The sequence below is a fragment of the Leucopleurus acutus genome (genome assembly GCF_964270905.1).
Source record: "Leucopleurus acutus genome assembly, chromosome: 5".
Classification (NCBI taxonomy): domain Eukaryota; kingdom Metazoa; phylum Chordata; class Mammalia; order Artiodactyla; family Delphinidae; genus Leucopleurus; species Leucopleurus acutus.
The window spans coordinates 113,860,525-113,929,289 of NC_139147.1; the positions used below are offsets into that span (position 1 = coordinate 113,860,525).

The window sequence follows — 68,765 nt, forward strand, 5'->3', positions numbered from 1 at the left end:
TTGTATTGATTAAGTTGTAGGTGATTTCTGCTTCCAGGCTTGGACATGTTCTGTCTCCTCCAATTACAGAATATGTTGATTTAATTAACTTAGCTCTCCTTAGACATCTTAAAGTTTCTGGAATGGGTGTGGCATATGGACCCTCACATAACGGCTTACTAGGGGCACTGGTGCCCCCTTGTTTTGCTAGTAGACAATCATGGCAATTATTCTAAATCCAGTGGAGAATTCATTGGGAAGCCAAATGAGTTGTTTATTCTGTGTGTCAAGTTACACGAAATAAATAGGCTTACTTATATTGTAAACCTAATTTTGAGTGACTCTTCGGAATCTTGTGTGTGCCCTGTCCTGTGGCCATGGTTTATGTTCCCCCCCTCCTCCCCTGAAGGGACATTGGAATGATTGAATTGGTTCTATACTTAGTTGTCTATCTCCAACAAGACAGCCTCTGGCAACTACTAAAAGAGGGTAGCCGTGCCAAGAAGTCCAAGAGTATACCTTAAAGTCCCCCTCAAAGAGCTATTAACCTAAGACTCATTTATGCTGCCAGTGGTGTGGAATCTTCACAGATTAATTTCTTCTAAGCTGCCATGCTTAAAAGTGCATCAAGAGACTAGAAGCTAGCGTCAACAGGTGCTTCTGACCAACTGGGAAAGTTCTATTTGCAGATGTCTGTGTTTTCCAGGCACCCAAGATGTATAACAGATGATGGGCTACCCTGCCGTTACTCCCAGCCCAACCCAACCCAAACTGAAGAGCCGGCCATCTCTTCAAGGTCAAGGGCTGCTACGAATAGCAAATAAAGCTCAGGAAGCCTGGATTTGAATCCAGTTCCACTACTCTCTTGGGCAAGTTGTTTGCTTGTTCTGAGCCTCAGTTTCCTTATCTGTGAAATGGGGATATCATCGTGATCTTCTTCCTCATCACTTTATACACTAATCGTGAGAATTAGATAATTTAGATAAAATACTTAGCAAGGTGCCAGATGTAATAAGTTCTTACTAAAAGTTCAGTTTGTAGGTCAGAGCCTAGCACAATAATGTGGCATAGACATTCATTAAACACTTACACACACACACACACACACACACACACACACAAACAAGTACTATATCTGTTTGCAGAAAGAGGAATCTCACTGGAAATGCGGTTAAAAAGCTGTCACTGAATTCTGAACTTTAGTTTTCAGATCTCGACAATTTAACCAAACTCACTTTGCTATTTAGTATTGCTCACACCTTGGTCTCTTGTCTCTCTGACCAGTTACCTCTGCTGGGACCTGTGCTTTTCAGTGATGAATTCTCAGTGCCTTCCATCTGACTACAATCCATTATTTCCATGACAATGCCTTCGTCTTCTTTCCAGATTCTTGTATTTCTCAGATCCAGAACCACATTCCCTTGCCATTGTCCCAAAGCAGCCAAATGTTTTAAAGGAAAACATTTAGAAATCTAGATATTTGCACCTGCCTCTCCATATTTTTGTGTGCCAGGAAAAAACTGAATCAAACTCTCTATTGACACACTGGTTCTAAATCACTGATCTGGGAGAAAAGGAGTTAGGAGCCCCGGTGGTTGGTCTACGGTGCTTCAGATCCATACAGAATTCCCTTCAGTCCATTATTTTATCCTGCTACAATGAACATTTTCCAAAATCAATTAATTGCCAATATATATGTGTGTGTGTGTGTGTGTGTGTGTGTGTGTATGTGTGTGTATTCTTCCTACCTCTCATGACACTCCTCTTCTCTCCCCACCAAAAGCAAAAACAAAAATAAAAACACATCAATAAATGAACTTCTCAAGTTGCTGAAAATTTACCATAGGAGCCAAGCCCGTTTCTGAAAGTTTCAACTCACCCAATCAGACAAAAGGCAGAGGAGAGGGGAGGCATTCATCAAGTTACACGGAGGACTCCATCTGTTATCTTAGACCTCTGTTACCAAGGGACACAAGAGGAGCTACTTGAAGGCAGTTTGAAAGAGTTTTATTTTACAGATTCTTAGTCCACAGATTTCAAATTAGAAGCGGCAGCAGAAAAGGAGAAAAAAAACAAGTAAGCTTGATGAAGCCACCTTCATCCTGGCATTCTGACATTTAACCTGGTGAGAAACACCATCGATGGTGAAGTTGCCTTTTCAGCGGGGTTCTGTCTGTTCACCTTCCATAATAAATGCAGTCAAAGGGGCAGTCACTTCTCATCGGTCACAAAGGTCTGGTTTTTGAACCTCACCCTCACAAGAGCCATTTCTCATCATGCCAAGCCAACAGAAGAAAGTCATTTTTTGCATGGCTGGGATGTTAAGCTTTGTGTGTGCCCTCGGAGCTGTGGCAGCCCTGGGGACACCTTTGTGGATCAAAGCCACCTTCTTCTGCAAAACTGGGGCTCTGCTCGTCAATGCCTCGGGGCGGGAGCTGGACAAGTTCATGGGCGAGATGCAGTACGGGCTTTTCCATGGAGAGGGCGTGAGGCAATGCGGGCTGGGAGCAAGGCCCTTTCGGTTCTCATGTAAGTAACTATTGCATTTGAATTATTTCATACTTTAGGCAAACTCTTCCAAGTGTTGCAAGAAATTATTTTTAAGGGCCTGGCCCTGTCTATTGCAGGATTTTTTAAACAGGTATGAACTACTTGAAATACCCAGGTCTCTTCTGGACGGTTTCTTCTTCCTAGTTTTTATTATTTCATTCCTGCTATTTTTCTTATGACAATTTATAGTTCATGAGTTGCCAGGGAATTAAACTTTTTGAAAAGACAAGCAATTAAAATTCTTAAATATTAATATTTATGTAAGAAATTATGGGCTCCATTTTTAAAAGGGAGGAACTTGTGCAACAGGAAAGCTGTAAGAGATGATCTTGGTTTTGTTCTTTAAAAAAGAACCAGTGTCATGGGCTCCTTAACCAACTCTAGCTGCTTTTCCCCCTTGCACTGAACTTTGTTTCCTGTCTACACCCTTATTTTCCCTCCTAGGAGCTTTGCTGTTGAAAAATATTCTTTTTCTTTTTTTCCTTACCCAATTTGGATCATTTGACTATAGAAATATAAAATGATATGCTGTGCTAACTGAGAAAGAATTAGAAGCCTGTTTAGGATAGAAAATTTGCCACTGATTAACCTTTGAATCACGTACAGAATGTGAGACAGATTTTCCTGTCGCGATATTTGTGAAATGGAAGTGTTACCTGTAGTATTTACAACCTGTTTATCTTAAGAAGAGAATTTTTTAAAAATTACCATGTGAATAGGCAACTCATTAAATGAAAATTAATAAAAAGTCATTTGTTATATCTCTCCTAGTGCACATTCAGAAATTATTATTATTTCAAAAGGGCTGGTTTGGAACAATCTTATGAAGACACAGCCAGGAAATTACTGCATAAATCACTCTTCAGGAAAGGAGGTTACCAAGTGAGGCATTTAAAATGAATTATTATGTTGCCTGGGTATTTTTTTTCTAGCATAGGTAGAAGGCTAAATTAATTGAATTTATTATTAACGTATGCAGTGTCTAATTAAATTTCAGTGCTGGCCTATTTATATTTCTGCAACATTCCTGACAATTTCTTAGCAGTCATTGGACACCAACCTTCAACTCACGTAGGCGGTTAAGCGATATGAATTTGCATAGGGCTCCAGAAAATCCCCAAGAATTAGTCTTCAGCTTTTCAAGAAATTATCATCTACTAGATTTGATGAAGTGGATACCCACCCTTTTCACTGCGTGGCTTTAGTTCATTAAGGTAATGGGGCTCTTAGAGTTGCTTAGCTTCCCTTAGGGGGGAGAAAAGAACAAAGCAGAATGTCATGTGATTTGCAACTGTATTAAAAAACAAAAAAGGAAAAAAGATGAGTGAACCGATTTAACCATGAGTCATTGGCAGCTAAAGTGTGAGTAACGCTTCTCACAAATGAACTTAGACAAAAGCAGGGAGGCTACAGGGGATTTTTCTGGAGCTTCTGCATTTTGTACAGTGAAATGAAGATAAGCTTTACTCATAGCACAGGACATGTTCCAAAACAATATGTCTTCTAAACACTTACTTCACAGTAAGTGCTATGCCTATCTTGTCTCATGTAATCCTCACAGGGCCACAGTCCTCTCTGGTTCAATGAAGGATTTTTTATGGCTGTGTCCCACGCCGGCCCTGTCTGTAATGAAGCTGTTCTAATCAGGTGCCCCTCTGCTTTCTGTGAAGACTCTCAGAGCTGGTGGGGTTTAAACAGTACCCTAGCCTATCTCACAGGATTGCATTAGTCCCCATGATACTCTTAACATTTTCCCCAGCCTAGTGAAGAAAATCTTGCATTGGACAGTGCAGATTTAGTTGGAGGTTTACTCTGAATAAATTGGGCATTGACAGTGTCCTTATTCTAAATGAATTTTTGCTTGGTTCTGCTGTACAAGTTGATGTGTGTTATGTTTATGTGCAATGTATGTGTCCCTCTTAAAACCCAGATGTACGGTACAACGTGAGGATGAAGAATGGACCAGAAAAATAGTTAGGTGATGTTGTCATATTTGTTCCTATTAAATGTTCCCTATTGACCATTCTATCTCTTTTAATTATAACAAACATCTTCCCTGCCAGCATGCACAATTATGCTGGGAAAACTTCTGCCTCGTTTACTCTGGCTGATTCTCATCCATTTATGGGTCAGTGATTCATCTTCTAGAGGTCACTAGCCTTCCTACCTAGCACACAATTTCATTCATTATAATGAAGGACTGTTTTTCTTTCTAGGCAACACAACTTGGTCAGCTTAGTTTTTCCTGATATGTCACCCGTAAAATTTTAATGATGATGTTTCAACTCTAAATGTAGTCATCAAGACAAAAAGTACTGGTTTTTGAGCGCAGGGTGTGTGGGTGTGTTTCTGTTTTGGTTTGAAACAGTGCAGAGCGTCATCAAAATATGATACCCAAGAATCAGATGGTGTCAATCATTCCTAGATACGCTGATCTCTTCATTGCCAAGACAGTCCAATGAGCTGGGGAAAACATACGGAATAGTTTTTTTGACATGTGAAAAATAAAATTTAACCAATCACGTATCACAGCTCGCAACTTGAGTCATACTTTCTAAAGCATCTTGGACCTTATGATGGAAAATTTGGAAAAAGCTTAGAAGAAATTTAGCTGACTTCCCGTTTTAGAGAAGCAGAGTTTCTCGACCAAATGAGGCATATGACCCAGACAGCAGAGGGAATGTTGAAACTACTTCGGTGAGCAAGCAGGTGGCTTCTCAAACATATTTTGGCGTAGAATAGTTGGGATTCAGGGTCTCTGGGACCAACACTGAGAGTTGGCACTCTGTCTCCATGGTCCCCTGCAGGTGTGACTCCTGTCTCCTGCTGTTCCCACCTGTTCCAGGTGATCTACTTGCATCTCTCCCATCACCCTACCTACACATGGCAGAGCTGCAAAGGTCTTTGATGTACCTCCTTCTAGTAACAATGCCTATCTCTCCCCTCTTCCTTAGCGCACCGCCTGTGTGGAAGCAGGCACAGCGCAGGTAGGAGGGACCCCTATTGAGTTTGAGGAAGACTACCTGGTGGGAGGGAGGGGGGCAAGGAAGCCACCTGTACTGTGTCACCCAGCATGCAGGGCCCCTCTGGCCTTTTAGCTCGGGGTGTGGGGGAGGGGCTACTGTCTAGTCTCACTCACCCATTGAAACAGTCCAGCTAATAGTGATGTTGTTTTCCTCCCATTGGGGGGAAAAAGTGATTAGTGGGATAGCAGATCGTAATGTTTAGGAAACACTAGCATGAAGGGGAAAGCCAAATTCTCACAGTTATATCCTTTCCAGACCTTAATGTTCACTCTGTTATTTCAAATCACCTTGTACTAAAAGTGTTTGAGGATGTGTGTTTCACTGCAAGGAGAACCGGAGCCCCAAGAAGGCAAGGGGATGTGTATCCCGCAAACCATCCCGTTTCTCCCTCAAACCAGGACCTAGCATGACGTCTGTCACAAAGGGGTACTTAGTAAATGTTTAAGCAATTTGCGATGCAATTTGCCACTCGCTGGAGGTTAGACTTCCAGCAAATTATGTCACTTCGTTGGTTTTCAGTTCTTGCATCTACAAAATGGGAGGTGAAACTAGGCTATTTCTAATGTCTCTTCCAGTTCAAACACTCTATGATCTGTATAACAAGGGGCTGGCTGTTCTAGACAAGGCCCTTCCAGCTTTAAATTTGCATGACTCTTCTAGCTTCAGTTGCTTGAAACCCCCACTGACAGATTTTAGCCACCATCATTAGAAGTGGTGAGTTTTGTGTGCCTTTGCTCTTTCATTTTCAAAGCTCCTGATTTTTAAAGTGAAGTATTCTGAGATACCTACCATTTATTAGGACCCAGATGAATTTCATTATCAAAGTGAATGCTTCTTTTTTTTTCCCCCTGTCATAACCTTTTACTTTTTGTGTAGAAAATTGCAGGTTAAAGAAGGAGAAAATGAAAAATGGGGAATTCTGGAATTCTAAGGAAATGGGTTAGTGGGTTCCAAAGAGCAGGAACAGCCATAAACACTCAAGTAATTAAGAGAGAATTATTGAGAAAGCAAAAAAAGGAGAAAATCAAAAGGCGGGGAGAGGCTGCCCTACTTGCTTCCGTTTTTTTCTTTCATTTTTCCCAGAAACTCCTCTTCCATTCTCACTGAAAAACTCCTCTTTCCTGAATCTGATTTCATGAACTGGTAATGGCAAGAAATGAGGAGTGACTAGTATATTTAACACTCCACAGGCATTCTTTACCCAAAGGCAGAACTTAAGCAGAAATTATCCTCAAATTAGCGAGAAATATGGAAAAGGTGTTTTTGAGAAAAGGAACTTCTGGGTCTCCTTGGCTAGTACAGGACAAGAACGTTTATTTCTCTCTCCTCCCTAACAACTACCTCTAATATCCTTACCAGAAAAATAACCCACAAAATCAATTGTAATTTTGCATATATGTGTACACACACACACACACACGCATACACACACCTTCCTTCCCTTTAAATTCCCTTTAAATTACCCTCCACTCTAACAGCCAGTAAAGCCATTGACCTGGGCTTTCCTGAGAGATGAAGTAGAGGCTGACGTGACGGGGCTGCTTCTGAGGCTTTATGTGGCAGGTCCTCAGTGGAACTTCCAGAACTTAACCCTGGAGTGTGAACTTTACCTGTTGGAGGATGACTCCTAAATTGTCCTCACAATTTGCTGCTCTGCCTTCTCTTTTGGTCTCTGAGGGTGACTCATCGTCCCCATGGACTTTCAGAAAATCCAAAAGAAAAAAATACTAATTTCAGCTGCCCGATTATTGGGTGTCTCACGGGTGCCAGGCATTTTGCAGACATGAACTCCAACCCTTACACGGGAGATGTTATGATGCTACTTCTCTTGAACAAATATAGAAACTGGAAACTCAGAGAGATCACAAAACCTTCCCAAAGACACAGACCTAGTAGGTAGCAGGCCTAGGATTGAAATTCTTGATCTGCTCATTCCTCTGCCACATTCTGTCTCCTGACAATACGCAAAAAAGGATGCAAAGAGTTGAGGAAAATGTAAGAGTAGGACTCAGTTTCACCACCTATTTAAAATATTATGTTGGGTTGGTGAGGGTGTGGAGAAAAAGGAACCTTTGTGCACTGTTGGTGGGAATGTAAATTGGTATACCCACTACCCAGTATACTACGGAGGTTCCTCAAAAAATTAAAAATAGGACTACCACACGATCCAGCAATTCCACACCGAGATATTTATCCAAGAAAGCAAAAACACTAGTTCAAAAAGATGTACACATCCCTATGTTCATAGCAGCGTCATTTATAACAGCCAAGATATAGAAACAAAATATCCATCAACAGATGAATGGATAAAAAAGATACGTTTTATATATACAATGGAATATTACTCAGCCATAAAAAGAATGAAATCTTGCCACTTGTGACAATGTGGATCAAACTGGAGGGTGTTATACTTAGTAAAATGTCACACAGAGAAAGGCAAATACCGTGTGTTTTCAATTATATGCAGTGAATTACAAAATACAAACATAACAAAACAGAAACAGACCTACAGATACAGAGAACAAACTAGTGGTTAGCAGACGGGAGTTGGGTGGGGCAGGCAAAGTAGGGGAAGGGGATGAAGGGGTACAAATTCCCAGTTATAAAATAAATAGTTATAAGGATGTAATATACAACACAGGAAATATAGTCAATATTTGTAACTTTGCAGTATAATCTATAAAAAGATCAAATTACTATGTTGTACACATGAAATTAGTATAATATTGTAAGTCAACTATACTTCAATTAAAAAAAAAAAAACCTCAAAGATGAGAAACAATTATGTTGGTGCTTCACAAGAGCTAGTTCTCATATGACCAGGTGATGGTACTTGGCCTTAAGATTTGAATTCATTCATTTCCTCTTTATTTCACATTTCAGTGGCCCTGATATCTCAGTCCCAATCTTTGACCTTTGGAAAGTAAAACTGTCAAGCCAAGCCTGTTTAAGAATCTAGGTTGAGCAGGTCACATGGGTTATGTAAGCATATCACCTTGACGTTGATAGTTTACGTTGAAGGCAGAGATATCTGACCGCACATGCGGTTAGCTGAGTTAAAATCTCTGCCAACGAAAATCTACACGGCACGATCTTCAAAGTTAGCTACTTGGACTACAATAAATATTTCACCACAGCAATGACGAAAATGGCAGGCTCCTTCCTGAGGCGACATGGACAGTTTCAAAACAGAGGCAGGGATGGAAAAAAAACCAAACAAAAAGCAGGTACATTTGATTCACTACAAAAAACTGATAGGTTTTAAATGAGGGATCAGTGGGATAGATGGGATAGAATGAGGATAAATCCAGATCTCTTTTTTCAAAAGATGAAAAATAAAAACTCATTTTAATCTCTGAACTCTATCAGGGTTTTCGTAAAGCTAACGGCATATTGCTTTTAAAAACAAAACTCATCTAAATTAAACAATGACAAATGTGCCTTTCGTCTAGTCGTGCAGCTGAACACCCAGACTGGTTGCGGTGTGATGCTCTCTTATTACAGGTATGATAGCACTGACGAATAGCTGACTGTACCTGGCAGACGAATGTATGCAGGATTCGTATTCCGCTCCCTCTCAGCATGTTATAACTGCGGCAAAGCCATTCTTGGGAGTTATTACCCCAATATAATCATACCCCATGGATTCAGAGCAGTTAAGTGGGTTCTGTTATCAGAGACACAGATGCACCAAAGCATCTGCTGTCCCTCAGCCACTGTGGGTGATTAAGACTCACTCATGGGGCTGCTTCCAATAGGCTGGAGTCAGGTAGATACAGTTCAGCTGAGAGAAATTCAGGCGCGGTACCAAGAAAACTGTATTTTAAATGCTTCTATCATATCATCATGTCTCCTCCTTTTAAGCGCTGGGGTCATGGATTTCATTCTCCCTGACCACGTAGCCATCAGAAGCCTGGCTCAATACCTGGGTGTGCGACTAGGGGTGATATTAAGGGAGATGAATGCATTGAGTTTATGTCAGGGAATGTCTTTTACTGGATTTTCATAATGACTAGCGGCAGATGGGCTGAGGGGAAAGTCAGATCAAGAGCATTTCTGTAAGAAGAAAAGAAATCTTCCTCCTTATTCCCTTTCAAGAAAATGAATAGCTGAGCACCAAGGGGCCAAATACAACTTCTTTTTGAAATCTACCTTTTATGTGAAGGACAAGTTGAGAAGAAAAACAGGACCTCTGAAGCTACCATCACGGCTTTAATCTGGGAAGAAGTGGCGGTACCATTGCTAACATCATTATCAGAGGGGCTGCTTTCATTCTGAGAGCTTCACAGATGGCGTTACCTGCAGTTTACATCTAGCCAGATGAAGACAAATAGGGTCGATGCGACCTAAACCATTAGATCAGTGGTCTGTAACCCTGGCTGTGATTTAGAATCACCCAGGGAGTCTTGAAAACTACTGACGCCAAGGCTCCACCCCAGACCAATTGTATCAGGATCTCTGGAGGTGGGACCTGAGCACCGGATGGTTTAGAAGCTCCCCAAGTGATTCTAATGTGTAGCCACGGTTGAGAACTCTTGCGGCGGATGACGGCAAAACAGGTAGAATCAGGTGAGGCCAAGAGTCAGAAGCCCTCAGTGTTAGGGCTGGGCAGGTCACCAGAATGAGGGCAGTGAGGAGAAGCAGTATTTAGTACTGTTTCCACACAGCTGGGAGGTTTTCTGGTCACATTTGAGTTGGGATGCTTGCCTTCCATTCCTTTAGCTGCATGTTTCTGTGAAGGGTCTCACACTTCATCCACACCCACCTGGCCTCGGAGGGAATGAGAGATCTGATTGATGGGTTTGCAGTAAGCAACTGAGCATACTTGGCTCCCAGCCCCAGCGGCTTCAAAGGCTTCCCCTCTTTCCAAATCTGCCCACCAGTTACCGGAGTCTGCTCTTCCCCTGGCCAGCCTGTGGCTGGCAGGGAGTGGGGGAGAGGCTCCTAACTCAGCGGAACTGGGTGGACGATCTAAACCACATTCCTCAGCACTGTATCAGAAATAAAGCGAACGTCTTGACCTCCACCTGCGTGTCTCCTGTGGAAGGGCTCTGCTCCTTCTAAGAGTCAGGAGCCCTCTTTAGAGGTGTGTCATCAGCCCAAGCATCATTTTAGAAAACCATTACAGAGAATGTGCAGGCAAGTGCACAAGGGAAACAGAAGCGAGAATGGGAACAGTAGATCAGACACTGAGGGGAGTGTATGACAGGTAGCAGATAAGTGGTTAACTCTAAACCCAAAGTTCTTGGATTACGTACAGCAATAGTCACCCACCAGGTCAGGAAAAACAAAAAAACTCTGAGCTACAAGATAGTTTGCCTGACTTCCATGTAATCTAAGGGCTCCTCTGGGAGGATCTTAGGTCCTAATGTACAGATATGACCCCACCTGTGGGCCAAATAACTCCTTTCCCTCCCAGTGATCAAGGTTGAGACTTGAAAATGCCAGCACTCTCACCGCACTGAGTTCTTACATCCACCGCTCTTGGTGGAACTACAACTCTTCTGCCACTCTTGTCATGTTAAAAAATATTTAAGTGATTACGTAAAATTTACAGAGAGCTCCCACATAAATGATCTCACTGTCTCTCAAAAATTCTGTGACTTATTTCTGTTGCCACCCACATTTACGGGTAAGGGAGTTGAGGTAGCAGAGGCCCCCATGAGCAGTAAATGGAAAAAACAGATTAATCTCAGACTTTCCTAATTCCAAAAGCTGTGCTTTTCCAGACCTGCCATTTTGCCCTTTGGTTAATGCCTGGCTATTTTTCTCTCTTCCCACCAGCTCCCCGCCCTTCTTGCTTTGGTCATGCATGATATTCTAACCATCTCATAGTCTTGGTTAGTGCCTAAACATAGGTTTAGACCGGGTTTACTGATTCCTGTTTTAAGAATTGCAGGATGAAAGGTACGACTGCTAGACTGGAATCAGTAAGAGATAAAAAGAGAACAAAGTTTCAGGATAAAATATAACAGAAGAACCCAGGAGATAGAAATAAAATAAATTGTAAGGCAAGTGAAATGAAAGCCATACATTTATAGCAATCAAATAAAACATGGATTAATGGCAAGTAATAAAAGAACATACTTAGCAGTTAGTAAAAACAGTTTTTTTTTATCTTATTACTTTCCAATGACCTACTGAAAACAGTGTAACCTCACATGTAAAACACAAATTCTTTGTAAGTTAGAGTATATGTGCCCTCATTCCTCTCACCCCCCACAAAAAGATCATTGGTGCTTATGTGCTCAAGTGTTCTTCTAGACTCTGAGGACACACAGGGAATAAGAGAAACAACTAAGAATCTAGCAGAAGTGTTTTTAAATAACTGACCACTTATAAGAGCTATACAGGTTCCTCAGTCAAGAAGGGCTAGGTTGTGTTTTAACAACAAACATGCCGAAATGTTATAGGTCTAAATCAACAAAGAATGGGAGTTCCCTGGTGGCCTAGTGGTTAGGATTCCAGGCTTTCACTGCCATGGCCCGGGTTCAATCCCTGGTCGGGGAACTGAGATCCCACAAGCTGCGCAGTGCGACCAAAAAAAAAAAAAAAAAAAAAAAACCAACAAAGATTGATTTCTTGCTCACAGTACGTATTCGTCAGAGATTAGCTATAGGTCTGTTTCAGGATGCAGCCACCGTCCGGAATGTCACCAGCTGTTGCAACAAAGAGCTGTGGAGGCTCTCACACTGGCAACTAAATTCTCCGACCCGGAACTGGCACATGCCACTTCCACTTATATTTTCTTAGCCAAGGTTGTTACATGGGGCCTCCAAAGGGGCCAAAACGTGCAATCCTATCATGAGAACAGAATGGGGAAGAAGCAGAACTATGGATGGGGGAATAGCACCCTTTACCATCACCATGAATGTTGCTGTTCAGAAAGCTCAAAGAAGGAGAATTACTGTCAGGCCAAGGCACAGAGAAATCAGAGGAAAGGAAGGATTAGAGTTAGATTTCACTAACTGGCATTGAACTGAGCAAAGGAACAGCATGGGCCAAGGTATGAAGAGCCTACTGTGGCCAGAGCGCAGAGGGTGCCTGAGAGACAGGTGGAAGAGGAAGGTAAGGCTGGAGAGGGAGCAGGGACCAGGACGTGAGGGACTTCGCGGAACGGAAGCAGTTAGCTTTATCCTGTGGGCATTGGGAGACCCTTTAAGGATGTTTAGCAGGTATGTGTCAGGACAGAAGACGGATTGGAAGACCAAAAGAGAGGTGGGGAGGATAGTCAGAAGGTTCCTCGAAGATTTGGAGGTCCAAACCAAAGCACTGTCAGAGGGCTGGAAAGGGGAGCAAATATTTCCAAGATAATCAGAAGAAAAATCAACAGGACTGCAGTGGTTGGGAGTCCGCCTGCCGATGCAGGGGACACGGGTTCGTGCCCCGGTCCGGGAAGATCCCACATGTCGCAGAGCGGCTGAGCCCGTGAGCCATGGCCGCTGAGCCTGCGCGTCCGGAGCCTGTGCTCCGCAACGGGAGAGGCCACAACAGCGAGAGGCCCGCGTACCGCAAAAAAAAAAAAAAAACAAAAACAAATCAACAGGACTTGGTGACAGAGGATGAACCCCAGATTTCCTCTGGAGGGACGGTTGTGACCATCCACCAAGCTAAATACAGAAGGGGAACATTTAGAGAGAAGATGGAATTACTTTGTGTCATGTTTAATGAGGTTCACTTATGGGCCAGCAACAAGAGACATCCATCAGTTACGCAGATCTGGAGGTCGTGAGCGAGGCTGGGGCGGAGGCACAGTGCCGGGAATTGGCAGATTGGAGGTGGCAGGTGGAGCTCCAGCTGAAGAGGAGGCTTCCCAGAAGGGGATCGAATGAGAAGGCAAAAGAAGATGTGTTCTGGAAAAGAGCAATATTTCCGGGTAGAAGAGGAGGGACTCGAGAAGGAGACTGAGAGCGGATGATCAGTGAGCTGGGAGGGAACTGGCTGAGGGGGAACCGTGGGAGGAGCAACCTTCAACCAGGAAGCGACGGTCAACAGTCCTGACCACCACAGAGGCATCGCGTGCAGGACAACGAAGATAGCCCTGGGACTCTTCCAGACGATCATGGGGGACCTTTGCTAAAGCAGTCCTGATGGAGTGGTCCTCCTTTAAGAAGGGAGGTCCTTGGGGCTTCCCTGGTGGCGCCGTGGTTGAGAGTCCGCCTGCCGATGCACGGGACGCGGGTTCGTGCCCCGGTCTGGGAAGATCCCACATGCTGCGGAGCGGCTGGACCCGTGAGCCTGCGCGTCCGGAGCCTGTGCTCCGCAACCGGAGAGGCCACAGCAGTGAGAGGCCCACGTACCACAAAAAAAAAAAAAAAAAAAAAGAATGGAGGTAAGGTTGGCCTGGACCAAAAAGAAGGGTGGCCCTGGGGTACTGAAAAGCTGAGGTAATTCCTCTGATAGCCTCTGTTTTCTCTGTGAAATGGAACAGTTCGGTTCGCTAGATATTTTCGAGCCTTTTGTAGGCCAGGCAGACAAGACTAAGGGAAATGGAGTGGGGATGTGACAGTTGCTTAAAAGCGGGGGGAGGTTTGGAATGTCTGACGAGGGACAGAAGAGGGAAAGACTGGAAAAGGCTTTGCAGAAATGCGGGTGCCACAGATCAGAGGCTCAAGGAGAGTGGGAGTCCAGAGGCAAGACATACAGCCCAAGGAGTAGAGCCTCCCCCCACCCCGGCCAAATGACAGCAGGAGAGTAACCTTCCGAAAGAGAGCATCCCTGTGACTGCGTTTTTACTCCCGGTCATTAACCTGTGACTTCCTCAGCTCTGTTTCATAATAGTAGACTGTAGTCATGAGGGTACCACAGCCTTCCTCTGTGCTGAGCAAGCTATGTGATATGGATTCCCTTTCTCTCCTCTCCCTCCTGTGACGTGGCTGCCTTCTATTCTATTGGTAGAGTCAGTCCAATGACTAGTTTCTTCCAGCTCTGTTTCTGACTCGATATCTTGTCAGAAATCTCCACTTTCCAGACTTCACAGAGGGGAAATTGAGCTTTGAACCAGGAGTTTAACATGTATGTTACAGACTGTAACTCAACATCCTTAGGTTCCCTCGACCTTTACGTATCTAGATAGCCTTCTCTTAGAAAGCATGCTGGCCCAAGTAATTCTTTTCCTGGGAATTCATCCAGAAAGGTTATTCCTGCTCACCACCCACCCTCATAATAAGAGAGAAAAAGGTTTGTGCTTGAAAACGTTCATGGAAGCATTAGCTATAATACCAAGATAATGGAAGGCTACCTAATGGACAATACTGCATCAGTTTGATGGAAAATTCATGTAGTTATCTAAATGGTAGTTATGAAGACAATCTGTATGACATGGGAAATGCTTATATTTTGAATAAAAAGAACAGAAGGTGGCCTTAAAACTTCATTATGATTATAGTAATGTACGAAATAAATATTAAGATGGACTAAAGGTTTGAAAGGAACAAAAATAAAGGAAAAGCTTTGCTTTTTATGTTGGTGAGACTGTGAGTGAAATTTGTATCTTAATTTCCATTTCGCTCTTATAATAATGTTGTTCAATTATAAGATCCCTCCATAAACAGTTGGACCTTTGCTCAAACTAACAGAAATATGGAGAGAACAAGTCCATCTTCCCCCATCCTCCTGCCCTGCCAACAAAAAAGAGCTGTGTCATGTTCAAGTCTGAGATGGATTCTTTCACAAATCCCAAACTTTAAACCTTATTATTAAACAGCCATCAGTTTCCATCTAACATGTTGACAATCTCCCAAGTATGTCGGATTAAAATTTTTCTTTTAATAAAGAGATTTGAAATTCCACTCCAGTTGCCAGCCAGGTCTTTCAACTTCTTAAAAGGAAAAAAAAAAAAAAACAAAAACCCACACTGGCTCCTATCATCCCTTTGGCAAACTATTCTATTTTATTTCCGCATTGTCCCAGATTCTCTCCAAAAACTCAATTCAGCTTCTATTACCACCAACCCCAGAAACAGCTTATATCAAGGTCACCAGTGACTGCCTGACTCAAAGGACAAATTCTGGTTCTCAACCAGAAACTCCCAACACACTTAAAACTGCCAACCCCCTTCTTCTTCTTCTTTGGCCCTGAGGTCGCTATCCGTATGGTCCTCTCCTCTCCTTCCTTCCCTCCTCACCGATGTGGCACTAACTCCTTTCCATCAGAATCACTGGCTTTCACCAAGAAACCCCAAATCTGCTAACCAGACTCCATCCCTGCGTCCTACTCCAAGGAAAACGTATCCATCCAACATATCTGTGTCCAGAAGCTACATTATGCATTCTCCACAGCAGCAGGACCCCCTAAGGAGGTGAAAATGGATTCTTGGGGGCAAGAAAATATCCCTTACTCCTTAGAAAGTACGTATTATATGTGTATAAAGTATATATACAAATACAATACAGAAACCAATATACAATATATCTGTGGTATTAAAATTTCATGAGTGGAGGGTGATTAGGAGGAATGTCTACAAAGTCTCCTCGGGTAAGGAGCAACAGTGAAAACAAAAGGCTGAGAAATACTGTTTTGCCAGCATTTTTAGGTGCTAAGAATACAGCAGTGGATAAACCAGACCAATGCACCTGTCCTCATGTTACAGGGGAAACAAAGAAACAAATAAGTAAAAATATGCCACTTATCAAACGGTGATAATTGCTATGGAGAAAAATAAAAACAACACAAGGCGCTGGGAATTCGGGGGTGGGCGGGTGACTGGGCAGGGGGTTGCAACTTTAAAAAAGGAAGGCCTCCCCAAGAAAGTGGCATCTAAGTAAATACACGGAGGTAAAGGAGCAAGCCATGAGTTATCTAGGGAAGTAATACAGGCTGAGGGAACAGGATGTGCAAAGGCCCTGAGGTAGCAGTCTTCTTGGCTCGTTTGAAGTACAGTAAGGAGACTAGTGGCTGGAGCACACCAAGCAAGGAAGCAGGTAGCAGGTGAAGTCAGAGGTCTGACAAGAAGTCCAATCATGTACTGCCTAGTAGGCCAGTGTATTGACTTGGCTTATTCTCTGGGTGAGATTAGAATTTTCTAGAAGGGTTTGAGCAGGGGACTGAAATAACCCAATTCACTTTTGTCAGTTTTTTTTTTTTTTTTTTTTCCGGTACGCGGGCCTCTCACCGTTGTGGCCTCTCCCATTGCGGACAATGGCTCCGGACGCGCAGGCTCAGCGGCCATGGCTCACGGGCCTAGCCGCTCCGCGGCATGTGGGATCCTCCCGGACCGGGGCACGAACCCGTGTCCCCTGCATCGGCAGGCGGACTCTCAACCACTGCGCCACAAGGGAAGCCCCCCAATTCACTTTTAAAAGATTCCACTGGCTACTGGGTTGAGAGCAGATTGCAGGATGGAGGGGTGGAAACAGGGAGACCAGTTAGGAAGCCCTTGCAGTCCTCCAAGTGAGAGATGGTGGTGGCTTAGACCAGGTGGAGCAGTGAAGACAGGGAGATGTGGTCAGGCTCTGAAGATGGTGCCGGGAGGTTTTCCTGATGGATTAAACATGAAATGTGAGAGTTAGAGAAGAATCAAGGGTGAGGCCAAGGAAGAATCGGACTGCCAGCAACTGAAGGCTTTTGCTAAAGGAAGAAGGCTAAAGGAAGCAAGGGTGAGAAGAGGAGATTATGAGTTCAGTTTGGGACACATTGAGATGCCTATTCAATATCCCAGTCAAGATGTTCAATAGGTAATTGGACGACATGCAAGGGTGGAATTCAGGGAGAAGTCTGGGCTGGAAACATCTGCTTGAGAGTACTTCCAGTTAAAGCCAGGATACTGCATAGAGCACCAGGGGAGTACGGGAAGAGGACGAAGTGGTCAAGGAACTGAGTTGTCCCCTGGGTGGCTCAGGAGATGAGGTGAACCAACAAAGTAGTTCAAGATGGTAGCCAGGGAGGTAGCAAACCCAGGAGAGTGCAGTTTCTGCAAGCCAGGGGGAAGAAAGCGTTTCCAGGAGGAGGGAATGAGCCACTGTGTCAAACGTAGACTAGGTGAGATGAGGAGAAAGATGGACCATTGGGTTTGGCAGCTTGAAGCTTTTTGGTGCCCTGGGAAATGTAGCATTAGTGCAATGGGCTCAAGAGAGAAAGTGGAGAGAGGAATGAGAGGCTGAGAGTGTAGGCAACTCCCTGAGAGCGTTTGCTGTAAGGGAAACTGAGAAAGAGGGTAATAGCTGGAGAAGGACTTAAGTGAGATTTTTTGTTTTAAGATGAGAAAATGATAGCATGCTTGTGTGATGATGGAACTGATCCAACAGACGGGGAAAATTGATGCTGTGGCAGAGAGAGGAGAGAATTCCTCAGCAGTGTCTTTGAGGAAGTGGGAAGGGTGGACTGTGGTGGAATTGGCCTTAGGGGCGCACCACAGCAGACCTCTATCAAACACCTACCATGTGCTAGGTTCTCCATACGCTGATGTCATTGAATCCTCACAGATGGGAGAGAAAGGTGGGATTAGTCTTATTTTTCAGATAAGGAAATCAAGGTTTAGGGAGTTCAGAGAGTTCGAAAAGAAGCTGAAACATGAACTTCCTTTGTCAAATTTCAAATGACTGGGGCTTCCCTGGTGGCGCAGTGGTTGAGAGTCTGCCTGCCGATGCAGGGGACACGGGTTTGTGCCCCGGTCCGGGAAGATCCCACATGCTGCGGAGTGGCTGGGCCCGTGAGCCATGGCCGCTGAGCCTGCGCGTCCGGAGCCTGTGCTCTGCAACGGGAGAGGCCACAACAGTGAGAGGCCCGCGTACCGCAAAATTTCAAATGCCTGGTCATTGGCTGCCCATGGAACACTCTCATTTTACAGAGAGAAAGAGAGACCAATTAACCTGCTCAGGGTCCCATAGTGGACCAGAACCTGGGTGCCTGACTCTTGGCCCAGTAATCCTTTTCTTCTCTCTAACTAAGCTCTTCCTTCCTCCATGCCACACGGTCACCTTTGCTGAGGCTATCACTCACGTCTGGAGGACCCTGCTCATTCTAGACCTTGTTCCTCCTGCTTTTTTTTGTTTTCAGTAAGGCTTACAGAGGTAAAACTACATACAATACACCTCACCCTTTTTAGGTGTACAGGTCTATGAATTTTGACTGATGCATAGAGGCATGTAAATACCACCACAATCAAGATATAGAACACTTCCATTACCCCCCAAATATCCCTTGTGCCTCTTTGTGGTCAATATCCTTCCCTACCCTCCAACCCCGGGCAACCACTGATCTGTTTTCTGTCCTTATCATTTTGCTTTTTCTAGAATGTCACATATATGGAATCATACGCAGCCTTTTGAATTCACTTACTTTCAGTTAGCATAATGCATTTCAGTACACCCAACCTGCTGTATGCACCAACAGTCTGTTCCTTTGTATTACTAGGTAGTAATTTGTTTTATGGACAGGTCACAGCTTGTTTGTCCATTCACCAGTTGATGAATATTTAAGATGTGTTTCAGTTTTTAGCAAATACGAATAAAGCCACTGTAAACATTTACATACAGATTTGTGTGTAGACATATGTTTTTAATGCTATTAGGCAAATATCTAGGAGTGGGATTGCTGGGTCATATGTTAAGTCTATGGGCTTTTAAGTACTGAAACAATTGGATAGTCATATGCAAAAAAAAATTTAACCTTGGCCATGTACAAAAAATAACTCAAAATGGATCACAGACTTCAAGGTAAACCTAAAGCCAAAAAATGTCTAGAAGAAAAACATACAGGAAATTATTTGTGACCTTGCATTAGGGAAAGACTTCTTAGATTTGACCTCTAAACGTGATACATAAAAGAAAAAAACTCATAAATTGGAATTCATAAAAATAAGGACTGCTCTTCAAAAGATACTGATAAGAGAATGAAAAGACAAGCCACAAACTCAGAGAAAATATTTGTGAATTACTTATCTGATAAAGGGCTTGTATCCAGCATGCATAAACAATTCTCAAAACTCAATAATAATAGCAATAAACAATTCAATAAAAAACGCACAGAAGGGCTTCCCTGGTGGCGCAGTGGTTGAGAGTCCGCCTGCCGATGCAGGGGACGCGGGTTCGTGCCCCGGTCCGGGGGGATCTCACATGCCGCGGAGCGGCTGGGCCCGTGAGCCATGGCCGCTGAGCCTGAGCGTCTGGAGCCTGTGCTCCGCAACGGGAGAGGCCACAACAGTGAGAGGCCTGCGTACCGAAAAAAAAAAAAAAATGCACAGAAGATGTGAATAGACACTTCAACAAAAAAGATATATGGAAGGCAAGTAAACTCACAAAAGGATGCTCAACATCATTAGTCATTTGGCAAATGCAAATTAAAGCTACAAGATAAACTACATTTCTATTAAATGACTACAATTTTTAAAAACCTGACAAGTGCCAGTAAGAATGCAGAACACCTGGGACCCTCATACATTGCAGGGGGGAAGGTGAAATGGTACAGCCACTGTGGAAAATACTTGGCAGTCTCTTATAAAGTCACACATATAGGAGCTGGGGGTGGAGGACGGGTTGACTACAAAGGGGGAACAGGAAGCTTTGGGAAATGTGGAATAGTTCCATAACTTGATTGTGGTGGTGGTCACATGATCGTAAGCATTTGTCAAAACTCACAGAACTGTACGCTAAAAAGAGAATTCTTTTTACTGTGTTAATTTTACTTTGGTCTTAACAATAGGGGGAGAAAGTAAAAGCCAAGGCAGCAATGCCACTGTGTGACTTTACACAAATTACTCAACTTCTCTGCGCTTTTTTTTTAACCTATACACTGAGGATAAAATAGGACTTTCCTTATATTGTTGTAAGAATTAAGTGTGTTGATTTATGCAATATACCTAAAGCACATGGTACATAGCAAATGCCATATAATTAGTGGCTGTTATTTTTATTCGTATTATTATTACTCACATATTTCTCTTTGAGGAAGTCTGGTAATGAAATAATGAAGAGAAAAGAAGGGTAATTAGGGGTTTGGGGTGGTTGAAGGATGAGGAGACCTAGACACACGGACTCATAGACAGAATGGAGGAAATCAGTGATAAGGGAATGAAAGAGAGAGAGTAACGCTGAACCCACAGACCAAGCCTGTGCTGCTAATGTGGCATCGGCTGCCCGTTTTCATAAATAACTCCCTTTCCCTCATCAACAGCTAATCAAGTAATTTCTCAAGGCCAGAAGCAACGCTGGATTAATGACAGTCCCTCCACAGATCAAAATGTTCAAATCCTTTTCCTGTGTTGTAATCCTACACCCCAAAGAATGGAAAGGACCGAACAAGTCTACCTCCTAGATGCACAATATCCAATATCATTAAAGTGACACCTCCCAATATTTATTTGAATGGTCTGCTCTCATCTTCTGCAAAGGAAAACTCATATTAGTGTTGGCTGGAAAATGGAGGGTTGTTATCAGAGTTCTGATTGGTCATTAGAGACTCAGGGAATTTTCATCAAACAAAGAAACCTGATAAAATGTAAGCATAACATGCAGGGATTAATGCACTCCTGGGTGACTTTGTCACAAGAGTAGGAATTTTAAGAGACTTCATAAGAATTAACATGCTCCACATGAAATTTATTTTAGCTTCTGGCTTTCCTTTCCAGGAGGCAAATCAGTGCAGTTTCTTCTGCCTTTGTTTCAATTCGGTAACAAACCTCAATTTTCAGAGGGGCTTCACCTAGCTGCCCCATCACACACAGAGGTGGCTACATTTTCTACAAGTGGGGAGATGGAAGGAAGCAAGGTTTTTGATAACTGCTAGTCAAAACCAAGTCAACAGCTACCCAAGTGTAAGAATAACAGGTTGGATTGATTGAGCTATCTCAGCAGTTGGAATCTCTGGAGGGCTGGTGATCATAGACCAGCTGCTTCGCTCTCCCCCCCCAGAGCACAGGGTAGCGTGGACCAGTAGAATCACTGACAGCCGAGGCTCAGCCCCTGTGCGCTTCCACACCCCGTGTGCCTCTGTACCCTCTTCCAAACAAAGCAGAGGCATTTTCTTGTTTTATATTTATCCATCCATCCATCCATCCATCCATCCATCTACCCATCCATCTGATTTCTAATTGATAAGGACTTTTCAAAACACAATCACAACACCTTTAACATAACCAACAAAATCAATAATAGTTATGTAATATCATCTAAAACTCAGTCCATGTTCAATTTTCCTTGGTTATCTCAAAATGTCTTTCATAAAGTTTTGTTCAGATCCCAAATAATACCTATACGTTGCATTTGGTTAGTACATCTCCTAAGTGTCTTTTAATCTAGAACAGTCATGGGAATTTTTTATCTTCATTTATCCTTTTGTTTTTTTAAAGTATTCAGGTATTTATTGAATAGATAATGCTTGCAGAGTGGTAAAAAGTTTTTTTCCAAACTGTACTAAAAGGTACATAATGAAATATCCCTCAGTCTCCTCCCCCAGAAGCAGTGTTACCAGTTTCATGTGTAATCCTCTAGACAAGCATGCCTGTCCCCAGTCTCTACCTAGACAAGCATGCCTGTCCCCAGGCTGTAGCCTGGTAGATAAGAGTGAGGACATGAGTTCAAGTCTGTACTCTGCCTAGACAAGCATGCCTGTCCCCAGGCTGTAGCCTGGTAGATAAGAGTGAGGACATGAGTTCAAGTCTGTACTCTGCCACTTACTAAGTAAAAATCTTAAGCACATCGCCTCTGAGCCCCAGTTTTTTCCTCTGGTAAATAGAACTAATAATAGTACCTATCTCATGGCATTGCTGAGAGAATTAAATCAGATAAGTTAAGTACCTAAATAATTACTTGTTATTATATACATTCTCCTTTGGCTTTTACCCAAATGATAGAATGAGGCATTTTTCTTTGTTTGATGTGTTTTTTTCATCTAACATCGCATTTTGATGATAATTCCATACCTGTTCTTAAAGATTTGCTTCATTGTTTGAAATCATTGACTTAATTCTACTGTACGGATGCCATACTGATAGACACGTAAGTTATTTCCAACCTTTTGTTTTTACCAAAAAAATGCTGCCATGAATACCCTTGTAATATTTTATTGGATTCATATGCAAAATATCCATAGGATAAACTCCTGGAAGTAAAATTGCTGAGCTAAAGGATATGTGCATTTTAATTCTTTATAGGTAGCGCCCAACTGCCCCAAAGGAAGCTGTACCAATTTACACTCCCAAGAAAAGTGCACAAGGATCTCCATGTCCCTACACCTTAGCTCACACAGCATATCACTAAACGTTTTAATCTTTGTAAATATGATTTGTGGAAAATGGTATCTCATAGATTTAGTGTGCATTTCTCTTATGGGAAGGTAAAAGAAATATAGTGCAAGTAAACCTCAGTGGTCAAATGACCAGCAGGGCACAAACAAATGACCTTGTCGGTACTCGTGGAGAGGATGTTCCCTATCTGATAGCGCTAAGCATGTTTTATGCACGTCTGTAGGTAGTTAGTTATATCTAGCAGTGGTGAAGGGTTTGTTCTGAACCCTTCAACCGGGTTGCAACTCCTTCACCTCGTTGCTTTCTGACACGTGGTCAGGAGCACAGCGTTGTGGCCTTAGGACATGTATTTGCACAGCCGACCACTTCCTCCTTGAAACATTTTCTTCCCTTGGCTTCCTGCTGTCCAATCCATGGATTTGCTCCTAACTCACAAGCTCTCTTTCTCTCCTGGGCCCTTCTCTCCTCTAGCTACAGCTTCTCCACAGGTGATAGCCATTCCCTTGGCTTTAAATACGGGCTCCAGAACCAGGGTGAGGCCACAGAGGCACCTAGATCATAAAAGTTAAGGAGACATTTACTCTTGGGCTTGTGCAAGGGCAGGATTGGCCCTAGAGCGTGACTGTCTCCTTAAGTTTCCCTATTTGCCCTAGGTACCCTGCTTTCCTCACCCTAGTTTCACCTCCTTAAATACCTCCACCCTCTCCCTGGACCTGCAGACAAATCCTATTTGTCGTCTCCACTTGGATATCCGAAACACAGCTCAAACTTAAAATATCTAAAACAGAACTGTTGCATCACTTCCCCCTCCCCTGGCCAAACCTGCTCCTTCTACTTATCTGTCTCAATAGCATCACCATTTATTCAGTTACTCTAGTAGGAGTTATCCTTGATTTCTTTCTTTCAACAAGTTCTATCTTCCATCTCCACATCTGACAAGCTCTCACCACTTCTACTGCTACACCTTAGGCCAGGCCTCCATCTCTTATCACTGTAAATACCTGCCACCTCCCCACACCCACCCCCAGTATCCCCGCTTCCACCCTTGGCCTCTCCCTCCCCTCCCCTCCCCTCCCCTCCCCTCCCCTCCCCTCCCCTCCCCTCCCCCCCTCCCCTCCCCTCCCCTCCCCTCCCCTCCCCCCCTCCCCTCCCCTCCCCCCCTCCCCTCCCCTCCCCCCTCCCCTCCCCTCCCCTCCCCCCCTCCCCTCCCCTCCCCTCCCCCCCTCCCCTCCCCTCCCCTCCCCCCTCTCCATCCCCTCCCCCTCCCCCTCCCCTCTCCCCCTTCCCCCTCCCTTGTGTACTCATTACTCAGCAGGCAGAGCGATCTTTTCACATCCTGAAGTAGATTAGGTCACTCTCCTACTTAAAACCCTCTAGTGGGAACTAAGAGATACGGGAACATATGTGTATGTATGACTGATTCACTTCGTTATAAAGCAGAAACTAACACACCATTGTAAAGCAGTTATACTCCAATAAAGATGTTTAAAAAAAAAACCTCTAGTGGCTTCCAAATGAATTCAGCCTAAAGGCAGACCGCCCCCCGCCCCCCTCCCCCCCGGCCCCCCCCCCCCCCCCCCCCCCCGCCACCATGGTCAACAGACCAGGATCTAGCAGGAGCCGAGAATCTGGTCCCAGCCCACAGAAACCCACTTCTTCCTCCGCCTCCCCCCCCCCGCCCTCCTCCCCCCCGTCCCCCCCCCACCACCACCACGGTCAGCAGACCAGGATCTAGCAGGAGCCGAGAACCTGGTCCCAGCCCACAGAAACCCACTTCTTCCTCCACCTCATTCACCAGGAACCGCGGCCGGCGCCGGCACACCGCTGCCTCAGCTGCGTTCCCCTTCCCCGAAACGCTCTGCCCCAGACCTTTATACAGGCACCTCCTTCTCAACATTCAGGTGTCAGCTCGGGGGTCACCTTCCTGACCACCCCCATCCACTCGTCCAGTCACTCAAAACCCCATCACCCTGTTTTCTTTCTCCACAGCATTATCACAGTCTGAAAGTGTCTTGTTATCAGTGGGTAACAGCCGCTCAAAACTCAGGGGCTTGAAACAGAAATTTACCAGTTCGGCTGGGCAGTTCTTGATTGGGACTTTCCCTGTTGCCGTTAAACAGCGGCTGGGGTTGGAGTCATCTGGAGGCTTTCCTGGGCTGGATGTCTAAGGTTCTTCCCTCCCTTGTCTGGTGCCCCGGTGCTCCCCTGGGTGGCCTCCTTTTCCAGCAGAGAACTGGACTTCCTGCATGGCAGCTCAAGTCTCCAAGAGAAAAGAAGTGGAAATGGTTGGTCCTCTTATAAGCCAGGCCTGAAAGTGGCACAATGTATTTCTGCTGCTGTATTCAAATGGTCAAAGCAGTCATAAGCCAGCCCAGGTTCAAGGGGACTGAGGAATAAATTCTACCTCTTAAAGCAGAAGTGACATGTTTGTAAAAGGAGGAAAGGAATTGATGGTGGCCTTCTTTGGCAATCAACTATCACATTCATTTGTTTACCTGTTATTTGTCTATCAACTCCCATTAGGTTATATAAACTCCATAAGACAACAGGGACCTTGTCTATCTTATTTTACGGCTCTATTTCCAGCGCCTAGAACAATGTCGGGCACACAGTAGGTGCTCAATAAATAAAGTCTGGGAAACTAAAATGGACTGAACTAGACTTCTCCAGTTTGGTTTTTCCAGATTCACTGACGCTAAGCATGCTGACGACTCACCAGATAAGAGAAATCCTACATTTATAAAGTATTTCATCTCTTCTGCAAACAAGAAAAACTTGCCCTGAACGCAAAATCTAGAAATAGATTTGGCATGTTTTCTAAATGGAAAATATTTCTTGTATCACCAGAACTTATTTTCCCACAGCTTGTGCTACATCAAAATATTGAAGTTGACTGAAAATACCCCATTCTTTAATCTTGGTGTGGACAGGAAACAATTTTTGTTTTTGTATCAAAGGAAATATAGAAACCTCCTGACGTCTGAACTCCCCCAGTTCTGAAAATGTCATTACAAGTTAAGATAGACCTTTTTTTTTAAAGACTAATGAGAAATGTCATTAAAAGTTTGGTCATCAAAATGTATAGATTTTGATTATAAAGCCAGCACTTGTTTATTTAAGTAATTACATATGAGCGAGGGCAAAAAAAAAAAAAAATTCCCTCAAATCTCCCCCTTTGCTAGTTTTTACTGGTGAGTTCTATAAAATAATCTCATGTTTAAACCTTTTTGTAAATCACTTGTAAATTAGTAAGTGAGAATGTATTCCTCTGAAGGATTTTAGTGATTTTTGAAGTTAAAAAAAAGAAGGATTTCATTTTTTAAAATTACACTTGCAGATGACCACTGATGAAATTTCCTCTAATCTTTGTTTTATCTTCAGTTTTCCCAGATTTGCTCAAAGCCATCCCAGTGAGTATCCACGTCAATGTCATTCTTTTCTCCACGATCCTCATCGTTTTAACCCTGGTGGGGACGGCCTTCTTCATGTACAATGCTTTCGGCAAGCCCTTCGAAACCCTGCATGGTCCACTGGGGTTGTATCTCTTGAGTTTCATTTCCGGTGAGTACAGAATTCTATCTCTGAAGACAAATGCGCTTTTCAATGTGCAAAAGACAGAGCTACCCAAATGTAAAGTGACAGTACATACACGTGGATGTCCACGGTGGCACTATCTATGAGAGCAAAGAGTGGCGATAACTGTACTTATCCAACAATAGGGAATTCAATAAATTCATTCTGGTGATCTATTTGACTAGATGGCATTGAACTATATTTTTGAAGAAGATGAAATCAAAAGGACAAGGGCTTGTATCAAAAAGTTAAGTGAAAAAAGCCATATATAAGATTTTATAAACATGAACCTAATTTGATTTTATATATAAATATAGAGAACATATACATGTATTGTATATAGACTCTCCATATATATATACATAAATACACACATATATATATATATACACACGCACACATAGAGAGAGAGAGAGAGAGAAAGAGAACGTATTCTGTTGGTAGTAGTTATCTCCGAGCAGTAAAATTATGGGTGATTTTCATTTTTTCTCATACTTTTTACTATTTCCAAACATTCAGTGATGTGCCTTTATTTATTCCTAATCAGAAGAATAAATAAAAGCCATGAAAAAAGAGTAAAGAGCCAGTGTTCCACCCACACATGAGTTGCCATATTCAGGCCTATAGGGTCTTGGTGTAGCCTAAGTAGGTGTATCTGGGCAAGGAGAAAACTCTAAACCCCAAAATTAGTTCATTCATGAACACGTCCTACTCAGTAACTAGGGCTGATGGGAAACAATATAAAACCCAGTCAGTGCCACAGGGTGCTTAGGATATATTTACAAGAAAGAGAAAGAGATGAGAAAGTCGAAAGTGTCTACATAACTCACATGCACCATCCTTCAGTGGGAGGTCTCTGAGTTCACCCCACTCCAAACTTGCAAACAAGACTCAATGCTTTGTCATAGCCCCAGGAAGCAAGTCATTGTATTAGTGATTTCATGGAGAGGTGAGAGAGAACATAACTCACACCAGCAAACAGTGTATTGGAGATCCATATCAGACTCTCTGCTTCTCTGCAGCTGCCCTTTGGCTGCCAGCCCCCAGCCCCCAGCCCCCAACCCCCAGCCCCCAGGCCACCAGGCCCCTTCCCTCTCTTGACACCACTCCCTTCTCCCTGCACAATTCAACTCCAGCCACAAACTCTCATAGCTCCGTCTCTATCAAAGCCTTGTAGTTAACGGGTGCTCCCTTGTCTTAGAAAGCAGTATATGAGCCTCTATTCATGATCACTTGAGCACCTTTGTTACCAACCTGGGTTCTTGGACTCCTTAATCAATAGAAATTGGTAAAATGCGGAATTCAGGCAAGGCTTTACTGGGACTTGTGCTGAAGCACAAGGGAGTAACACCAAGTAACAGGTGCCCTAGCTTGCGCGCTGAGGTGGGGGGAGCCGGTTCCTTAAATGGGGTGAGGATGGGAGCAGATCGGTGGGTCAGGCTGGAGGGGTGACAGGTGGTCTGCTCACCCCCTTGGTGGTGCTGTGTGAAGGGATCCTGCGCAGTACCCCGCTTTTGCTCCCCGCAACTCAGAAGTGGCAGCTGCGCTCTGACCTTTTTGTATCTTATTGTTCATAATTTGCCCCACGTGCACATGCGTGCAGTGATTTTTAGTCCCTTGTAGTTTCTTTGTATTCTTTTGCTCGAGGAGACGAAGAGGCCCAGGTCTCAGCCTGTCTCAACCTCTTGGGGTCTTCCACCATCTACATCTTGCTATTCAAATTATTTACCCAACCAAAATAGTTCTCTCTCTAGCGGAGGTTCTGCTAATATTTTCTCCATATTTTTCACAAGCAAATAATACAGTTTCAATTGTGCAGAAATGATTACCCTATGACGGCAGTGTCTAAGTCCTTCTCATCTTTGGATCGCTAGGGAAAGTATCCAGCATGGGCCTCTGCACACAGTAAACGATTCAATACGTATTCACTGACTTGCGAAAGCAAGCCCAGAAGGAGATGTTAAGCCGGTCACTTAAACAGCACAGAATACGAATGGGATGGAATTAGCAGAGTAGACCTGCAGAGGCGGTGGGACAAGATCCAAAGAGATGGAACAGAATAATGTAAAGGAAGGCCAAGAGCTTTGCAGTCAGGGCAGAGGAGCTAGAACGCAAATACAGGGTGCACACAGACAGACAGAGGTAGCGGTTCAACCTCAAGGGAAGGTCAGGTTAGAAGTGGGTATTGGGATTAGTTCACCCCACCCACGACAGCAAACCAAACTGGAGGATCTGGGTGGTGTGCCGTTTCAGTGAAGGCCCTTGAAGCAACCAGGGACCAACTAGACAACAGGATACACACTATTTTAACAGAGGGAATATAATGTTCAGGAGTGGTTCTTCAAGTGGAGTCCCCAGACCAGCAGCACCTGCATCACCTGGGATCTTGATAGAAAAGCAAATTCTCCAGCTTCACCCCAGACCTCCTGAATCAGAAACTCTCGAGTAGGGCCCAGCCGTCTGTGTTTCACCAAGCCCTCCAGGTAATTCTGATGCAAGTTCAGGTTTGAGAACCAGGGCCATAGGGAGTTGATTAAATAGACGTTGGAGGACTGAAAAACAAGGAGACGCTGAGGTAACTCAGAGATGGCCATGTCACAAAGTAGTGGCCAGCCCTAGGGCTAGGGAACCCAGGGAAGTGTTTAGTGTTACCAGAACCTAGAGGCTTAAGGAGGGGCCTCGGGGCACTGGGTCTCAGACCTCTGAGGAGGTGGCACTGTCATGTGACACCAGCAGGCAGCTCTGGCAACGTGGAAAGGGCTTGGGAACTCCTCAGCTGAAGCCCAGAGAAGTGCTACCCCATGGCAAGGCCAGCCAGACCTTCCTCCCCTGCCCTGGTATCCTCCCTGTTGGTAGGACTGGGGCAGGTGACAAGGCAGAACCAGAGTGGGGGGAGTCTGCACCCAGCATCACAAAGCACAGAAAAGAAGAGCTGGTTTGATGCCAAGACACCACCGCTTATTAAGTGGCACAGCCATCTCACACTCTGGCTTCTGGATGAAACTGAGAACAGCCCATTTGGAAGACAAATTATTTGACCGTTCTAACGGACGACCAAACTAACGGTATTTGAAAAGCAGGATGACTCAGAGAATGCAGACTTTAATCCAAGTCCCAGATCTTATCTCGGCTTTTGGCCAAGTCTAGTGCAGACAAAACCTGAGCACAGAAATATATGCGGGAACACAGGCCCTGGGCTCACACTGTACTGTATTTATCCTTGAACTTGTTGCAAAAGCAGGTGCTCAATAAAGGTCTGTGGACGAGGGAAGGAAGAAAGAGGGAGAAAGGAAAGAAGGAGCCAGCTCCAGATCTGCGTCTCACAGAGGATAAAGGCCTAGTGTTTCCAGATTATCTGTTTCTTTTAAAAATTCTTTTTTTTTTTTTTTTTTTTTTTTGCGGTACGTGGGCCTCTCACTGTTGCGGCCTCTCCCGCTGCGGAGCACAGGCTCCAGACGCTCAGGCTCAGCGGCCATGGCTCACGGGCCCAGCCGCTCCGCGGCATGTGGGATCTTCCCGGACTGGGGCACGAACCCGCGTCCCCTGCATCTGCAGGCGGACTCTCAACCACTGCGCCACCAGGGAAGCCCTAACATTCTTATTTTTAAAATAAGAATTCTTATTGTTAAAAACCAGAATTTTCAACAATTTTTAAAAAACTGTGCCTGACAACGAAACACGTTTGAAGGTCAGATGGACTGACAGTTTGTGACCTCTAGAGGTAACAGGTCACTCTTGAATCACAGACTAACTACTTCATTCCCTTTGATCTACATATAGTACCCGTAAGCCCCTGGAGGCTTGGAAAAGTTTATCGAAAGTTGTAATATTCACAGAGACCCCAGCTTTAAACCCCACTCGTGGAAAGGTGGGGATTTCACGGCCCTTATCACAAACACTCGGAATGTGAGGCAATGAATCACACACCCAGAGGCCAGAGCCTGTATTGGGGGGGGGGGTCCCTTAATGCCCGTGGGAGTCACACTTCACTAGAGACCTCCTTCCCCTGGGGCAGCTCTCTTCTGCTGAGTTTCCTCCCCCGTTTCTCTACCCCGGCGGCCTCCCTCATAGCCAGCAGAGAAAAACTCCTTCCTCCCTTTTCTTCTTCTCCTCCTACTCAGCCCTGGGTTCCCCAAGAGGCCACCTTTCCTTGTGCTGATGTCACACCAGGGCTCTTTCTTCAGCTGTCTACCTCCCTGCTGGATGGGACCCCCAGGCTTGGCATCCTCCTTGGGGGGGAAGAGAAGGGAAAGGAGCTCTTCCGGCTTGTCTGTCTGGGACCTTGCATGCTGCCTAGAGTAACAATGCTGTGGGCATCTCCTTGAGTTCCCTGATGGACTGCAAGCCAGACCTCAGGGGGAGAAAAGGAAAAAGGGCGCCAACTTCTGGATGAGGTCAGCAACGGTTTGTCACCACAGCCTGCTTGTCCTTGCAGCCCAATATCCTGTTGCCCTCCTGGACCAGAAAAGTGCCTCTTCCACTTCTCACGGCCTTCAGTCTGGTTCACATTCCTCAGCCTTCTTCATGTAACTTTCCTTCCCACTATCATTGTTCCATGAAACCCACCCAAGTCAGTTAATTTGCTCTTTCTCATCTTGTCAATCATAACCCAGGCCTGCGAAGTCTTTCCCTGAGTTAGGATTTCAGTAATATCTTAATGATCTCCCATGGTTCATTTTGGACAGTGATTCTCTTCCCGGACCATGCATTAGAATCACCAGAAGTAAGTTCCAAAAATACTGATGCTGGTCCCACATCACAAATTGGAGTCTCTGGGGGTGGAGCCTGGGCACTGGTCTTTTTTCTTTTTTTTTTTTAAGGTTTCGTAGGTAATAATTCTAATGTGTGACCAGTGTCAAGAACCACTGATACAGGTGCACTCATTTCATTTATTCAACAAACGCTGACTGAGTGCCACCACGTAGCAGCCATTATGAGAGGTACTGGTGTTACCACAACCCATCAGGCACACAGTCCTGCCTTCGTGGAGGCTAAAATCTAGTGGGAGAGTCAACAGAAGTTTACATAGGGAATTAAAGATCACAATGATGGTGATGAACAGGCTGTCATGATAGAGAATGAAGGGAAGGGAAGATCGGGTCTTGATATGGTGGTCGGCAAAGGCTACTCCAGGTAGCTGAGTTCTAAAGTTACAAAAGAGCTAAGGATCCTCAGAGAACTTCCCAAGGAGAGGAAAAAACACACATGAGGATGCTAGGGAAAGAGGCCAGCTTGTTGTAGGCACTGAAAGAAGGCCCATGTGGCTGGAGAACAGGCAGTGAGGGGAAAATGGCCAAAAAAAAAAAAAAATTAGATCAGTTGACGTCAGTTAATGTCAGACCTCAAAAGCCACGGCAAGTCTTTCAGAATGGATTCTAATTGCAATGAGACACTTCTGAAAGTCCTTAAGAAGCTGTCTGATAGCTGATTTACCTTTTAATTTTTTATAAATTTATTTATTTTTGGTTGCATTGGGTCTTCGTTACTGCGCGTGGGCTTTCTCTAGTTGCGGCGAACGGGGTCTACTCTTCGTTGTGGTGCCCGGGCTTCTCATCGCTGTGGCTTCTCTTGTTGTGGAGCACGGGCTCTAGGCGCGTGGGTTTCAGTAGTTGTGGCACGTGGGCTCAGTAGTTGTGGCTCTCGGGCTCTAGAGCGCAAGCTCAGTAGTTATGGCACATGGGCTTCGTTGCTCCCTGGCATGTGGGATCTTCCCAGACCAGGGCTCGAACCTGTGTCCCCTGCATTGGCAGGCGGATTCTTAACCACTGCACCACCAGGGAAGTCCAACTGATTTCCCTTTTAAGAAATGTCTGGTGAAAGACTAGGCTATTGCATTGGAGATGGAGAGAGATGAATGTATTCTAAAAGCATTTTGAAAGCAGATCCAAAATGTTTTGTAGGTAGCTTAAGCAATTAGTAGACAGTGGTGGCATTAACCCAGCTGAATAAGACAGGGGAGGAACAGGCTTAGAGTTTAGGGCAAAAAAGAAGTGGGGAGAGGAGCTTAGCATTAGAAATCAAGTGTTCCATTTAGGGCATGTCCAGTTTGAGATCCTATGAGATGTTCAAGAGGACATTTCAAGTAGACAGTCAGATATATGAGTCTGGAGCTCAGAGAAGAGGTCTAGACAAAAAACATAAATTTAAGAGTTGTCAGGATATAGATATCACTCAAAGCAATGAACATGGGTGAGATCATCTAGGAAGAGAATGTAGATAGAGAAAAATTGGCCTAGGACCAATCCCTGAATAACACCATCAGTTAATTTGGGGGTTGAGGAGAAAGAGAAGGAGGCAGCAAAGGACACTGACTAAGTGTGTCTGGAGAGGATGAAGGAAAATCAGGAGACGTGGTGTCCCAGAGGCTACAAGAGGGGGATGTTTCAAGAGTACAGGCCAACAATAGAAAACAAATTTATGGTTACCAAAGGGGGAAGAGGGTGGGGAAGGGATAAATTAGGAGTCTGGGATTAGCAGATACTGACAACTAGATATAAAACAGATAAACAGGGCTTCCCTGGTGGGGCAGTGGTTGAGAGTCCGCCTGCCGATGCAGGGGACGCGGGTTTGTGCCCCGGTCCGGGAAGATCCCACATGCCGCGGAGCGGCTGGGCCCGTGAGCCATGGCCACTGAGCCTGCGCGTCCAGAGCCTGTGCTCCGCAACGGGAGAGGCCGCAAGATTGAGAGGCCCGCGTACCACAAAAACAAACAAACAAACAAACAAACAGATAAACAGCAAGGCCTACTGTAGAGCACAGGGAACCATAGTCAGTATCCTGTAATAAACCATAATGGAAAAGAATATGAAAAAGAATATATATACATACATACATACATATATATATAAATAACTGAATCATTTTGCTGTACCCCAGACACTAACACGACATTGTAAATCAACCCTACTCCAATTAAAAGTTAAAAAAAAAAAAAGAGTACAGATCAACAATGAACTATGGGAAAGGGAGGCCACCTGCGAGAGTCAATGAGAGGGAGGGAAGGGTGGCAGGGGAAGGCAGAATGGGGAAAACAGGGTGAAAAACACTTTCCTCAAGGTTTATAACACAGTAGGAGAGAGAGAGGCCCTCAAATTAAGGAAGTGGAGAAAGAGCAGGTGCCCAAATAGGAGGAGCTGAGTATAGCAGCAGCTAGACCCATAGTTTCACGCTGGAGCACTGATATATGCCTTTTACACATTCCATTCGAGAAGGTTCCCAATGGATGATAGAGAGTCCACCCCACATATGCATGTAAGAGAGCAGGTTACGTGGAAGACTCGCCACGGATCCTTAGTGGGACATCCTAGACAGTTCAGGGAATATTCCCCGAGGATGCTATGAAATGTATTGGTTCAGGCCTTTTAGAGGTGACGGAAACCACCGAAATGTGGACTTATTGCAAAGCGTATTTATGATGCCTTGTCTTACATGTAGCATCATGTTTGAGTTACACCAATCAAGGCAAACAAAGAAAACAGCTGCCTTTCTTTAAAAAGGGGGTACTCCTAATGTGGACATAATTAATTAGGAAAATTACAGCCCTGGCATGGAACATAAATAAGCTCAGTCATACGTAAAACAAGAAGACAGGAAAATAAAGAGCAGCACAGGGATAGAAGGGTGCTTCACGTCATATATCAGCTTCAGTATTAATCACACCCTGGCCTCTGTAATAAGTCTAGGGCATATTATTCTGCAACTGTTGGTGAAAAACCATCTGCAACTTAGTTCCACTTCAGTCCTTATGGAGGAGCTGTTGTTCAGAGTCTGAGAAAGATCCAGGGACACCTGGGCATTAAAGCCACAGAGCCTGAGGAAGGATAGGATTGGTGGTAGGAAAAGTCAGCCACAAGAAGACTAGTTTCTCAGCATAAAATTTGGAAGGAGGCCACAGAAGGAAGAGAAGTAATATTAGCCAGCCCGTGATGGTCAACGGACAAGGAATTTTGTTTTGAGATACAGGGCAGCATCTGAAGGGGCAGAACCGTAGTGACGGGATTGCATTCAGGTCATTCACGGCAAGGACGCGACAGAAGGACTGTTTAACTCACTTTGCACGGGGCCCGGCCGTGCATGATCTGGTGCAAGGAGATGCTCAATCTTGTCCTGTCACAACTGCAAAGAGACTCCTGTCCTGTTCAGAACATGCACAAGTGTCTCCCCTCTGTTTCATTTAGGGTCACAACCCAAGTCCTTGCTACGACCACCAAAGTAGCACTTGCTGTGCCCACCCTGGAAACCCACACACATACCTCACCTCTTACTCCCCTCTGCCTGGTTCTCTTCTTCTCTCTGCTCAAATCCCCTGGTTCCCTTTGCACTCTCTGTTCCCTCAGCTTGAAATGCTCTTCCCCTCCAATACCTACCTTCTCACCCCCGACTTCTTCAAGAGGCACTGAAGTGTCATCTTCCCCAGGCCATCCCTCTTCGCTGCTTTATTTTATTCTCCTTAGTACACATCACACTCTGATAAACTACAGAATGGAATTACTTATGTTGTTATAGCCTCTCTCTCCACTCTCTCTACCACTGAGAGCTCCATGAAGATAGGGATTTTTGTCTGCTTCATTCAGTGCTGTATCCCCAGTGCCCAGAATAGTTCAGTCAGCATCCAATAAGTATTTGTTGGTAAATGAATAAAACAGAAGCAGCTCTACATATTTTCTAGTAACACATGACAATCTCCTTTTCTGAAAATCAGTTCAAATGAGATAAAGATCTTTGCGTGAATCACTCTTCTCACTAACATGACATCTGTAAAACTTAAGTTAGATATGGGCTCTTCAGCTCTCCATTACAGAAGACATTATATCACAGAAGAAGGGGAAAAGCTGAACCCAGCTGATGTTATAACTTCCTCCTCACCTGCTCTTTGGAAATACATGACCAAATTGCTCTCCATTATAACCTCAAAATCTACTCTTAGATATTAGCTTGCTTTACTAGTCTAGATGGTAGCCATTGGTCTCTAAAGCAGTTTGGAATTGGAGCAGCTTCCATTTGGGGAATAAATCATTGCTGGAGATCTCACCGATAATAACTGACTTTCTAGTGAGATTACATAATTTCACAGAAAATTAGCACTTACACCTGAAGTGGCTTTTTCAACCCCATGTATCGTCTCTCAAGACTCCTTAAAGAAGGAAATCTTCAACTTATCATTCTGTAGAGGAAATGGAATGCCTCTAACAGTTGTCATTGTAGGGGAGAAAAAGTTTTCACTCTTCCCTTCCAGGTTCTTTGGCTGCCTCGTAATTAAATTGACATAAGACAGGTTAACAGGAGAAGAACAAATTTCGTTTCATACGTACAGGAGCTCATAAAATATGAGACTCAAAGAACTGACCCAAGCAGGCCGCGTTTATACCTTTCAGACAAAGAAACAATAAATTTGTGAAAAACTGACCAAAGTAGTTTGGGCTTGGGGTAGTAAATTAGTGAAGAAGTAGCAAGGTTTGTTTATACAGCCATCTCGGCCCTGAATTCCCTATCTCTGGTGTTAAGGATGCCTTCTACCCTCCAGGTGCAGGGAGGGTACGCTTCATATGGGAAATTTATTTCCTGATTTCAGGGAGACAGAGGAAGGTCAGAGTGTCCTTCTTGCACTAGTTGTTTCTTAAGTAACTTTAATTCAAAATAATCAATCTGTTGAAGTGGTATATTTGGGAGGGGCAAATCTTGCTTCCACTCATCAGCTCTAAGAGAGTTTAAAGATGACATGTTAGCTTTCTGGAAATCTTGGCCATTACTTTAAATGGAATAGAAATTCTAATTTACTATTTCCCAGATGCAATCTTAGTGATAATAGGAGAAAGTTTCAGAGGTGTTTTTCACCTTTGAGAACACATGTCTACTGAAACCCATGGTACCCTAGACTCCCATGGACCCTGGCAGGATCTTCCCACCCATAAAGTATAGTCACTCTCAGGGGTCACCGAGGGATAAAGAAGCAGCTTTCTTGTTGGCTATGAGCTTCATTCCCTATATTGTAAGGGACTGGGGGGCAGAGATGACCGATTCTGTAGTCTCAGCTGCCAGAGGAGAGCCCTGAGTGTGTAGTGTCTAGTACATGACACATGTTTGTTAATTGACTGATAATTCATGGTGTGACAGCCCTATAACTCAGCTCTCCTATTCAGTCAGAAATTAACTCAGTAATCAAAGTCATTAAAAGGAGAAGGGAAAAAAAAAAAAAAAACACTACGGTACCAGCCAGATGGTGGGGAAATCAAACACATGAAAGGAAAATGGCTCGTCTTTGAGTAAGACACGTGGCAGCAAAACCTCGTATGCCTGGTTATATTCCAAATTCTAGCTTGAGCAAGGCTTGTCAGGTTTCCCTAAATTTGGTGTAAACTTTAACCTTTCTTATGAGCTGCAGCAGTGTTGGTCAGATAGACAGACAAGGGGGAAATCTGTCCAAATGGCCCCAGCTGAGTTTGGGCTCTTGGGGGACATGGGTAACTGGGAGGAAGCATGCAGGCTTGATCCTCCTAACCCTTGGGCAAGAGCACGAATGAAAGCCCACATACCACGTGTCTCATCATTTAAAAGTTATAAGCTAATAGACTATTCAGTGAAACATGTTTATCCTTCACCCTTGACACACGTCTCTCTAGGACCTGGACCTGGAGGCCAGATTCAGATTTAGACTTCTTGAGCCCTGGGAATTCTGCAGCTGATGTGGTGATGAGAGGAGGGCCGAGCCCTGTCTATTCGTCTCTCTTCCCGTGGCTGGTTCCATCCACGCCGTAAAGGGCCTCGAGCATAAGTGTGTGGACACTCCACCGCGTATCCGAGCTCTGACCATGCCCCCCAAACAGCCGTTCCTTGGCCACCCTCAGGCCTACAGCAGAAGCCACAAAATCCACCCCTGTGTAAATGGACCCAGGGAAGATGCTCGTGCCAGCCCAGGAAGTGTGCTCAGGGCTGTTTGTGGAGGAAATTCCTGGGTCCCAGGGGTACCATCTGGCATGGGGTCAGGGACTCCAGATGGCCCCATCCCATTGACATCAAGCATTCCTCACCCCATGGGGAGGGGTGTCAACAGGAGAGAGAGCAGGACCCTCTAAATGTGGGACCCATAGCAGGAGCCCCCTTGCTGGAAGCGAAGGGCCAGACCGGAAAATGTGCTGAGCCCTGTTCCCACCACCACTCACATCCCTTACACACCTCTCTTCATGTCCCCAGCGGCCAGGCCACAAACAGAAACTCTTTCTGCGTATCTTTTTTTTTTTTTTTTTTGCGGTACGCGGGCCTCTCACTGTTGTGGCCTCTCCCGTTGCGGAGCACAGGCTCCGGACGCGCAGGCTCAGTGGCCATGGCTCACGGGCCCAGCCGCTCCGCGGCATGTGGGATCCTCCCGGACCGGGGCACGAACCCGCGTCCCCTGCATCGGCAGGTGGACTCTCAACCACTGCGCCACCAGGGAAGCCCCTTCTTGGGTATCTTTTGGTCCATAATCCATAAATAGGTATTGGTGGTCCCACATTTCATTTAGAGCCAGGGACAGAGAGAGGCAAAAATATCCTAAATTCACACTGAGTCGTTTCCCTCCGCGTGTCCTAGCGTCACTGAGGGGTTGGCAGAGACCCAGGCTGGGTTTCCATGCTCTGACTCTGAAATGACCCAGTTGACCTCACGGACAACCCCAGACTCCAAGAGCAGAATCCCAGACCGTCCTCCTAACAACTATATCGTGTTTGGGGAGCTTGCATGCTTGAAGTATTAGCTCCAGTGAAGGGCTATGGGTCTTAGATACCCAAGCAACTTTTACTTTAAGAATTTGAAATGCAGTCTCAGTGTGATGCTTTCTCCTTAACAAAGCAGTACCTTTAAAATATTTAACAACTTGAAAAAGAAAACCGAGCTTGAATTTTCCTTTCAAGCACCAGGGAAATACAGTGTTTCGCTTCTGTCTGAAATTCACCATCTCCTCACACAAAGAGGTTCTCGTGGTAAAAGCAATGGCATTTTCTCCACAATTTTCAAATAAAAGATAAAGAGAAAACAGCATCTCAGCCTTTTTGTTGGATCTAACAATAAAGGAATAATACAGTATTGCCAGGGGAGAGCTCTGGTTTTAAGCTCAGAATACAAAAATAGGCTGACAATTTTTACAAAGGAATATTCTCCAAGGCTGGTGGGAAGTGACGTTTCAAGAAAATTATATCACTTAATTACTTGGGGATGTATGATGGTGGCGGGAGCCGGTCCCAGGTGAAATTCTCACAGAAGAAATAGAATTTCACCTTTCCTCCTCACCCCCAAACCAACCCCACCCCCATCTTACCAACCCAAACCCAGCCTTCGGAAAAGGAATGGGAACATCATTTGCATGGTAGCACCTCGTGTCTGGAGCGTTCTCCCCACACGGCCCAACCTCCCTTTGCTAACTTTTCCTACAACTACTTCCAAAGGACCTTCTAGGATGCTGCCCACCTACTCAGTAATAGCCACCTGCAGCTCCCTTACTATGACACCCACTGCAGTTGGTTTACAACTGTTTTATCTGAGTTCCCTGCCCGATTATACTCTCTGTTACAGCAGAAACCATCTGCATTTTCTTTAATGTTGAAATCTCCACCACTATTCCCATGCTTGGCCCATAATAAGTCTCATGGAATAAATGAATGAGTGAATTAATGAATGGGAACTTAAGCCACTATGTTGCTGCTCCCAGGGCATTTGAATTAACTGTAATTGAAGGCGAAAGCCCTTACCCCTCCTCAAGGACTCATAAACCTAATGGGAGAGCATGTGGAGGAACGAGGCGCTATAGTATCAGTACGTTCTCTGGCGTGGCCTATCTGATGGATTCAGGGGTTTATTTGGCGTGTGGTGGAACGAAGACTTGCAAGATGAAAAAATACATAAAAACCAGAGGAACAGCTACCAGTTAGTGAGCGCTTCTATGTGCCAATTCTAATACCAAGTGTTAATCTTGAATCATCTTTATTGTCCACATTTTATAGACAAGGAAGTGGAGGCTTGGGGGTTAAAATTGACGACTTTCACATAGCTACTGGCGGAATCAGGGTTTGAACCCAAATTGGTTTGACCAAAGTCTGAAAACCACCTCAGCAAGTTTCCTGTTAACTAGCACCCCACTGTGATGGCCTAGGATGCAGATGTAGCTGTGGGAGCCCTGGGAGCCCCGGCTCTCCTCGATGCCCCTGACTCTGCCCCTCTTGCCACCTGCTTCTGCCCCCGTGCCATCCACCCATCTGGGGGGCTCTCATTCCCCATCCTCACGGGAGAGGGACTATTAGAGTTTCCAGGCACCACTCAATATGACGTGCTCCTGTCCTGCAGAGATCTCATCCAGGCCACAGCCACACCACTTAAGATTAGAGTAGGTTACCAATGAGTGATAAATAAGGGGAAAATAATAATAATAATAGGGCTTCCCTGGTGGCGCAGTGGTTAAGAATCTGCTTGCCAATGCAGGGGACACGGGTTCGAACCCTGGCCGAGAAGATCCCACATGCCGCGGAGCAACTCAGCCCGTGCGCCACAACTACTGAGCCTGAGGTCTAGAGCCCACAAGCCACAACTACTGAGCCCACGTGCCACAACTACTGAAGCCCGCGCACCTGGACCCTGTGCTCCGCAACAAGAGAAGCCACCGCAATGAGAAGCCCACGCACCACAACGAAGAGTAGCCCCCGCTCGCCCAACTAGAGAAAGCCCACGCGCAGCAACGAAGACCCAACACAGCCAAAAATAAATTAATTAATTAAATAATAGTGGGTTAAAAAAATACATGTTTATTATTCTCTCACACAAAAATCTAGAGGTTAAAGTCCACTGAAGACACTGGTGGCTCCCGATGTCTGATATCCAAAATTCCTCCCTTCCTGTTTTTCCATAATACATGTCTTCCATTTCTAAGGCCACCTTGTCCAAAACGTCTGCTGGTGCTCCAGCCATTGCATCCATATTTCAGCTACAGGAAGGAGGACAGGGGAAAGAGAGTGCAGGCCCCTAATACTGCACACTTCAAGGAAACTTTCTGGCCCCTACATCCCAGCCCCCCTCAACCAATGTAGCCCTCATTCAAGTCAGCCACATGCCCAGGTAAAAATCCTGAGTTCTATTACAAACAAGGAGAACAGATACTCTCCGCCTTGACACCTTATCCATGGCTGCCTTTGCTCAGGTACACATCTGGGCAGCTGTGGCCAGGTGGGAGCCCAAGGAGGGGGAGAAGCCATGTAAGCCTTCTGAAGGAAACCCTCAGCCCTTTCACAAGGGGGCTGGATGACTGCCCTTTATTCTGCATGACCTGTGAAGTACAGAGAAATCGTTCTTTTGAAGCCACACCATAGCAGTGGCTGCTTTATAGCCTGATTCCACCACTGTGCTTTTAAGGTGCCCAGCAATTCAGCCTTCTCCTCACGCAAAGTGGAGCGGCTCCCAGTCTTTGTAAGATCGGCTTGATTCTACCCACACCACCCCCGAAAGTCTTCTCACGCAGAACCATAACCCGGGCACTACCAGCCACTGGTTGGAGAACCAGGCTCGGGATTAAAGATTTGAAATATATTTTTGCAGAAGAATGCAAATGAGGATAACGGTAAAAGGCTTTCTTTAGTTTGCACACAAACCGTCTTTCCTGTCCCTTACAATCAGGAAATATTTGTCCCAACATGCTGTTTGTTCTTTCTCTTGCAGGCTCCTGCGGCTGTCTTGTCATGATACTGTTTGCCTCTGAAGTGAAAATCCACCGCCTCTCAGAAAAAATTGCAAATTACAAAGAAGGGACTTATGCCTACAAAACACAAAGTGAAAAATACACCACGTCGTTCTGGGTGGTTTTCATTTGCTTTTTTGTTCACTTTTTGAATGGGCTTCTAATACGATTTGCTGGATTTCAGTTCCCTTTTGCAAAATCTAAAGACACAGAGACAACTAACGTAGCTGCAGATCTAATGTACTGAAGGACAAACATGGTTAATTTTGTCCAACCTTTTAGATGCACAAATTAAAGTACCAAACCCTCTGTGATAATGTTTACAAACTACGTACTAAGGATACAGGCCAGGAAGTAAGGGGAGCAGAAAGAAGGCTTTGGAAGGTTGTTTAACCTGGTGGGAAATTGCTTCGCCTGGGTAGTCAAGACAGTTGACTAGAATGGACAAATTGTTACTCCGTATCCACACCAGAGTGCAAAATGCCTGCTCCATCAGGTGGGAATTGGAAGGCATGGGGAATATATTTTAATACAAACAAATACTATTTCTGATGTATCTACACATTTGTTGCCACAGGTACCAGAAAATAGAGCTGGAATCATTTTCCTAAAATGATAGTGCATTAAATGAGCATTGATAAAGTGTATCAATGCACTTTTTTAAAGTCATTTAAGGCACACTCTTACTATCCATGCCTATTGGTCAACATATATAAACTTCTAAGAGGAAAAAAGAAGAAACACAGTACTTTCAACAGACGTAATTGCTGGGACCACTGAGAAATCGTGAAAAATGATTCTTCCTAGTAAACTTGATGCAAAATGACTCATTGGGGCTGTTGCTTCTAAGTTTTTAGTGTTTTCAAGCACTAATTCCCAATTATGAAATTATATTACATTCTGGGATTACAGCGATATCACTGTCATCTTGGGTTTTGGTCTGTCACAAAAGCATGACTCAAGTCAATTATTTTTTTTCCTGAATTACCCATGAAATTGATCTGCCGCTAACCAAAGGCCACAAGTGAGCCTAGAACTGACCGTTCCTCTATCCTCCACCTGCTGCCCTCGAGAAAGCGCTCAGGAAGAGGCAGAGAATGACAGAGAACACACCGCCAGGCCCCTCACCACAGCTGCTCGGTACTCAGCCGCCATACAAGAGGTTTTGAAAGTGCTGGTTTTAAAAATACTTTTTTCTCTCTGGGAACAATTTACAAGAAAAAAACAACTGTCTGTCTACCTGAGAAATAACTTGCTCTGATGGTGACCTGCAACCCACAGGCTGACATCAGAACACTCCCTTCGTTTCCAGATGTTAGTCTCTCTACCTTCATTCAGGAAATATATCTGGAGAATTTCTAGAAGACTCCAAGTCAGTCTAGTGATGAAGAGGATGCTTATTTCAGTAACGGGCTAGTGGAGCCTAGTTCTGGAAGTCTTCACGAAACAGTTAAATACAGAAGCATCTCGTGGTCCCGCCTGCTTCTTCAGAGCAGCTCCTCTAGGAGTGAGCAGGAAAGCACAAGGAACTTCACCGCCAAGGGTAACTGGCCTGAGGCCCTGGAAGTCCCCAGAGTCCCCCTGGATCCCTCTCTCTCTTCTCAGAGTTTTGAAAAACTTCTAACACGAAGCTTTCTTCTTTAGAAAACAACTCCCTGGTTGTTCTCTGTTCTGTAAACAGAGATGACTCAGAGTGGCAACTGAAACCTCAGTGACAACCTAATAGGCAAACTAACAATCTTCCTGATGGGAAGTAGAGGAGGACTGCTGACCCCCGCAAACTGGGTGGAACACAAAAATACAAGAAGATGCAACCTGGACCCTCAGAGGACAGCACTTAAGCTGTCCCCTTCTCTTCTCTCAGATGAAACGTTTGTGACACATGGCCTGAGAGTAACACTTCCAAGAGGGATATGGCCAGGACGTTCTCTGTGGGGATCAGAGGCCCCGGGAAAACAATCATCGCACTGTGTCCGACCTCCCACCCCAGGTGGCAGCCACTGTCTCACATTCCCTCTGGGACTCGGGGCCGCCTGCTGGCTGCAGGGCGGCAAACACAACACCACGGTTGGGGGCTCCTTTCCCGGTGTCCGTACACACCCTCAGCCCCCAGAACGTCAGTGCTTATTATGCTGTGGGAGAGAACGGCAAGAAGCTGTGAAAGCTGGGTCCTTTGGGGCAGAGCTGGCAGTGGACACGGAACAGGAGGGTACCTTCCCTCTGTGCTCACTTTACAGTTTACACGTCTTGTGCTCTGGAGGTCCCGTCTACTCCTTCAGAGCAGCTGCCCTCATGTCACTTGACAAGCATTCAAGGTTGATCACTTTGGCTGGTGACTCACACGGCACACAACCCCGGGGCAATGCCTCTCCTCTCTGGAGGCCCATTTGCAGGGAGAGAGGTGAGATGGGGAGGTCTGCCCGTCTCAGCTCTGGTGGAGGGAGGAGGGGTCCACACTGGCGGCAGCGCCAGGATGAACCAGCTAGGAGGAATACACTAGCCTGCCATTACAGTGGGTATTGTCCCAATCATGTACCTAATGGAAACCCAAACAACTGGCCAGGGAGAGGCTGGGGAGCAGAGAGCTTAACCTCTCTCAATTTTCCTCAACCTTTCCCCTTCCGACAAGACCCAGTATAAGTAAAAAGGGTGATGGTTTAGAGAAATGCTGCTTCAAGACCAGTCCCAAGCCATCAGCCCTGTTTTTCTAACTGCCTTGCTGCCCCTGACCCCTTCTATTTAGATGTTAGGAGCCTGTGCTATTTGGGTGCTCGGGGTGTGATCTGGTGGTCTGCCCATTCTCAACTCCCTTCATCATGGCTCATGGCAGTCGTTCATGGCTCAGGGCAGATGTCTGCTTCAGCAGATAAGCCCCGTCCTCCAAGTGACAAGGGACAGAGCAGTGCTGGTCAATTTAGAGAAGAGCTACCTGTTCCTTGAAGCTAAAGGACAGAGAGAAAAGCTGGGCAGGCCTGGGGCCCTGGCTTCCAGGAGAAAATTCCCACTCAGGAAAACACCCTCTTGCTGATAAAAATGCAAACTCAATAAACTTACACTTTGATTTACAGACTCTGTGATTCCCCCGTACCCCCTTAGATAACCAGACACACCTGCCATGTCATGCCCAGAGCTGGGTGGGACTCACTGGCCTGTTTGGAAAGTCCAAAGGAGCCCAAGGCCAACTGGATGACCCTGTCAGAAACCTCCAGAAAGTGTCCCCTGTGGGTCCTACAGGACAGTATCACACAATGGTGGTAGAGACCCTGGGGAATAGCTATGGTGCTCTGAAAGCCACCCAACAATTAAAAGGCACACAATATTGTAAATCAACTACACTTCAATAATTTTTTAAAAGGCACATGTCTTAAAAGGTAATATCTCTTTACTAGAGTCTTGGTTGGAGGGACTTCGACTCACTCCCAAAGAACAGGATGAGTCGCAAGCTGGGTGCGTCCCTCCCTTGGCACAAGTTCTCTTCTCCCTGTGGGCCAGCAATCCAATCCTGGAGGAGGGGGAGAGTCTCAGGGGCTCCTGATATAGCCTCTGTTCCCTCTCTCCTCCAGTCTGGTTTGTAAGGGGGAGCACAGAGAAGGTGTCTGGACCCTCAAGCAATTCAAGCCCTTGCCCCAACAGAGACACACAGTCTCAGGGCACACAAGCCGCTCGCCCTGTCGTTACAGCCTCCTCAGGTTCCAGTTTGTCACGGACTTTACCTAGTGCAAAAAAGGGTATCACATCTAATTCACAGGTATGCATTCTAAGATGCCGCAGCTCACTAATTGCACTTAACTTGCCATCCTTTCATTTAGCCAAGGAAAAGGAAGAGTATGGCCTTCACGTGGGGAAGGACCATGTTTGATGCACATTCCTGCCAGACACCCCAGGAGAAGCTGGTGTAGACACTCATCTGCTCCCACATAGGTGCTCCCTTCACTCTGATCTTTGGCTGTCACCCCCTCCCCACTGGCCCTCTGTGGCAGACACTGCTATGCACTCCCCACCCCGTTCCTCTTAGGAACACAGTTAAGGCACGTTTCCCAGCTCCTTTGCAGCTGGGGCCATGGGAGTGAGTCTGGATTGATGGGATACAGGCTCAAGTGACCCTGGCCATTTTCGGGGCTGGTCCTGAAGACCCTCCCGTGCGATGCTCCAGCTCCGCCTTCCCCTGGCACTGCAGGCTTGGAGGTCATGGGATCCAAGTGGCGAGGCTACAAAGCAGAGGCAGTCTTCGTGACCCGCCCTGGAGTGTGACAAGAGTGGTAAATAAACTTCCTGCAGAGCCGCTGAGTTTGGGTGGTTGTGACTGCTTAGCCTCGCCAACAAAGCCCTGCTCTCCAGGGAAGTTCTGCTTCACGACAGTGAGAGGCTCTTTAAGTCCCTTGAGATACAGCCTGAGGCCAGGTACACCCTCTACCACCACCACTGAGTGGCTCCCTATGCCGTCGTCCTGTCCTCCGCAAAGCCATGGCCCTCTGGCCACATTACTCATCACGCCCCACCCCCGAAATGAAGACCAGAGAGTGAATTTTCTGCATAAATATCTAACGAGTAAATAAAATACTTTTGCTTTTTCTGGTATCCTTCAGGATTCTTTCCAAAGGACGATGAATAACCCCCTTTTCATTCATTCAGAAAGGTTTTATCTTGCACCTACAGTGGATCTAGCTGCGGGTAAGGCATTGAAGATGGGGGGAGGAAATGTAGAGTCAGAAAAACATTCTTTCTTGATCTGTGGTTGAGAGCAGAGAAGAATATCTGTCGATATCCTTATTTCCTTGTTAAAGCTACAATTTATTATTAAAGACAGAGCTTTAAAATTTGTGCAGTAAAAACTCCACCTAATCAGATGCGATTCCTTAACTACATAAATCCCCCCCCAAATCAACAGTTATCCTAGAGTTTCATTTTTCACAAAATATTGTAAGAACTGTGAAATTAATTAAATAATGCCAAGGAAGGTTTTTTGATGTATCTGAAAGAGCCAGGAGGGAGGGGGCAGGCTTCCATCACTGCCCAGGTTTGGGCTGTCACCTGGGTCGTGCCTAGGCAGGCAGCCATTTTCCCTTCCACAGTACCACTTGCCCTTACTTCCCCCTCCTGAGGGGTCAGGGCATTTGGAGGAGGTATTTTTCCACAGTTCTGGGTCAGACGAGCCCTGAGTGAAGCCTCGGGGCCCTGAGCAGAGTCCTTCCTGCAAGGACACTGATGGGAAACCCTCTCCCTGCTGTCAGCTGAGGCTTCACCTGGACGGCAATGAGGGTGACACCCAGGCACTGCCTTCATTTCCCCAACATTCTCTGGTGCTGGAAAAAGATGGTACTTAGTCTAGCAGAGATTCTAGGTTTAATCTAGGTGGACCTCTCCCCCTCCTGCCCATCCCCAGCCCTAGGAATTTTCTAGCTAGTTTGGAGACAATAGCAAACTTTTTCTTCAAGAATGTATCTGACTCTGTTTCACACCTAAATTAGTGACTACTGAACTTAACATCAGTTTTTAAGTCCAACATCGTCACCCCCTTCTCCCCAAAGCTTATGTGTAGCTACCTGGACTGGGCAGAGGTATCTGGAATACAGGTGAAGAAGTGAAACTGACATAGGAGAGCAGAAAAGCAAATAGAACCAGTGAAATATTTCACCCTCCACCCAACACACACACATTAACATGAAACTGGCAACAAGGACCTACCGTATAGCACTGGAAACTATCCTCAATATTTTGTAATAACCTACAAGGGAAAGGAATTTTAAAAAGAATACATATATATATATAAAACTGCATCACTGTGCTGTATACCTGAAACTAACATGACATTGTAAATCAACTATACTTCAATTTAAAAAAAAAAAGAACTGGGAGATCTTTCCTTCACTTTTTTTTTTTTTTTCCACTTTCTAGCAAACTTCACAACTGTCCTCCCACCTGCACAAATATGCTATTTCCTTTTTAAAATTTATAAATATATAAATACATAAAGTGTATTTATGCTATATCAATTAATCCTCTATTCTTTACCCCCAAAGAAAGAAAACTTCCTATTTCACTTAATATCTTGGTCAGTGAATATTTAATATAGAAAAAAAAAAAAACCCACTTAAAACATCTTAACCATCGCCATCACACTAGTACACGAGGACGGCCCCAGGGAGAGGCAGATCTGGTGGAAAGCCAGTAGGACCAAGGTTGCCCTTCCCCTCCCTTCTCTTCTCTCCTACACCCTCCTCTGTGTGTGTGTGTGTGTGTGTGTGTGTGTGTGTGTGTCTAAGGCCACATGCCTCTGGCCCGTTTCTCCCTGTACCTCTAATTCACTTTTCTCTCTCTCTCTGCATACCAGCTTTCTTTGTTTTTCAAAACATGAGGGGGAAAAGTCCAGCTCTACAATATCTGCAGGATCTACATTACCACCAAGATCCAGAACCAATGAGTGAGAGGGAGTGGGGGAGGGAGGGAAGGAGGGGGAGAGAGAGAGAGAGAGAATGAGTATCAGAATGGTGCAGCCCAGCCTCTGCACCAGATGCCCTTGGTCACGTGCCCATCCTTACTCCACGCAACTGAAGAAAGAGAGAGATGAGTCACAGAGGCAGGGAGGGGCTGGGCCCAGAGGATGAGTGTGTGTGTGTGTGTGTGTGTGTGTGTGTGTGTGTGTGTGTGTGTGAGTGAGGGGAGGTCTCCTAGAAGAGGATATGAGTTTGGCAGTTACCCCAAAACTACCCATCACGGTCGGTTATGTGATTCTGCATCCCATACATTCATCTTTCTTCCTTGTTATCTTTTAGTGTCATTTCTTGCCTTGTAAGGACTGATCAAACTTCCTTCACAATTTCTTTCCCATTTTACTGTTTTCTAAAATCAGAGGGAGAAAGACATGGAGATACATTGAGAGAAAGACGCGGAGACACAGCTTTACTTTTTCTCTGTGTTTCGCATTCACAGATACCCCAGCTGACGGAACAGTAAGTGCTTCCTTAAAAGGGGGGAGGGGGAGGGGCTCTCTAGATGATTTCTATGGAAAAGGCAAAGCAGTTTCGTTTCTAGATGTATTCATTCTACTCTAACGTGACAGCCTTTTCCCATCTTTTCTCTGGCCTTCTTCACCCACTCCATAGCCCATCTATGGCCAAACCCACGTGTACGTAACGAGCCAGGTGAGCCAGAGGGCCTGAGCGGAGATTGTTCTGATCATGTTTACAAACCCACATTTCTCTGCAAGAAGCTCACTTCAAGCCTTCTTATCTTCCTCCTGCCTTGCTTCCAGCTATTCTGTGAATCACATTAAAGTTCTTTATCTCATGAAACACATGCAGGATCAATAGCCGTGCTTTCCCGTGTGTTTAATGTCTGCTGAAGAAAGCGGCAGGGCCTGACTCACTATGGGCACGCTTGCCCCCGCCTTGTTGCAGGAGATGCCATGTGAAGCCACGAAGCCCTGGCCATTGGGGTCAAGGTGAGAGCTCTCCCAGCCTCACCTGCGTGGCCTTTGGCTTGTGATATAGGCTCACAGCACATCCACAGAGCGTCCTGTTTTTTGGAGGATTCTCAAAGGAATTTCCTTCCGGTCTTGGTATTAGGATTTGTTGTTCTTCTTCCAAAGAACCGTAGTTGGTTGGTTGTTTCAATGGTGGTATCACTACCCCCGCAAACCCCCAAGTTGTTCAGTCACCGAAAAGCCTAAAGCCGCATCTGTGGCTCACTTGTGGCATCTAGGACTTCAAAGATACATGTTGTGTCCTAGTAACTAGCCTTCTTCCTGGCTGGATTCGGGTTCCAATGATTTTTAAATTTTTTGAAATGTATTTACCTATTACTTCTATTTTATGATATCTTCATAGATTGCATACTACTTTAGAAGTTGCTGTAAGTTTTTTTGAACAAGCTGGGATATAAATTTTACAAATCCAAGTCTTTCCATCATCCTAGGACTACAAGGGCTTAAGGAAAGATGTAAATAAAATATAACCCAACCCTCAAAATGCTTTCTCCGCAACACAATTCTGTTTCATCCACTGCTGAAGCCCTAGAACAATGCCTGACGTGTGCTAAGCACTCGGTAAATTTTTGTTGAATGATAATGGCCGATTTTCAACCCTTCCTTCTGTCCCAGAGACCTGACTGCTTCTAATCTTTACTGAAGTCCCGAAACTCAGTCCCCTCCCTACCATCTTGCATGTACCCTTCCCCTTGGTTTCTGTCTAACCATAAATCTACCAGGGCTTTCGCGCCTTCATTTTGGAGGGGGTGGTGACGTTGAGATATAAGGTCTACTGTACTGCCACATCTGCCCAACCTTTTGCCAATAACTACCTACAACAGCCCAGAGAAGATGCTGGTACCGATTCTAGTGAATGAATCAAATGACTCGCAAGATATTGATTAAGCTTCAACCACATGCCCTACGGGAAAGACGTACCAGGCCTTGGCCCCTGCTCTTAGAACTTAAATCAGTTTCCTAAAGTCGCTGAAACTACGCTGCCACTAAAATACAGACTATCTTCCCAGTAAGTAAATTCAATTGAGCTTCTTGAAGCAGGAAAGAGACTTGCTTTAAGTCCAAACTCTTGCTCTCGCCAGTTCCGTAAGGCTGGGGCATCATCTAACTCTTCCTGACCTTTGTTGGCCCATCTGAAACCAATCTAAATATCCCTAGACTTCCCCAGTAGGCGAACAGAAATAACAATCATACGAGATTTAATTCCCAAACTTCGATGGCTCTTAATAGTCAGCCCCCTGCCAAAAAGAGAACCAAGGCATTGCTTCCCACCCTGCCCTCCCACCCAAGTCCCTCCTACTTCATTCTGGAAGTTTCTGAGTCCTCCTGTTTCCTCTGCTATCCCAACTCCCACACCAAGGCAGCTCACAGCCTACCTGCCTCTGAGGCTTCTATGACAAGACTGCTTTCCCAAGGCAAAGGAATTGTTCCCCAGGGACACTCTGCAACCCTAGGGTTCTAGAATGCATGGAGTCTGTGACAGAGAGAGGGCACGGGCGGAGAAGAGCACACTCTGTCACCTGTACCCCCCACTAGCCTCGTTTGTGCCTGGGATGTCACATACCTTTCAGGAAAGCCCAAAACCAGACCTGTAGGCTGAGGGCAACCCAAATGCCACACATGGGATGGCATTCTCTCCTGTCACAAGTCCCTCTTCTCTCCTCTCCAGGCACCCAGCTACAAAATTCCCTTCTCTGACCCAACAGATCATGCTTATCAGCTCTTGTCGATGTCTTATAAATGCATCCAGAAAGGACCCTAGCCTACGATCTGTAGTCAGGGCTGGATCCAAAGCTGCATTATACATGAAAGACGACCTACTCAAAAAACCTCTACAGTCCCTCTCGACTAAAGCAGCTAATGATTTGAAGGAATCCAGCACTTCCTGGAGGGTACAGCAGGGCCAGGCAGGACAGCACGTCACTGGGAGCACTGACTTTGACTGTGCAGGGGTGAGGAGGTGGTACCAGGACCTGCCCTAACCTGGCAGCCCCACATCAGAGGCATTTGCGAGTCTGTTCTGCACAGGGACTATGTTGGCTCAGCAAGGTCACAGAGCCAGAGCAATGCCATGCTGATTTAGGTCTACAGGCCGGCCATGGAGAGATGCTTAGGGACCTGGGGAGGCCATATCTGTGGAGGCGGCCTGGAGGAAGCAAGAACCCATCCTGGGGAGGGGACCTTGTGTGCAGTCGTTTCACAGCAAATTATCGAAAGGAAATGGCATAGTTGGATTTACGTTATAGAAGGACATGCTGGGGCCTGTTGAGGAGGGGTAGGAACAGAGACTGGTCAACCAACAAGGACATTTTATAGAAACTCACCCAGGAGATGATGAGAGTCTGACTCAGGCAGTAAAGGGATGCAGAAATGTTTATCAGGCCAAATCGTCAGGGTCTGATGATGGACCAAGTGTGAGGAGTAGAGGTGAGTTCAGTTCTATACCAAAGTCTCTCTCCTCTACTGCAGTAGCTTGAATAAAATCTCTCTTGCCATTTTTTATAAGTGTCTGGTGAACATTTTTTCTGTTAAACCAAAGACAAGCTACCCAAATATGAAGTGGGTGAGGAGTGAGAAGACAGAATGGAGGACTAGAGCCTCAGAGGTCGCGCCCACAGTTCAGTGAGAGCTAAATGCTTGGGAGGTGTCTTGGGGGCAAGAAGAAATAGCCAGATAAACATAGGAGAAGCCAGGTCTTCTGCCTTCAAATCCAGTGTAGCTAAGCTTGCTTGTGATTGCACGGTGTGGTGCGGATGCATACAAATGTGGAAACGTCCACATGTGGGCACACACACAAGCAAACTAGGCAGCCACCTGTGCAGTATAGTGTTAAATAGGGGTGGAGAGGGTCGAAAGTTCTTCCCTTTTGCCAGAAAGGCCACCATTTCATTTCTGTTCTGACACATAAAATTCTTTTATTAGAAAAAAATATGTTCTTTATGTGATTAGAATTCAGGCTGATTTGATCAGCCTGGGAGAGGTGTATATCTACAAACTCACATTTTTTACAGTGTCAATAATTGTTGTTGGATCCTTTTCTAATGGCCAGTTTTGATTGGGAAGGAACATGGAAACAGAAGAAACCACAGTTTACCTTTCGCTTTGAGAGGGTGAAAGGGCACAGGTTTATAAGGTGAGGGCACCAAATGTTAAACACTGCCAAGTGTGCCAATAACAGTTTAGTTGAGGTTCTTGTACGGAAAAGAAACTAACCTAATAAACTGAAGCAAAGAAATGGAATTTATTGAAGGAATAAGGCATCTCACAGAATACAAAGACTTGCTGACCTCTAGCACCGTGGAAAGACTCTAGGATCCCAGCGTTTGTGATTGGCCCCTACAGATCTCAACCACTAGGAGGATTCTCTCACCATCATCTGTCCCTCCAGTCCAAATGCATATTCCCCAAATAAAAAATCAAGCCTGTTTGGGACAAGATTCTATGCCTGAATCAACCAGTTGGAACTGGGATGGGGTCATGTGCAGACGCAGGGCTCCTGGGGGCTCCCTCTGTGAGAAGGACAGTGTGATCAGATTCGGGAAAGGTGCGGTGTACCTGGGCTCCCTCCACACATTACTTCCCAGCCATGTGGCTCGTCACCCTTTATAAAGCCCAAGCACTTCCCCACGACTATTCTCATCCTCACAGTTATCACATATGTAGGCTAAGCAGGGACTCTTTCAGACGCAAGGATGCCTTCTTTCAGGTGAGGAAGATGAGGCTTACGAAGCTTAGTGGACTTACCCAAGGTCACAGATAGACTAAGTAGAGGAGGCAGGACTTAACCCTATGTCCCCTGTGCTGCAAAACCAAGTATGTGAGTATGGGTGTGGGAGAGACAAATGACTACATGGGTAGAAATGCATGAATAATAGGTAAGGGGGTGTCTGGATCAGAACAACTAGAACTGAAGGAATGTGGTCACTTGCACTCTCAAACTAAGCTATTTACAAGAGAGCAAGAAAAAGGGGAGGAGGGATCAGAATACAGATGGAGGAAAGGGAAAAGCAAGAAATAGACTCAGATCAAGAGGAAGACTTCTGGAATCCGCACGTAAAACATACCTATAATGTATCAATGGCAGAGGCTACTCATTGCCCCCGCAAGGGCTAGTCTCCCCTTACAATATAGTAAAAACATTCTTAGTAGAATGAATGGCTGCCCAGCTAAGGGTTACATTTCCAATCTCCCTTCCAAGTAGTGGCCACATGGTTCTGGCTTTTGGGGTGTGAGCAAAAGTGACATGTACAAATTCCTTGTCATGCTCTTAAAGGGCATGTCTTTTACCCCTTCCCCCTTTCTACACTCTGGAATACAGAGTTAATGGCAGGAGGTAAAGCAGCCATATTGGACCATGAGGTACAAGCCAAGAATGAGGATGGCAGAGACACAAAATGGATAAAGCCTGGGTTCCTGACAATTAAGAAGCCACCATACTAATCACTGCCAACCCAGACTTATTTTCAATTCCAAGAAATCATTTTATTATGGTTTTATTGAAGAAATAATATAACGCCATGCATCATGCAGTATTATAGTAGGCACTGGTAAATGCTAAATATTTACATGATTGATATGCAGGCTAAAAAAAAGTTGGTGTATTTGGCTAGGGAATTAGTGGTAAGCTCTATGTCTTCTTTATCTACTTTAAGATTTAAAATGATTATATATCAATAGTGAAATTATTAATAAACTATATTCCATCAATTGAAATTTTTTGAATGCTTACAACTTTTAATACAATTATTCCTCTTCAAGGAATTTTTTTTTCTCATAGGGAAACTTGTTGCCAGAAATTTCTATCAAAAACACAATGATGGTAATTATATGCTTTCGGCTCTTGTGTGAGATTTTTCATAGACTAAATTCCTTTAAAATACAAATTTTAAATCACTGGTTATGAACATTAAATATTTTAAACATTTTACTGTGGAAAATTTCAAATATATACATGATTAGAGAAAGTAATACAATGAACCCCTGTATACGTATTACACATCTTCAACTACTAACTCCTGACCAATTTTGTTTCATCTGTATGGCCTCATCCACTTCCAATCCTCCCCAAGTGGATTATTTTGAGGCAAATCACAGACATCACACCATTTCATCCATAAATATTTTAGCATATATCTCAGAATAAGGACTCTTTTAAAAACATGATCATCATACCATTCTTTGTTATTATCATTAAACATACAGTGTTTAATTTCCCCAATTATCTCATAAACTTTTTTGCAGGATCCAAATAAATTCCATACATTGCAATAAGTTGCTATGTCTCTGTTAGTGTATAGGTTACTTGGACTTTTATGGAAAAGACCAACGATCTTCTGGCTTGTTTAAGCCACTGTTACTTGGAGTCTCTCTGTCATGACAAGGACATCCTAACACCCCATCACTCCACTAGACCTGCAGGGGCCTCGGCCTAGAACCACTGCAGGCTCTGGTCCTCAGGGCAGGCATGTGGCTCACTACCCTGGTCCCCAGGTCTGGACTGCCCCAGACAAGGGCAGGACCAGAATCCAGCACCCAAACCTGTCTTGGGCTGAGATATTTCTAGTCCTTATCAGGCCACCCATATGATCTCTGCTGCAACTACTCAACTCTGCTGTTGAGTCTGAAAGCAGCCATAGACAGCATGTAAACAAGTGAGTGTGGCTGTATTCCAACAAAACTTTATTTATGGACACAAACCGGGATTTCATATAATTTTCATAAATATTATAATGTACATTATTACAAATTATAGTTATGTATTGTCAAATTATACTATGAAATAGTAAAATATTTTATATCATGAAATAGTATTCTTTTGATTTTAACCATTTAAAAATGTAAAAACCATTCTTAGATTGCTGGCTGCACATAAACAGATGGCAGACCAGATTTGTTGGTCTGTGGGCTGTCATTTGTTAAGCCCTGATCTAGTCGAACCTTCTCATCGCTTTTACTGAGAATTAAACTGAGGACCAGAGAGGTGAATTAATTCACCCAAAGTCACACAGCAAGTTGATGACAGAGGCCAAATTAGAACCCCAAATGTACCAAAGAGTAGAATACTCTAATATACAAGAACAGTGTACTCAGGAACCATTTGAAAGGCCAAAGACAGAGAACCAGAGCTTATATTCAATGCCATATGGATACATAATGACAATAGACAGCTTGACTGCAGTGCCCGTTTCCTAGTAACCACAGTCTCTCTGATGAAAGATTGTTCCCACTTGTTATTTATAACTTATTTCCCAATTGGGAGGGTGAGTGATTGGTTTATATTTAGTTACAAGAGCCAGGGAAATCCTGATCTACCATCTTAGGATAGACACAAACCTTATAGCCACAGCTGCCAGGAGATGGGAGAAAGCAAAGAAAGCTGAAGTGTACAGTGTTGTCCCTGTTACCAACAACAAGGGTCACATATAGCAATTACTGACTGCCTGACACAAATAACAGATGGTGTGAGGGGAGACGGGAGGAAAGGGATGCATTCCTATTTATGCTCTATGGAAGCAGTCATTATGAAAAACCTCTCTGCACCTTGTTCATTACTGGGAGCATCTGTTAATTTTGCCTGCCTTTTGACTTTGTTAGCATTACTTTGCTTCTGGCTCCTAGAATTATTATTCATTTCTGAGAATGAATTCTGCTGTCTCTGAAGGGGCTTTCTTGATTCCATTGAAAATTAGATGATCTAAAGTCCAGGAAGAGAGCACAAAGCATTAAAAACCATGAACAGCCTATAAAAAGAAAAGAGTTCATGGGTCTGATTCAAGAGATTCCAAGTGGATTTGGGTAGAATTGACAAATTAAGCCAAAATCAGAGAAGGTATGCACTGAAGGGGTTATCTGGAGATTAGCTAGTGCTGTCCAACCCCTTATTTTACTTCTACAGGCTCAGAGAGGGTGAGTGACTTTCATAAGATCACACAGCAGCTTAAGTGCATTCATATCTCTTTATTTGCTGCCCTGTGACGTTTCTGTTGCCTAAGCAGCTGCTAAAACAAGGCAGAAAATATCTCAGAGCAGGCAGGTGTGAAGCGCCAACATGATGAATAGATGCAGAGCCTTCACGTCCTTCCATGCACAAATGTAAAGAGACAATTATGTGTCGTTGCAAAATATACAGGAAAGTAGTCAAAAAGCAACATTTCTTAAAAGAGTGAGGAAGATAAGCCTTAAAACAATAACCCATCCCCATTTGTGTGGTGCTTTTTAGTTAACAGAGACCTTGCATCCCCCTGAGTTGTTTTGTAACAATTCTAAGAGGTTGACAGTGCAGGAAATGTCCCTATTTTAAAGAGAAACTGCTAAAAGTCATAAACACCTGCTGTGTTCCACTGTTCTGAATGCTTCTTAGGTATTAATAAATCCTCATAGTGATCCAATGATGTGGTTAAAATTATTATCCCCATTTTTCAAGGGTAGAAACTAAAGTGCAGAAAGGTGAAATGATTGGTCCAAAATCACTGCCCGTATCTAGATATGGTGGACACACCCTAGGTTGACCCCCAACAAGTCACTGTTCTGTGTAAAAATCTCCCCTTGAGTGTTGGCAGGACTTGTGACTTGCTTCTTATCAACAGAATTTGGGATAAAGAAGGATATTACACAATGATAAAGGGGTCAATTCTCCAAGAACACATAGTAATTCTTAAAATGTATGTGCCTAACAACAGAGCATCAAACTTCATGAGGCAAAAACTGATAGAACTGCAAGGGGAAAATAGATGAATCCACTATCATAGTGCGAGACTTCAACACCCTCTCCCAGAAATGGGCAGATCCAGCAGGTGGAAAATCAGTTAGGACATAGTTCAACTCAACAATGCCATCAATCAACTGGATATAATTGACATATAGAATATTTCATCCAACTAATAATATATATTCTTCTCAAGCTCACACGGAACATTCACCAAGATAGACCACATTCTGGGCAATAAAACACACCTAACATACCATAAGATGTTAGGTTGGTGCCCACATCCTGGGCCATGAAACACATCTGCCTGGTTCACTAGTTGAACTCTTAGAGTTGTTACAAAACCTAACAAATTTAAAAGAATAGAAATTATGCAATGTCTATTCTTAGACCACAGTGGAATTAAACTAGGAATCGATAATAGAAAGATAACAGGGAAATCCCCAAATATGTGGAGATTAAACAACACACTTCTAAATAGCACATGGGTCAAAGAAGAAATATCAAGATAAAAGTTAAAATATTTTAAACTAAAAGAAAATAAACCACAACTTATCAAAATTTGTGGAATGCAGCAAAAGCAGTGCTTAGAGGGAAATTTATAGCATTGAATGCATATATTAGTAAAGAAGATCTAAAATCAATCATCTAAATTTCCACCTTAGGAAACTAGAAAAAGAAGAGTAAATTCAATCCAAAGTAAGGCAAAGAAAATAAATAATAAAAATTAGACCAGATATCAATAAAATTAAGAACAGGAAATCAATAGAAAAAATCTATGGAACCAAGAGCTGGTTCTTTGAAAAGATCAATAAACTCAATAAAGCTCTAGCCAGGCTAAGAAAAGAAGAGAGAGCATGACTAATATCAGAAATTAAAGAGGGGGAGAGACCTTCAAGATGGCAGAGGAGTAACATGTGGAGATCACCTTCCTCCCCACAAATGCATCAGAAATACATCTACATGTGGAACAACTCCTACAGAACACCTACTGAAGAGTGGCAGAAGACCTCAGACTTCCCAAGAGACAAAAAACTCCCCACATACCTGAGTAGGGCAAAAGAAAAAAGAAAAAACAGAGACAAAAGAATAGGGATGGGACCTGCACCAGTGGGAGGGAGCTGTGAAGGAGGAAAGGTTTCCACACACTAGGAAGCCCCTTCGCAGGCGGAGACTGCGGGGGGAGGAGGGGGGAAGCTTCGGAACCGCGGAGGAGAGCGCAGCAACAGGGATGCAGAGGGCAAAATGGAGAGATTCCTGCACAGAAGATAGGTGCTGCCCAGCCCTCACCAGCCCGAGAGGCTTGTCTGCTCACACACCAGGGCAGGCGGGGGCTGGGAGCTGAGGCTCGGGCTTTGGAGGTCAGATCCCAGGGAGAGGACTGGGGTTGGTTGCGTGGACACAGCCTGAAGGGGGCTAGTGCACCACAGCTGGCTGGGAGGGAGTCCAGGAAAAAGTCGAACTGCCTAAGAGGCAAGAGACCATTGTTTCGGGGTGCGCGAGAAGAGGGGATTCAGAGTACCGCCTAAATGAACTCAAGAGACAGGGGTGAGCCGCGGCTATCAGCGCAGATCCCAGAGATGGGCATGAGATGCTAAGGCTGCTGCTGTAGCCACCAAGAAACCTGTGTGCAAGCACAGGTCACTATCCACACCTCCCCTCCTGGGAGCCTGTGCAGCCCGCCACTGCCAGGGTCCCGTGATCCAGGGACAATGTTCCCAGGAGAACACACGGTGCACCTCAGGCTGTTGCAATGTCACGCCGGCCTCTGCTGCCGCAGTCTCGCCCTGCATTCCATACCCCTCCCTCAGCCCAGCCTGAGTGAGCCAGAGCCCCCGAATCAGCTGCTCTTTTAAACCTGTCCTGTCTGGGCAAGGAACAGATGCCCTCAGGTGACCTACATGCAGAGGTGGGGCCAAATCCAAAGCTGAACCCCAGGAGCTGTGCAAACAAAGAAGAGAAAGAGAAATTTCTCCATGCAGCCTCAGGAGCAGCAGATTAAATCTCCACAATCAACTTGATGTACCCTGCATCTGTGGAATACCTGAATAGACAACGAATCATCCCAAAATTGAGGCGGTGGACTTTGGGAGGAACGATATATATATTTCCTCCTTCTTTCTCTTTTTGTTAGTGTGTATGTGTATGCTTCTTTGTGTGATTTTGTCTGTTTAGCTTTGCTTTTAACATTTGTCCTAGGGCTCTGTCTGTCCGTTTTTTGGTTGGTTTTGTTTTTGTATACTTTTTTTTTTTTTTTTTTTTTTGCGGTACGCAGGCCTCTCACTGTTGTGGCCTCTCCCATTGTGGAGCACAGGCTCCAGACGCGCAGGCTCAGCGGCCATGGCTCACTGGCCCAGCTGTTCCACGCCATGTGGGATCTTCCCAGACCAGGGAACGAACCTGTGTCCCCTGCATCATCAGGCAGACTCTCAACCACTGTGCCACCAGGGAAGCCCCTGTTTTGTATACTTTTTAGCACTTGTTATCATTGGTGGATTTGTTTTTTGGCTTGGTTACTATCTTCTTTCTTTCTTTCTTTCTTTCTTTTATTACTTTTTAATTTTTTTTAATTTTTAATATTTTTTAACAACTTTATTTTATTTATTTTCTTTCCTTCTTTCTCTTTTGCTCCCTTTTCTTCTGAGCCATGTGGCTGACAGGGTCTTGCTGCTCTGGCCAGGTGTCAGGCCTGTGCCTCTGGGTTGGGAGAGCTGAGTTCAGGACGTTGGACCACCAGAGACCTCCCAGCTTCCACATAAAATCAAATGGCAAAAGCTCTCCCAGAGATCTCCATCTCAATGCTAACACCCAGCTCCACTCAATGACCAGCAAGCTACAGTGATGGATACCCTATGCCAAACAACTAGCAAGACAGGAACACAACCCCACCCATTAGTAGAGAGGCTGCCTAAAATAATAATAATGTAATAGATGCCCCAAAACTCACCACTGGATGCGGTCCTGCCCACCAGAAAGACAAGATCCAGCCTCATCCACCTGAACACAGGCACCAGTCCCCTCCACCAGGAAGCCTACACAACCCACTGAACCAAACTTAGTTACTGGGGGCAGACACCAAAAACAAATGGGAACTACAAACCTGCAGCCTGTGAAAAGGAGACCCCAAACACAGTAAGTTAAGCAAAATGAGAAGACAGAGAAACACACAGCAGATGAGGAAGTTAGGTTAAAACCCACCAGACCAAAAAAATGAAGAGGAAATAGGCAGTCTACCTGAAAAAGAATTCAGAGTAATGATAGTAAAGATGATCCAAAATCTTGGAAATACAATGGAGAAAATACAACAAACGTTTAACAAGGACCTAGAAGAAATAAAGAGCAAATAAACAGTGATGAACAACACAATAAATGAAATTCAAAATTCTCTAGAAGGAATCAATAGCAAAATAACTGAGGCAGAAGAACGGATAAGTGACCTGAAGATGAAATAGTGGAAATAACTACCACAGAACAGAACAAAGAAAAAAGAATGAAAAGAATTGAGGACAGTCTCAGACACCTCTGGGACAACATTAAACACACCAATATTCGAATTATACGGGTCCAAAAAGAAGAAGAGAAAAAGAAAGGGACTGAGAAAATATTTGAAGAGATTATAGTTGAAAACTTCCCTAATATGGGAAAGGAAATAGTCAGTCAAGTCCAGGAAGCAGAGAGACTCCCATACAGGATAAATCCAAGGAGAAACACACCAAGACACATATTAATCAAACTATCAAAAATTAAATACAAAGAAAAAAACATTAAAAGCAGCAAGGGAAAAGCAACAAATAACATACAAGGAAATTCCCATAAGGTTAACAGCTGATCTTTCAGCAGAAACTCTGCAAGCCAGAAGGGAGTGGCAGGACATATTTAAAGTGATGAAAGAGAAAAACCTACAACCAAGATTACTCTACCCAACAAGGATCTCATTCACATTTGACGGAGAAATTAAAAGCTTTACAGACAAGCAAAAGCTAAGAGAATTCAGCATCAACAAACCCCAAAGTTAGCAGAGGAAAAAAATCATAAAGATCAGATCAGAAATAAATGAAAAAGAAATGAAGGAAACAATAGCAAAGATCAATAAAACTAAAAGCTGATTCTTTGAGAAGATAAACAAAATTGAAAACCAATAGCCAGACACATCAAGAAAAAAAGGGAGAAGACTCAAATCAATAGAATTAGTAATAAGGAAGTAACAATTGACACTGTAGAAATACAAAGGATCATGAGAGATTACTATAAGCAAGTATATGCCAATAGAATGGACAATCTGGAAGAAATGGACAAATTCTTAGAAAAGCACAACCTTCCGAGACTGAACCAGGAAGAAATAAAATATAAACAGACCATTCACAAGCACTGAAATTGAGACTATGATAAAAAATCTTCCAACAAATAAAAGCCCAGGACCAGATGGCTTCACAGGCGAATTCTATCAAACATTTAGAGAAGAGCTAACACCTATCCTTCTCAAACTCTTCCAAAATACAGCAGAGGGAGGAACACTCCCAAACTCATTTTATGAGACCACCATCACTCTGATACTAAAACCAGACAAAGATGTCACAAAGAAAGAAAACTACAGGCCAATATCACTGATGAACATAGATGCAAAATTCCTCAACAAAATACAAGCAAACAGAATCCTACAGCACATTAAAAGGATCATACACCATGATCAAGTGGGGTTTATCCCACGAATGCAAGGATTCTTCAATATATGCAAATCAATCAATGTGATAAACCATATTAACAAATTGAAGGAGAAGAACCATATGATCTTCTCAATAGATGCAGAAAAGCTTTTGACAAAATTCAGCACCGATTTATGATAAAAACCCTCCAGAACGTAGGCACAGAGGGACTTACTTCAACATAATAGAGGCTATATATGACAAACCCAGAGCCAACATCGTTCTCAGTGGTGAAAACTTGAAACCATTTCCTCTAAGATCAGGAAAAAGACAAGGTTGTCCACTCTCACCACTATTATTCAAGATAGTTTTGGAAGTTTTAGCCACAGCAATCAGAGAAGAAAAAGAAATAAAAGGAATCCAAACTGGAAAAAAAGAAGTAAAGCTGTCACTGTTTGCAGATGACATGATATTACACTAGAGAATCCTAAAGATGGTAGCAGAAAACTACTAGAGCTAATCAATGAATTTGGTAAAGTAGCAGGATACAAAATTATGCACAGAAATCTCTTGCATTCCTGTACACTAATGATGAAAAATCTGAAAGAGAAATTAAGGAAACAATCCCATTTACCATTGCAACAAAAAGAATAGAATACCTAGGAAAAAACCTACCTAAGGAGACAAAAGACCTGTATGCAGAAAACTATAAGACACTGATGAAAGAAATTAAAGATGATACAAGCAGATGGAGAGATATACCACGTTCTTGGATTGGAAGAATCAACACTGTGAAAATGACTTTACTACCCAAAGCAATCTACAGATTCAGTGCAATCCCTATCAAACTACCAATGGCATTTTTCACAGAACTAGAACAAATTTTCACAATTTGTATGGAAACACAAAAGACCCCAAATAGCCAAAGCAGTCTTGAGAAAGAAAAATGGAGCTGGAAGAATCAGGCTCCCGGGCCTCAGACTATACTACCAAGCTACAGTAATCAAGACAGTATGGTACTGGCACAAAAACAGAAAGGTAGATGAATGGAACAGGTAGAAAGCCCAGAGGTAAATCCACGCACATATGGTCACCTTATCTTTGATAAAGGAGGCAAGAATATACAATGGAGAAAAGACAGCCTCTTCAATAAGTGGTTCTGGGAAAACTGGACAGCTATATGTAAAAGAATGAAATTAGAACACTCCCTAACACCATCCACAAAGGTAAACTCAAAATGGATTAAAGACCTCAAAGTAAGGCCAGACACTATAAAATAGAGGAAAACATAGGCAGAACACTCTATGACATAAATCACAGCAAGATCCTTTTTGACCCACCTCCTAGAGAAATAGAAATAAAAACAAAAATAAACAAATGGGATGTAATGAAACTTAAAAGCTTTTGCATAGCAAAGGAAACCATAAGCAAGACGAAAAGACAACCCTCAGAATGGGAGAAATTATTTGCAAATGAAGCAACTGACAAAGGATTAATCTCCAAAATTTACAAGTGGCTCATGCAGCTCAATATTAAAAAAACAAACAGCCCATTCCAAAAATGGGCAGAAGACCTAAATAGACATTTCCCCAAAGAAGATATACAGATTGCCAGCAAACACATGAAAAGATGCTCCACATCACTAATCATTAGAGAAATGCAGATCAAAACTACAATGAGGTATCACCTCACACAAGTCAGAATTGCCATCATCAAAAAATCTACAAATAATGAATGCTGGAGAGGGTGTGGAGAAAAGGGAACCCTCTTGCAGTGTTGGTGGGAATGTAAATTGATACAGCCACTATGGAGAACAGTATGGAGGTTCCTTAGAAAAGTAAACATAGAACTACCATATGACCCAGGAATCCCACTACTGGGCATATACACAGAGAAAACCATAATTCAAAAACAGTCATGTACCACAATGTTCATTGCAGCTCTATTTACAATAGCCAGGACATGGAAGCAACCTGAGTGTCCATCAACAGATGAATGGATAAAGAAGATGTGCCACATATATATATAATGGAATATTACTCAGCCATAAAAAGAAAAGAAATTGAGTTATTTGTAGTAAGGTGGTTGGACCTAGAGTCTGTCATACAGAGTGAAGTAAGTCAGAAGGAGAAAAACAAATACCGTATGCTAACACATATATATGGAATCTAAAGAATAAATAAATAAATAGGTTCTGAAGAACCTAGGTGCAGGACAGGAATAAAGACGCAGACATAGAGAATGGACTTGAGGACATGAGTGGGGGGGAGTGTAAGCTGGGACAAAGTGATAGCGTGGCATGGACATATATACACTACCAAATGTGAAATAGATAGCTAGTGGGAAGCAGTTGCATAGCTCAGGGAGATCAGCTTGGTGTTTTGTGACCACCTAGAGGGGTGGGATAGAGATGGTGGGAGGGAGACACAAGAGGGAGGAGGTATGGGGATATATGTATATATATAGCTGATTCACTGTCTTATGAAGCAGAAACTAACACACCATTGTAAAGCAATTATACTCCAATAAAGATGTTAAAAAAAAAAGAAGTGAGTAGATAATATATAATAGCTAAGGGCTTTTAAAATTCTGCTTGGTTACTTTTTACATATGATGATATAAGCGATATATAATAATTAACATAAATCAAAATTAAAAAATGAAATTAAAGAGGGGACATCACTACAGATCTCATGGACATTAAAAGGATAATAAAGGAATACTATAAACAACTCTATGATCACAAATTTGGTAACTTAAATAAAATTGACCAATTCCTTGAAAGACACAACTCACACAAGAAAGAGACCATCTGAAAAAGCCAATAGACTATGGCAAAGATGGCGGGATATCACTCCCATGATTACGTTACCTCATATGGCAAAGGTTAAGGAATTTTGCAGATGTAATTAAGGTCCCTAATCAGTTTGACTTCCAATTAATCAAAAGGGAGACGTTTCTGGGTGGACCTGGCCTAATCAAGTTAGTCCTTTATAAGAGACCTTAGGCTTTTCCCAAGATCAGAGACTTGAAGCAGCAGAGCCTCCCTTTTTCCTGCTGGTCTTGAAGAAATAAGTTCTATAGTCACAAGGAAATGAGTTCTGCCAACAACTATGTGAGCTTAGAAGAGGACTCTGAGTCTAGATGAGAGCTCAAGGCCTGGCAAACACCTTAATTGCAGCCTTGTGAGACCTTGAGCAGAGGATGCTAAACCATGTCTGGACACCTGAGTGGGGGAAACTGTGACATAGTATATAGGTACTGTTTTAAGCTGCTAAGTTTGTGGTAATTTCTTGTGCAGCAATAGATAACTAATATAGCAGAGGAGCAAAGATTCCCACCCAATCTGACTCCAGGATATGTGCTTTAAATACTGGTTCTCAGATTCTTTCTGACAGCAGATGAGAGATTTCTTTTTCCCCAAACCAACAAATTCGCTATTTCTCCACCACCACCTAGGTGTTCTACAATTGAAATTCCAACAGTTTGACAGGAACTGGGGACAAAGACCAAATATGTATATCCCATTACACCACATTGGTCTTTAAGACCTTTTGGAGGAGGACAGTGGCCCATACCAGTGACTAAGTGACCAACCAATGACCTCATGGCCACTGACTGAGGGACAAATGCCCCAGTCTTCATACTTTAGGACTTTTTGACTTCTAGCTCTATCCCGAGCCTGGGCTATCACCCCTAGAACGTGTAAAGGCAGGTAAAAGTAAAACTTTTAAAGGAGAATTTTTAATATATAAGAGGCAAGAGAACATTGGCTAAAGGTTAGTAGTTTTCGCATAGGTCATATTCATTATGATTCTGTGAGGTAAGTCAAAGGAGATACGGAAAGTGAAGCTCAGAGAAACTAAATAACTTCTCCAAGGTTACGGTCATGGGAGAGGCCCTGGGATTTGACCCTGGGCCTGACACCCTCTTTCTCTTCCTTACAACACCACCAAAGAACAAAAGGGGAATATATCAACTATCTTCTAGTTTCCAGTGGATTGGCAGAATTCTTTAAGGAAGGACTATAATCAGGAAATTTCCATCTCCACAGAAAGAACTAAAGAAAATGAATGATAATTAAACCATAAAGGATTTAACTTAATCCTAAGGAAGAGCTTTCCAGGGGTAAGGTTAATTAAACACTAACAAGATTTTATTTCAGAAAAAAAATCGAAAGGCTCTAAAATTCTGCCTCCAGATTTCTGTTTATAAAGTCTCATGTAAAAACAGAAAGAAGAAAGGTTGGGGATAATTTTTCAAGCCGGTCAAAATGCTTGCAAGCCCAAGGTCTTCAAATTTGACCCTAAGGATGAACTGAGTAAATCCTGTAATGATCAGTCATAGTTTTCTGGGAACCTACAGCAAATGTTAATAACATTAAATGTTTACATGTTAATTTCCAAGTTTGAAATAAAAACTAGCTTTTCTCATGAAATCATTGGTATTATTTTTCAAAATTATCAAGAAAGAAAGCAAATGGATTCAGGCACAGGTTTCTGCACTTACATAGTGTATTTCCTTTATAGGTGAAGGATTTCAGACCCTGCACCATCCCCCCTGGCCCACTGCAGGGCTGCAAAACTTCCCTCCTCCCCCACGGCCCCTGCTTTGTACTCTTTCCTTTTGCTGCTGCAGATCCATTGCTGCATGAGACCCTGTATTCAGCCCCAATCCTCTGATGCCTCATGGGCAGTCTTGGGACAGGAGATTTAGGTGACCTCATGTGCCATGGGGTGGGGGCAAAGGTATTAAAAAGTGATGGGGATAACCCCAAATTCTACATATTTGTGTACACCTTTCCTGCCCTATCTCTCCAGATCTGGCCCGAGATCCCCCCCATCCCGTCCTTTCTTTCTACCCTACTTCTTACACCCAGCTCCTACTCTAAGTCTTTTGACAAAATGCCCGAGAGAGGGGTGGCTTCCTCTGGATGTAGCTGAGTCACATTCTTAACTCCTGGTGTGGTCCAGAGGCCAGCCCTTTCCATTTACAGAACTCTTATCAACATCTAACTGAAAAGAAAAAGAAAGGAAGGGTAGTAAAGACAGCACCTTCTTGATTGAAAAGAATGGGACCATGAATTCCAACTTAGAAATAAAAGGAGCAAAAGGGGTTGGGCAAGGAATGCTGTCAATAACAAAATTTGGCAGTAGCAAAACTCTTTAAAATAACCACATCATCTGGTTCAGGCATTCTACCTTTAAGGATTAAACAATGGAAAGATAAATAAGCTCTACATAAGTAGAGTGATATACCATTTTCATCTATTAGAAGTCTCAACATGGTAAAGATATGGAACTATCCCCATTTCACAGATGAATAAACTGGGCACAGAGAGGTTAAATAACTTGCCCAAGGCCACACAGCTAGCGAGTGGTGAAACCATGATTCAAAACTAAGCAGCTGGGGCCCAGAGACCATGCCCTTTACCACTCTGCTTTCCTACCTGCCCCCTGTGCTCCCACAGCCCCGAGCCACTGTTCTCACAGCATTTTCCCCTCCCTGTGTGCCTGTTTCCTCTGCTAGAAAGAGCAAGAACCGCATCTTACTCAACTTGGCATCTCCAAGTGCCTGGCACACAGGAAGTACTCAAAATATTTTTATTGAGCCCAACAAAATGGTGCATTAGTAAGTTGTCTAGTCAATGGGGCTTATGCTTCTACCTTTATAGAATTCTCTGTAAACCAGGACACAGACATAGTTCCAAATATACAGACTTAATAATGATTCTTAAGAAAAATAGTTTTCTCAGCTACTCCTTTTTCTTGGTTTAGGGTCGTTAAATTATTTAAATGGTAGATCCAGAATTAATTTTTTAATATGACTTTCTAAATTGGAAATTCCAAGACATTTCTCACCTTTATATTATGCGAGAGCAAAGGATCAAGTATTTTCATTGTTATTCTATAGCGGGGGTGGGGTGCCCAATAAATATTAAATACTGATGCCCCCATTAAAACTACAAAATTATAAAGAGCAAAGCAGAGGAAAGCTTTTTTTAAAGGAGGATGCATGGTTAGAGGAGGGAGCTAAGAAAGGATTTCTTTATGCCTCTTATGTTTACAATAAAAGTACTGAACCTGGTGGAAGTTGATGAGACCTGTGAATATGAAATGGTTAAACAATCCCTGAAAGTTAGTTTAAGAAACTGGAAGTAGAGCGTTCCCAAGCGAAACTGCGGACATTTAAATCTGCCTCTGGTTGATGTGGTGACTTGTTGTGTTTCAATATATAACCGGTCCCCTCAGCCCTGACTACTCTAGTCATCATAAATCCACATAGCCTCTTTGCTTTGACCTCTTAGTATTACCAGAATTTTACAAAACTCATGATCAGATATGTCGTAGAGAAAGTGACCTCTGGCTGAAGAGGTCCAATTTAGGTCAGAAAAGACAGGAACCCTTTTCTGGTAATCATTATTTGTTTTGATAAAACCATTGTATTTCTCAGAGTTCTCCAGAGAAACAGAACCAATAGGACATGTGGATCTCTCTCTCTCCCTCTCTCTCTCTCTCTCTCTCTCTCTCTCTCTCTCTCTCTCTCTCTCTCTCTCTCTCTCTCTCTCTCTATATATATATATATATATATATATATATATTTCCTTAAACTAATTGGCCACACGATTGTGGGGACTGGCAAGTCTGAAATATGCACGGCAGGCTGGCAGGCTGGGGGCCCAGGGAAGAGTTGATGTTGCAGGCTCAGGTCTAAAGGCAGTTTAGAGGCCAAATTCCTTCTTTCTCTGCGGACCTTGGTCTTTTCTCTTAAGGCCTTCAACTGATTGGATAAGACTCACCCACATTACAAAGGATAATCTGCTTTACTCAAAATCACCAATTTAAATTTTTTTTGAATTTTTGAATTTTATTTATTTTTTATACAGCAGGTTCTTTTTAGTTATCCATTTTATACACATTAGTGTATATATGTCAATCCCAATCTTCAATTCATCACACCACCACCACCATCTCCCACCCCCGCTTCCTCCCCTTGGTGTCCATACATTTGTTCTCTATATCTATGTCTCTATTTCTGCCCTGCGAACCGGTTCATCTGTACCATTTTCCTAGGTTCCACATTTATGCGTTAATATACGATATTTGTTTTTCTCTTTCTGACTTACTTCACTCTGTATGACAGTCTCTAGATCCATCCACGTCTCTACAAATGACCCAATTTCATTCCTTTTTATGGCTGAGCAATATTCCATTGTATATTCTTTATCCATTCATCTGTCACACCTGTCAGAATGGCCGTCATCAAAAAAATCTACAAACAATAAATGCTGGAGAGGGTGCGGAGAAAAGGGAACCCTCTTGCACTGCTGGTGGGAATGTAAATTGGTACAGCCACTCTGGAGAACAGTATGGAGGTTCCTTAAAAAACTAAAAATAGAACTACCATATGACCCAGCAATCCCACTACTGGGCATATACCCAGAGAAACCATAATTCTACCATTTAAATGTTAATCATATCTAAAAAATATCTTTACAGCAACATCTGGACTGGTATTTGACCAAAAACTCGGCACCATAGTCTAGCAAGTTGACACATAAAATTAACCAACACAACCATCAATATTCTTTCTTATGCCAGTTATTACAGCTACAATTCATTCAGCCAATAGGAAGAGACATACCTTTAAATTTCTCCCCAAAACAAATCAAACCAGTCCCTCTTCAAATTGTGTAATATTTCTGTGGACTAAAATCTATATCAAATATCCTTTGGCCAGATTCTTCCTCGGCCTACGTATTACCCAATAGTGGTTGCTATCATTTTGCAACATCAGCATGATGGCTTTTATCCTCCTTGACTACGTATTTCCAAGGAGGTACCACAGCATAAGGTGCTATCACATTCCACCAGCATGGTATCCCTCATCGATTAAATTATCCCAGTTGCTCTGATACAGGTAAGTAAT

General features: G+C 43.9%; 1 protein-coding gene across 3 annotated transcripts; it reads left to right on the forward strand.

The window, feature by feature from the left end:
* Positions 1-2,255: 2,255 nt before the first annotated feature.
* Positions 2,256-41,252, forward strand: CLRN1 (clarin 1; the record flags this gene model as incomplete). Of its 3 annotated transcripts, none has more annotated exons than XM_082839357.1 (3): positions 2,256-2,508; positions 26,119-26,298; positions 40,945-41,252. In XM_082839357.1, the coding sequence occupies 3 exons, from the start codon at positions 2,256-2,258 to the stop codon at positions 41,250-41,252; spliced, it is 741 nt and encodes a 246-aa protein (XP_082695483.1). The 3 variants fall into 3 exon arrangements, with proteins under 3 accessions (XP_082695483.1, XP_082695484.1, XP_082695485.1); XM_082839358.1 differs by having other exon boundaries at positions 40,987-41,252; XM_082839359.1 differs by lacking the exon at positions 26,119-26,298 and having other exon boundaries at positions 40,987-41,252.
* Between the last annotated feature and the right edge of the window lie 27,513 nt (positions 41,253-68,765).